The 72,089-nt window shown below is 39.8% G+C and overlaps 2 protein-coding genes and 1 pseudogene across 2 annotated transcripts in view; 2 read left to right on the plus strand and 1 right to left on the minus strand.

Moving 5' to 3' along the window:
• The first annotated feature begins 5,939 nt into the window (after positions 1 to 5,939).
• Positions 5,940 to 35,652, plus strand: FNDC7 (fibronectin type III domain containing 7). The gene is made up of 12 exons (XM_043575725.1): positions 5,940 to 6,002; positions 6,531 to 6,549; positions 10,649 to 10,903; positions 12,147 to 12,407; positions 16,311 to 16,568; positions 19,214 to 19,468; positions 20,963 to 21,220; positions 21,803 to 22,057; positions 23,254 to 23,508; positions 26,510 to 26,770; positions 30,542 to 30,571; positions 34,485 to 35,652. Exons 1-12 carry the CDS (start codon positions 5,940 to 5,942, stop codon positions 34,514 to 34,516), a joined length of 2,202 nt encoding a protein of 733 aa, XP_043431660.1. The 3' UTR covers positions 34,517 to 35,652.
• LOC122482303 lies at positions 14,203 to 14,301 on the minus strand (annotated as a pseudogene).
• Positions 35,653 to 40,262: 4,610 nt separating the features above from the next.
• The window catches only part of STXBP3 (syntaxin binding protein 3), a 54,481-nt gene continuing 22,654 nt past the window's right edge, over positions 40,263 to 72,089 (plus strand). The window contains 9 exon segments of the mRNA XM_043575726.1: positions 40,263 to 40,398; positions 53,258 to 53,307; positions 53,925 to 54,006; positions 58,495 to 58,571; positions 61,006 to 61,084; positions 62,642 to 62,742; positions 66,687 to 66,841; positions 71,372 to 71,414; positions 71,416 to 71,463. Coding sequence (XP_043431661.1) covers positions 40,350 to 40,398; positions 53,258 to 53,307; positions 53,925 to 54,006; positions 58,495 to 58,571; positions 61,006 to 61,084; positions 62,642 to 62,742; positions 66,687 to 66,841; positions 71,372 to 71,414; positions 71,416 to 71,463 — 684 coding nt within the window. The 5' untranslated portion in view covers positions 40,263 to 40,349.

Genomic DNA, 72,089 nt, shown 5'->3' on the forward strand with positions numbered 1-72,089 from the left:
CGTCTCCCCTCCAGATATGTCCGGAATTCAGGCAAGGGGCACTTCTCTTCCTTCATCTCCCAGTTCATTGGACGTGGCTGCCCCAGAAGAAGGTGTGACTTTGACTTTTTTGCCAAGGGCAAGTCTGAGAGACTGAGCCTGAGCCGTGATCACAAACACTCCCTACAGCCAGAGGGATGAGTGCTCGCTTTGCTGTAGCCTAGCGCTCCTGCTCCTCAGGTCCTTTGCCCTTCTTTTGCCCTCTGCCTGGCATACTCTTTTCCTAGGTTTCCGAAGGGCTCATCCTCACTTCCCGGAGGCTCTGCTCAAGCGCCTCATTGTCAGAGAAGTCTTCCCTGACCACAGTAAACAAACTCTACCCCTCAATATTCTTTCTTGTTGCTCTGCTTTATTTTTCTTCATAACATTTGGCAACACCCGAAATATTAGGCATTTATTACTTTAGCTGCCTATTTTGGTCTTTTCCTACTAGAGTGTATGCTCCATGAGTATAGGGCTTTGGCTTGTTAATGTTTATATCCCCAGGGTCTAGAATAGATCTTGGTATACAGTAAGTAATCAATATATCCTTGTTGAATGCACAAACAAAAATGCCTTGAATTCAAAGTAGCCAACTTGTAGAAGGCAGAGTAGTTTAGGGGAAGGATCTCAGAGTGTTAGAGTTAGACTGGTTCTTTTTTTTTTTTTAGTGTTTTTATTTTTGAGAGAGAGAGAGAGAGAGAAAATGCAAGTGGGGGAGGGGCAGAGGGAGAGGGAGACAGGCGCCCTAGGCGCTCCCTAGACTGCTTTTTTGTAAAAAAAAAAAAATTTTTTTTAATTTTTTTTTTCAACGTTTATTTATTTTTGGGACAGAGAGAGACAGAGCATGAACGGGGGAGGGGCAGAGAGAGAGGGAGACACAGAATCGGAAACAGGCTCCAGGCTCTGAGCCATCAGCCCAGAGCCTGACGCGGGGCTCGAACTCACAGACTGCGCGAGATCGTGACCTGGCTGAAGTCGGACGCTTAACCGACTGCGCCACCCAGGCGCCCCTTTAATGTTTATTTATTTCTGAGACAGAGAGAGACAGAGCATGAGTAGGGGAAGGGCAGAAGAAGAGGGAGACGCAGAATCCGAAGCAGGCTCCAGGCTCCAAGCTGTCAGCACAGACCCCGACAAAGGGCTGGAACTCACAGACCGCGAGATCATGACCTGAGCCGGTGTTGGACGCTCAACCGACTGAGCCATCCAGGCGCCCCCAAGACTGCTTTTTTAAACAACTTTATTGAGATATAACTCGGCTCTTCACTCAGCATAATTTTGCTGAAGTTCATCCAAGTTGCTGCGTGTATCAATAGTTTATTTATTATTCCTTCTTATTGCTGAGTAGTATTCCATGTTTAATCATTCATGGGAAAAGTTTTTTTTATGTTTCAGTATGAAGCAATACCATGTCTTAGTCATATTCAGGGAATACCTGTATCCTAGTAGCCACTTATGGTATGCATCAAATAAACACTAAGAGACATACTTTTCCCAACTTATCTCTAAACATTGGAAACTTTTTCACCTCTCAAGTTTTCACAGTGGCAAAAACATGGGTTCAATTATGCCACAGCCAGATTCGTTAAAAAAAAAAAAAAACTAAAAACTTTCAAAATTAAGATTCCTATTAACCTTAAATAGTTCACTGGCCTCTTTAAGAAAGAAAATGTTGGTATCTGTGAAATTAAGTTTGCAAAAGAGAAAAGAAATTCTGGTAACTCCAGGAGAACTTATACCTGCTGGAAAACTATGAACTGTCTTGTAATAAAAGCTTTCTGCTTGATGTATGAGCTCACTTAAACAGGAATTAGAACAATCCCAGGTTTCTGGTAAGATGGGACACATATAAAAAGATCCACTCTCAGATTAATAGAACTGGATGGCAATTTTCACAAAAACAAACAAACAAACCTTTGCACGGTCATGCATCATTGTTAGAGGAGCTAGCTTTTTTTTTTTTTTTTTAATGTTTTATTTATTTCTGAGAGACAAAGAGAGAGACAGAGCAGAGCAGGGGAGGGACAAAGAATAGGGAGACACAGAATCTGAAGCAGGCTCCAGGCTCCTAGCTGTCAGCACAGAGCCCGACGCAGGGCTCAAACCCACAAACCATGAGATCATGATCTGAGCCAAAGTCAGATACTCAACTGACTGAGCCACCCAGGCACTGCTCCTCTTTCTTTCTTTTTTTAAAAAAAAAATTTAATGTTTTAGAGGAGCTATTGTTTCATAAATAAAAAGGAATCATACAGTTTTTCCCCTCACAAAATGCTCTTCCTTTACTTTCAAACGAAACAAACCCCAACTATCTCCTAGGCTCAGCTCCAGACCCTTCTCTACAATTCTTCCAAACACACAGCCCACTGTTCTTTCTCCAACTCATGACATCTGTGAGACAGCACTTCTCATGTACTGCCGCGTGAAAATTCTATTTGAGATTCTTATAGCTGAGCATCTACACTAAGTTCCAAGTTTCTATCTGTTGTTTATTGCCATCTTGTTTATAAGAGCAAAATAAACCTGGGAGCATCTTAAACTCCTATAATGTAGCATTTGGTACATAAATTATAATTAGCACTAAAGAATGATAATATAGGCATGTAATTAATGTTGTAGAAAGATGTTCACAGAACATACTAATGTCTATTATTGTATTGTCACTGTCAAGCACAAAAAACTAGCATTTTCTGTATATGAAATTATGACAATAACAACAAAATATACATAAAGGAGAGAAATTAAAAAGTTAGCAATCCAGGGTTATGTATTTTCCCTTTCTTTTTATTTTCTATTTATTTGGGTTTTTTCCCCCAAAAGTTCAGTGATAAACATGAGCAATAAAAACAACAGCCAAAAAAAATAATGCTTGTTTGTTTTTAATTTTTATTTATTTTTGAAGAAGAGAGAGAGAGAGAGCATGAGTGGGGGAGGGACAGAGAGAGAGGGAGACAGAATCCAAAGCAGGCTCCAGGATCTGAGCTGTCAGCACAGAGCCCGATGTGGGGTTTGACGAGCTGTGAGATCATGACCTGAGCTGAAATCGGATGCTTAACCAACTGAGCCACCTAGGTGCCCCTCACCCCAATGCTACTTTGAATATTTGTGTGGAAGTTTTTGTATGGACATATGCTTTACTTTTTCTTTTCTTTTAATTTTTTAAAAGTTTATTTCCTTTGAGAGAGACAGAGACGGCATGAGGGAGGGAGGAGCAGAAGGAGAGGGAGAGAGAGAATCCTTTTTTTTTTTTTAATTTTTTTTTCAACGTTTATTTATTTTTTGGGGGACAGAGAGAGACAGAGCATGAATGGGGAGGGGCAGAGAGAGAGGGAGACACAGAATCAGAAACAGGCTCCAGGCTCTGAGCCATCAGCCCAGAGCCCGACGCGGGGCTCAAACTCACGGACCGCGAGATCGTGACCTGGCTGAAGTCGGACGCTTAACCGACTGTGCCACCCAGGCGCCCCGAGGGAGAGAGACAATCCTAAGCAGGTCCCTCATGCTGTCAGCACAGGGCCCAATGTGGGGCTCGATCTCACCACCGTGAGATCACGACCTGAGCCAAAATCAAGAGCCGAACACTTAACCAACTGAGCCACCCAGGTGCCCTGCTCATTTTTTTATTGAGTTGTTAGTTTTCTTATTAGGTTTTGAGAGTATATACATACATACATATATTTTTTTAACTTTTTAATTAAAAATTAAATATGTGATTTGCAAATATTTCCCCCCAGTCTGTGGTTTGTCTTTTCATTCTCTTACTAGTGCAGAACTACTTGATTTTATGAAGTCCTATTTATCAATTTTTTAAATGGATCATGCTCTTTGCCTGATCTATGGTCACAAAGATTTTTCTTTTCTTTTTTTCTTCTAGAAGTGTTACAGTTTTAGGTGCTATATTTAGTTCCATAATCCATTTTGAGTAATTTTTTATGTGGTGTAAGGTATGGATCAAATGTAATGTTTTTTGTGTATGGTTATTTAATCATTCCAGTATCATTTGTTGAAAAGACTACCCTTTCTCTCTTGGATTGCCTTTTTGCCTTTGTTGAAAATCAATTGTCTATCCATGTGTGGATCTATTTTTGGACTCTCTACGCTGTACTATTGATCTATTTTGTTCCATTGACGTATCTGTTTTGATGCCAATCCTTGTAATTATTTAATCCTGTCTTAATTATTGTGGTTTTATAATAAGCTGAAGTTGGGGGTGGTAAATCCACTCCATTTTACTCTATTTTCGACAGAAGCAGATGTCAGAGTGATGAGTTTTAGCCTCAGATCCACCATTTAATACTTGTGTGATTCCATACAAGTCAATTAACAATGTTGATTACTCATTTACATATTTTTTATTATTAGAATTAAATATTACAGTGTTTGGATTAAATGCTTATCGAGAGGTTGAACTAGATGATGGCTCTGGAAATAGGAAGTGCTGGAACTACAGGGTGGTGCTGTGGATAAATGAATGGTATTCATTCAGGGTATCTTTCTCTGCACAGGGACATCCTCCTGCTCTTCCATCTTTTTATTTATTTATTTATTTATTTATTTATTTATTTATTTATTTGGGGGTGAATACAATCAGGGGAGAGGCAGAGAGAGGGGCTAGAGAGGATCCTAAGCTGGTTGTGTGCCGACAGGAGTGGGCCTGATGTGGGGCTTGAACTCACGAACCGCGAGGTTGTGACCTGTGCTGAAGTCAGGTGTTCAACTAACTGAGCCACCCAGGTACCCCCCTCCACTTTTTTAAAGATATGATTGACATATAACGTTGTGTAAGTTTGAGGTGTACGATGTGTTGGTTTGGTACATTAATATATGGCAATGTGATTACTATAATAGCATTAGTCAACACCTCTATCACATCATATACTCATCATTGTTGTATGCATTATGAACAATTAAGATTTAGTCTTTTAGCAACTTCGAAGTTCTTTAATACAATATTATTGACTATAATCACTATGTTGTCCATTATATTTCCAACACTATTAAGTTTATATCCTTTTTTTATGTTTATTTATTTATTTTGAGAGAGAGAGAGAGAGAGAGAGAGAGAGAAAGCAGAGGAGGGACAGAGAGAGAGAGAGAGAGAGAGAGAGAGAGAATTCCAAGCAGGCTCTGCATTGTCAGCACGGAGCCCCACGTGGGGCTCGAACCTAGGTTGAGATCATGACCTGAGCCGAAACCAAGAATTGGACACTTAACCGACTGAGACACCCAGGCGCCCTGTAAGTTTACACCCTTAAACAACATCTCCCCGATTCTTCTGCCCCTCAGGCCCCTGACCTTTCATCCTAGATATTGAAGCTTTGCAGCAAATTGCTCCTGACAGCAGAACTGATCACTTTGTATTGCAACAACCACAATAAGAACAACAAATAAAGATGAAAAAGAATGAATAAAACCGGTCAGGATCCCCCAGTTTAAGATGATCATTCCCTTATATCAATAGTTTTCTATACAGCTTTGTAAAATTTTATTTAGAAAAAAAATTTTTAGGGGCACCTGGCTGGCTCAGTCGGAAGGGCATGCGACTCTTGATCTTGGGTTTGTGAGTTCGAGACCCAAGTTGGATGTAGCAATTACTTTAAAAAAAGCTTTAAAAAAAGTCTTTTAAAGAAAAAGAGAACATTCTACATATACCTCGGAACACAGATTACAGTAGTTTTTTGGCCAGTTTGGTGTGGTTTTTCAACTCTTTTTTTCAGTCTTCGAAACACCTGTCCCTGTCAGCCTCCAGGTGCCCCCAGTTACGGGTCTGCTCGCACTAAAGGGGAGGAGCTACTTCCCAGAATCTGCTCCTAACGTTGCTGCCCAACAGCCCAACCACCGGCAGTGCTGCCCTCCTGGGGACCAAAGAGGACCCTGATCACTCTGCTGTGTGCCATGTGAGTCTTATATTCACCAGGATGGCTGGCGGACCCAAGAAATGTTTGTCTTTCATTGGATTCAGCCTTATCTGTCTTAAAATGGTGAGTTCACCGTTCCAACCCACCTGCAACTATTTAGGGGGGAACAAAGACATTTATTATCACTCTCTCTCTCTGTCTCTGTCTCTCTCTTTTTGAGAGATTAGTGGGTGGGGAGATAGAAAACAAAATAGTTTTGGACCATACCAAGATTGTATATGCTTGCATGTTTGAAATTTAATGCAATTTACTAGAGAAAGAAAACAAGATTATCATTATATTTTAAGAACAAAGATTTCTGAAAAATCTGTCAACAGCTACTGACTTAGTTCAATAGGCAGATTCAGGGAGAAAAATGAAATAGTAATGTGATCTGTTTCCAGCCTCTAAATTCTATTTAGGATTCCTTTGGGGTAGATTTGAGTTTGGGAAATAATTTGTGCAAATAAATGCTCTGTATGGATTCAGATATTGCTCGCATTATGAATGAAAATGTTGTGATACACTTATTACTGCTCCGATTTATGTTTTACATTTCCCCAAATGGCATTTTTCTTCATGGTTCTAATTTTTGTAAACTTTCCTTTTCAGGTTGCTTCAGCAAATACAGGTAAAAGTTTTTAAAACGCAAGTTTTCCCTCCCCATGTTTGATTTTAATTTCCACTGTTAATTCTTGGGCTACCCTGAAATAGAAAAGCTATCTCGGAAAAATATTCAACATCTCCTGAGTGTTCACACTGTGAGTGTAACTGGTAAGACAAATACATGGACCAAACTTACAAGTCCTCATAAGACCTTCCTATTGAGTACTGAGATGTATAAAAAGTAATGTAGTGATGGATTTCTCAAATTCAGTTGTCATTAGTAAAATATTATGGTGATTATCATTCTAGCCAAAGAAAGAAATTTTTAGCCACAAATAGTGAAAAGTCTAATTTATATAATTTTTCTTATTTGTATTCTGAAGAACTAGAGAAGAAAACTAGACATGTTTTTGAGTAAAAGCTTAGGATTCTCTACTTTTATAAGAAAGGATTTTACACTTGTAACAGTGCATCCTTAAAATACAGAAAATGAAAACTTAAGACTAGAAAAATTCTTTCTTTTAAAAAAATTTTACCGTCATTTTTGCTCAATAAATGACTAAAGCCAAGGATAATTTCTTTAGAGGAAATTTATAGTCAATGAGATTTTGATTATTTAGAGGACCCATGTAATATTGATCATATCACCAATAAGGGCTCATAGTAATTCAACGTAAATGAGAACAATTTTTATTTATTATTTTGTCTGCCACAGAAAAGGAAGTGCAATTAAGGTCATTTAAAAATTGGGCGGATTTTTAAAAAGATTTTTAAAAATTTTATTTTAGAAAGCGGGAGAGAGAGAGCGAGCATGAGCAGGAGAGAGGGGGGAGAGAGGGGGGAAGGGGGGACAGAGTGAGGGAGAGAGGTGGGAAGAGAGAGGGAGAGGGAGAGAGAATCTCAAGCAGGCTCAGGGTGGAGCCCCACACAGGGCTCAATTCCATGAACCTTAAGATCATGACCTGAGCCGAAATCAAGAGTTGGACGTGTAAAAGACTGAGCCATTCAGGTGCCCCAAAGATTTTTATTTTAAAGTAATCTCTACACCCAATGTGGGGCTTGAACTCACAACCCTGAGATCAAGAGTCACATGCTCAATCAATTGAGCCAGACAGGTGCTTCAATTTTTAAAATAAAATAGGGGCACCTGGGTGGCTCAGTCAGTTAAGCATCTGGCTCTTGGTTTCCGCTCAGATCACGATTCCCATGGTTCACTAGTTTGAGCCCTGCCTCAGCTCTGTGCTGACAGTGCAGAGCCTGCTTAGGGGTCTCTCTGCAGAGAGAGAGAACCCTCTCCCTCCCTCTCTCTCTGCCCCTCCCACTCTTTCTCAAAATAAATAAATAAACTTAAACAAAATAATAAAAATTTGACAGTGTTACAGATGGCTGACCCATAAAATCCGTGCATGTGCAATAAGTTTCCAAAAATTATCTCATGTTTTACTTGTATCCTTTACCTTATTCTTGAGAAACCTTCACGATCACCAGGAAGCAATGAAAAGGAATGGTTGGCCATATACAAAGTGACTTTTTTTTAGAAGTGGCCTTTGGGTGAACAAAGAACTAGAACAAAATCTACTTCTGTGTCTTTAGAAGGTTGCAGGAGACACTGAGCCCTCAGGGCGGGGTCCTTTTTAGTCCCACACTATCCACAGTATTTGAGAGAAAGAATGGGGCAGGCTGAGATACCAATGATGCTATTAATTGATTCATCTTGGTTTTTCAATAAATGGCATGTGCTTTATTGATACTATGTAGGAGGTTCCATTTTGGGTCTGTGTATTATGATTCTCTTTGGGTTCTGGAATAGGCTTTTTATCTGTGTCTGGCCACCGGGGCTGCCTGAGCTAATTTAGATCTCTATGAGTTGGTGGAATGCACAGATACTGAGAAGCAAAGGGTCTCTTTCACTTTTGACTGATCAGAGTGGTTGACTGCAAATCTAGAAAATAGAGTTATCTCTTTCGTCAGAGCAGTAAGTGGGCCAAACACAGAACTGAGAAAGAGGGGAGAACTCCTGCTAATTTATGGAGCCTTACACATCCCAGTCAGGCTTCTCATTTCTTTAAGGGAAGCATAGTACAGAGGTGTTGATCTTTCACTGCTATTACTGGTCAGATCCCACCCAGTGAAGCAGGCAATCTGTCTCTCCTGTGCTTACCCCAGACTCCCCAGGATTTCACCTTCTAGCACTTGTCCATGGCAGTGCCATGTGGTCTGGCTCTTCTAAGCCCAAAAATTGCTCATCCTAGTACACACACACACACACACACGCACACACACTAGCCCTTTCCACCTATCAAAGCTCCCTCGCATGCAATATTTAACTTAATCCTCACAACAATCCTGAGATGTAGATATTTTACATTTCAAAGTAAATCTTAAGATGTAGAAATTATTGGAAAAGGAGTTGAGAGACACAACCAAGTTAGTTAGAGGAAAGAAGACCTATAACACAGGACAAATAGCTGATAGCAGAAAGGGGATGATTGGGGGGTGGGGGAGGGGTGAAGAGGGGGCCCTTGATGGGGCTGTCTATCCTGCCATGGGGGAGAGGGGACATGGGTGCTTCCTGCAGTCACCTTCTGCTGGCCAATGGCTAAGATGAGCAGGTCTGCGACTTTTCCCCAGCATATGTAACTTTCAGAGTTTTCTTTCGGTGGCAAAAGAGACAGTCCTGGGTGACGTTCAAGGAATGTCTGGCCAGTGCACAGTGGAGACTTTGTTCAGTCTTGCAGATTGGCTATTTCTGAGTTGCTGCCAAAGCCAACCCTCTGGGCTATTGGTGCAGAAAGAGAAGTTGTCTATGCACATAGGGATTTGGCAGGTGGGGGTCTGCTGAGGGGAGGGAGTCGATACCAGTAAATCACACATTTGGTCTATAGTTACTCTTTCTCCTCTTTGCCCTATAGTTTCGTTTTGCCCTTTAGTTTTGAAGTTGGTCTATAGTGATTTTAGCCGGCAAGTGAGGTACACTGAACATAAAAGGCTAAGTGCCAGTTCCAAACTTAAAACCGGCTATTTCTGTTTGACCTTTTCTTCCACTTGGACCTCCTGCACCCAGGGCATTTTTGTGCCTGTGGCGTTTTACAATGTTGTAAATCTTGTTACCATGCTGTATCTCTTACCCCTTACCCAAAGTGCAGGAATGCCTTATATAAACTCATGACATAAGCATTGATGTCCCACAGACAAACCATGGCCTGGCCCAGGTGAGGAGAGACCACGGCACCTCCTTCTTATGCTGGGGCAGGTGTTTTGATGGAGAGTGGGACAATAATGTTTATTTTTGTTTTATATAGAAGAATCTAAAAATGGTTCCACTCTGATAATATGAAAGAAAGTACGATAGAGCAATCGTAAAACAAAGAACTCAATGTTCCCTCTTCCTCCATTAGATTAGATACCTTGTGGGAAATGTGCAAGTGCACGAGATGGAGACATAGCCACAGCAGAGGTGAGACCCTGGTCTTCAGGTGGAGGCAGTGGAGCATAGGTGAGGGGCTGGGAGGGGAGATTGGTGGCAGCAGAGAAGGCCTGGGAATTCACAGAGTGCCAAACCAGTGTGGAAGCCTCTGGAACGAAGCCCCTCAATGACTCTCTCCTTCCTCTCAGAGTTCTTTCCCACAATCATTCCCTGCTTTTTTTTTTTTTTTAAAGTAGGCTCTATCCCCAATGTGGGACTAGAGCTCACAACCCCGAGATCAAGGGTCGCATGCTCTACAGACTGAGCCAGGCAGGGGCCCCACTCCCCACTCTGATTTAACCCTTTGAAAAGTACAAAAAATACAAATTATCCCAGAGGCAACTGGGAAAAACCTCTTTGAAATCCCATTCTGAATGAGAAGTTTGAGCTTTCTGGCTCTCTTTTGGAGAGTAGCTTTGCATTTCTTTTTCTCTGTTTTGTCTTGATCTTGAAAATGAGGGCAGGGGCGCCTGGCTGGCTCAGTCGGGAGAGCATGCGACTCTTGATCTCAGAGTTGTAAGTTCGAGCCCCACATTAGGTGCAGAGATTACTTAAAATAAAATCTCTTAAAAAAAAATAGAAGAAGAAAAAGAAAACGGTGAAAGAAGTAATCTTCATAGATATCCTAGCTAATGTACAACTTCAATATCTCTTCCAGCTCCTGAAATACCCACTATTGATCAGGCATATTCAAAAATCAGCACCAGCATCACTGTGGAATGGGCCACAGTGCCAGGGGCCACCAGTTATCTCCTCACGGCTGAAGATGGAGACACTGTCACTGAAACCATGGTGGCCAATTCCCCAGGCACTGTGACAGGCCTGAAGGCTGCAACCTTGTACCAAATCACTGTCAGATCCGTCAGTGCCACTGGGAGAAGCCCAGCATCGCTTCCAAAGCAGGCAAAGACAGGTACCTGGATGCTTGTCCTCTGTCGGGCTATTGTTTGTGACCTGGATCCGTTATACTGAGGCTGCAAGTACATGATATAATTTTGTGTCATTTGAGTGCCTATGATTCAGGGCCCAGAGGTGAAAGCCACCAGATGTTTTAGGAATTCAGATATCTGTGGAGGTGGTGGTATTTAAATTCCAGATGCTTTGGAAAATAAAACCCATTTTGGGCGTCTTTACGAACATCCCTGCTTTTAAGGGCACCTGGGTGACTCGGTTAAGCATCAGACTTTGGCTCGGGTCATGATCTCACAGTTAGTGAGTTCGAGCCCCACATTGGATTCTTGGCTGACAGCACAAAGCCTGCTTCAAATTCTCACTCCTCTCTCTCTGCTCCTCTGCCCCTTTTCAAAATAAGCAAATAAACATAAAAATTTTCTTAAAAAATATTATAAACCATCATTTCCCCATATTATAATTACAGGGATATTTTATATAATTTTTTACAAACCTCCAGTTGAAAGTCATGCCTAATATTAGAGTTATTCTGTTCCCCATTCCTTTAATGAGTCATTTGTGATTAATACACATTTAGATAGTCACATTATTTATATATACATTATATATATTTTATTATTTTATAATAATGTGTATTATAATACACATTATTTTTATTTATTTATTTATTTATTTATTTATTTATTTTAATGTTTATTTATTTTTGAGACAGAGAGAGACAGAGCATGAACGGGGGAGGAGCAGAGAGAGAGGGAGACACAGAATCCAAAGTAGGCTCTAGGCTCTGAGCTGTCAGCACAGAGCCCAACACGGGGCTCGAACTCATGGACCATGAGATCGTGACCTGGGCCGAAGTCGGAGCTTAACCGACTGAGCCACCCAGGCGCCCCTATTTATTTATTTTTGAGAGAGAGAGCGCAAGTGGGGGAGGGTCAGAGAGAGAGGAGACAGACTCCCAAGCAGGCTCCATGCTGTCAGCTTGGAGCCCAGTGTGGGGCTCAAACTCACCAACTTCAAGGTCATGACCCAAGCCAAAAGCAAGAGTTGGACGCTTAACCAACTGAGCCACCCAGGTGCCCCTAGATAGCCATTATTTAATGGAACTCTACCTACCGTAAATCCTTTTGCAAAGCAAATAATTATTTCATAATATGGATGATCAACCTCAAATTATTTATTTCTAAATCTGAATTATCCTGTATTGGAGTTTCCTAACACAAATGCATGTGTTTTTGTCTTCATAGTGTTGGCTGCACCAATTCTAGAAGTAAGCTCTCCAAGTCCAGACTCTATTCTTGTGCAGTGGGAAGCTGTATATATGGCAATTGGATTCTCTGTGTCCATTATGCGAGCCAATGGTTTGGGTAGAATATGGAAAGAGAATACCACAAACACCTCCTTGAGATTCACCAGGTTAGATGCTGGGACTCTCTATACCATAAAGGCCTATGCGTGGAATGCCAATGGAACCCCTGGGGATGACTCCACCTGCAATCAGAGAACAAGTAAGGACTTCCCAGCTCAGCCTCAAGCAATCTCCCTTTTGATTAATGAGAGGCTATGCATCATAGCTGTTGGAAGCGGGTGTTAACTGATAAGTACAGAGCAGCTGGCGGTAGATATTTAAATTTATTATGAGTTTATTTATAGTGCGGTAGTTTAAACGCTGACTGCCTGTATAAAGAAATGCTGCTCAGAATACACAGAGCATGGCTTCTCTGTCTCTGATATCTAACTTATTTCAAGCATACACATGCCGTATCACACAACAGGAGATGATTTTTGCTAGGTTTATGAGTCTCCCCGACCCTTCCTAGCTTAGACCAACAGCATAAACAGAAAGAACTGGGACAAACAGGAATTCATTTTATTCAGTAGCCATTTAGTGAGTGTGAGCCAACTTTGAGCGAGCATTGCTCTAGAGATCCAGCAGCAAACCAAACAAAGTTCCTGTTGGTAGGGTACTTTATGCTGTGCTGGGAATCAGAATTTCAGATATATTGCCCCACACCTCAGCTTAGGCCTGCTCAGGGGATCCTACTGCATGATACGTGGAAACCCAAACCGATCTGCTGGAGTAAGCCAAAAAGAATGAGAGGGAGAGGGAGGGAAGGAGAGGGATTTTTTTTCTCTCGAGACAGAGTAAGCCACCCACTGACAATGTGGCCTAATGCCAGACTCTCACCAACCAGATAAGCTGTTTCATCCCTTGGAGAGGACCAAGGAAAGGGAGGAAAGAAACCAGAGCTGTTCTTTCCAACATACCCTAAGTTTGGAGGGTGGGATGGAAGCCCCATTATCTGTGAGTCAAGACAGAAATTCAAGGAGAAAGGGTGTGCCTTTTGTAATTCTTCTCTAGAGCGACATCATAGCAAGGTGGCCTTAAGGTGATTCTTGATGGGCCTGGTGAGTCAGGATGTCTGTGATAAACCAGTCTCTCCCGGCCTTTTTCTATGCATTCATTCATTCTTTCTTTCCACAAACGTTAACTGAGGGCCCACTATGTACTGGGCATCATTTAGCTGATGGGGACACAAAATCAATTAAAGTGTAATCCCTACACTTGGAGAACTGATTGTGTCTTAGGGGAGACCAATGCATAAATCAGTGGTTACAGTTCAGTGTAACAAGTGCTTTGAGAGAAGGATTTGCAGGCACAGAGTGGTATGAGAGGAAACCTCTCCATCAGGCTGGGGTCAGGGACAGCCACCTCCAAAAGTGACTGTTTTCTTAAAGCTTTCCTTTTTCATTTGTTTCCCATGTTTAAACATATTTTAGAGTATTGGGGTGCCTGGGAGGCTCAGTCAGTTGAGCATCCAACTTCGGCTCAGGTCATGATCTCCCAGTTCACGGGTTCGAGGCCCGCATCTGGCTCTGTGCTAACAGCTAGCTCAGAGTCTGGACTGAGACAGAGTCAGTCTCGGATTCTGTGTCTCCCTCTCTCTCTCTCTGTCCCTCACATGCTTGCTCTCTCTCTCTCTCAAAAATAAATAAAACATAAAAAAAAATTTTTTTTTTAATTTTTTAGAGTATAGATTTAGCCTCTCTATTAGTTTGCTAGGGCTGTCTTAACGAAGTGCCACAAACCTACTTAAACAACACAAATTTGTTGTCTCCCCGTTTTGGAGGCCAGAAGTCTGAAATCAAGATGTCAGCACAATTGGTTCCTTCTCAGGACTATGAGGGAAGGATTTGTTCCAGGCCTTTCTCCTTGGCTTATAGATGGTGCCCTTCATAATCACATGGCATTCTACCTGGAAGTGTATGCCTATGTCCAGATTTCCTCTTTTTATTTTTTAATTAGTTAAGTAATGCTTCATGAATTTGCATGCCATTCCTTATGCAGGGGCCATGCTAATCCATATCATTCCAATTTTATTATTTAAAAAAAATTTTTTTGATGTTTATTCATTTTTGAGAGAGACAGAGACAGAGCATGAGCAGGGGAGGGGCAGAGAGAGAGAGGGAGACACAGAATCCGAAGCAGGCTCCAGGCTCTGAGCTCAGCACAGAGCCTAACGTGGGGCTCCAACCCACCAACTGTGAGATCATGACCTGAGCTGAAGTTGGATGCTTAACCAACTAACCCACTCAAGCGCCCCATGTATCATTCCAATTTTAGTATATGTGTTGTCAAAGCAAGCACAAAATTTTCTCTCTTTCTAAGGACACCAGTCATATTGGATTAGGGCCCACCCTAATGATCTCATCTGCACTAATTGCATCTACTATGACCCTGTTTTCAAATAAGATGACATTTTGAGGTACTAGGGGTTAGGGCTTCAACATATGAATTTTGAGGGGACTCAATTCAACCCCCCAACAACCCCCAATACTGTACTCATTTTTCCTGGTTCTCCCATCCCCCATGTGGAAAGAGCTGGTTGTCCTAAAATACTGCAGGCTACTTTTACTAGCCTTAACCCAGAATTACTTCAGAGCAGAACTGCCTCTGCAGGTAAACTAACCAGGAAGCAGGGGAAGGGTCCTGTAGGACCTCGAAGGCCTATAGGAGAAACATGGCAGGGATGTGCCCTGTAGAGGATGAGTTGAGTGCCTGTTTCCTCAAACAGGGCCTTGCCTGCATAACCCAAGTGTGTCTAGAAGTTGCTGGTTTCTGCTCATATGCTATGCAAGCAGGTCTCTAATGCCTTCCAGGTGGGCCTCATTACAGCACAGATCCCCAACACAAAAGGATACTTCTCAAGCTTTCTCAAAAGGATAACCCTGAAAAGAGGAAGGCATATTTCTACAAATGTAGAGGGAAGTTTTTGGAGACACTAAAATGACTGCTCTAATATATGACCATCACACTTGATACTTTCCTTTCTTCCCTTTGATTTTGAATGGAATGAAATTCTGCTCTTTTAGAATCAGTTATGACCTAAAAACACTTACATAAAAAGTCTTAGCAGGTGTCAGAAATAAAGAAGGGAACGGTGTCTGGCTGTCTCAACTAGTAGAGCATATGAGTCTTGATTTCAGAGTTGTAAGTTCAAGCCCCATGTTGGTGTAGAGATTACTTAAAAATAAAATCTTTAAAAAAAAAAAGTAGGGGTGCCTGCCTGGCTCAGTTGGTTAAGCATCCAACTCTTGATCTCAGCTCAGGTCTCGATCTCAGGGTCGTGAGTTTAAGCCCTACATTGGGCTCTGTGCTGGGCATAGAGCCTAGTTAAAAAAAAAAAAAAAAGTAAAGGAAGGATATTGTTGAAGCTACTCCGTTCAGCTTCATCTTTCGATAATAGAATATTTGACCTACCACTTAATAATAACATATCCGTAGGGCCCTTTTAGCCCTTCACATTTATAATCTCATTTAATTATTCAATTACTTGTTGTGTGTTCACTGATTCATTCAGTGAATGAATGAATGCTTATTTAGCACCTAATATATGTTAGGGACTGATCTTATTAGATCCATTTTTTTTTTAATTTTTTTTTTCAACGTTTATTTATTTTTGGGACAGAGAGAGACAGAGCATGAATGGGGGAGGGGCAGAGAGAGAGGGAGACACAGAATCGGAAACAGGCTCCAGGCTCTGAGCCATCAGCCCAGAGCCTGATGCGGGCTCGAACTCCCGGACCGCGAGATCGTGACCTGGCTGAAGTCGGACGCTTAACCGACTGCGCCACCCAGGCGCCCCTTATTAGATCCATTTTACAGACGTTAAAAAAAAAAAAAGTAAATAACATATTAAATAACATGGATAATGTCGCATAGCTAGTTATGAGTTTGCATAGTCAACGGCAGATGTGTTACCTTTAAGTCCCAATTTTATGCTCTAAACGCTTGCAATTATCCTACTATCGTGGTACGTCATCCTCCAAGCTCTGCAATGTTGTTAGGCCAAATCTTACTTGGATTTTCGAGGCTACTGCAAAATCTTAATTGTTTCTTAAATATCTAGGTCCTCGTGCCCCTGCCAGCATTCAAGTCTCTCTTGACGGTGGGGCTCTGAAGGCTTCTGTTTCATGGGCCCCAACGGAAGGAGCTTTCAACTATACCGTGATGGCTTTGAGTGACTCTTCGGAGCTGAGCTGTAGTACGACTCTCAGTGCCTGTACTATCTCCTCCCTACAGTGTGGGACTGAGTACCTAATTTCAGTTTTAGCAAGTAATGATGCTGGGTCTAGCAAGTCAACTTCATCAGAGGCCCTAAAAACTGGTATGTAAGCAAGAGTGACTGTGGGGCTGGCAAGCCAGTGTGACTGCCATCAGGGAAACAAATAACCACCTGATAATGTTGATAATGTTCCAGAACATTCTAGAAGCCTGGTCTAAGTGAAAGCATTGAATGGGACATTCTAAGGAGTTTAATGTGATAGTAAAACTGGATATCACGCATTGGAAAAAGCACATCTTTGAAAATTAGGAGTCCTGGCTCCTATTCTATTCTTTCATTAATTGATTATCTTTATACTTTGTAAAGCTGTAAAAATTCTAGGATCCAGTTGGAGTTATACATAGGTTTAACTGTGCAGTACACACAGTGGCCTCTTCCTTACGTCATGTTTTGCAGACCTATGCTGGGTGGGAGCTATTTTTTAAATAAAGGTGGGCAGGGGGCACCTGGGTGGCGCAGTCGGTTAAGCGTCCGACTTCAGCCAGGTCACGATCTCACGGTCCGGGAGTTCGAGCCCCGCGTCGGGCTCTGGGCGGATGGCTCAGAGCCTGGAGCCTGTTTCCGATTCTGTGTCTCCCTCTCTCTCTGCCCCTCCCCCGTTCATGCTCTGTCTCTCTCTGTCCCCAAAATAAATAAACGTTGAAAAAAAAATTTTTTTTTTAAATAAATAAAGGTGGGCAGTCTATAATTCTGAGTATGTGCTTAAATATCTTCCTATTTTCATCTTATCAGAAAAATGAAGGCTTACATATGTGGAGGTTTACTCCTCTATTTAGAAACATTTCTGTGTTTTGGTGATGGGAACTAACATTTAGTGAAGACCTTCTATGTACCAGGCACTATAAATACATTATTTTATTTATCTTTCATGACAACTCAATGATGTAGGCTCTATTATTTCCTTTTTCAGATAAAAAAAAGTTTAGGTCTGAGAGTGACGTAATTTTTCCAAAGTCACACCAATAATAAGCGCTAGAGCTAGGATTCAAGCCCAGGTTTGCCTGATTTTAGTCCTCTAAGCCAAAGAAAATGTAGATAATCACAATAATGTCCACTTTACCCAGCAGAGAGAACTATGTCATCCTGAGTTTAAAAGGCTTCTGAACAGAGAGGAAAAGAGCCATCACCAAGCTGATGCAGTGTATTTTACAGGGAAAAAATAAGCCAAGCCCTCAGATACACAGTTTCTTTTTTTTTTTTTTAACTTTTTAAAAAGTTTATTTATTTATTGAGAGAGGAAAGAGGAGACAGAGAATCCCAAGCAGGTCCTGTGTTGCCGGCACAGAGCTCAACATGGGGCTGGGTCTCACGAACTGTGAGATCATGACCTGAGCTGAAATCAAGAGCGGGACACTTAACCAACTGAGCCACCCAGGAGCCCAGATGCACAATTTCTTATAGTTATGTTAAATTAAGGTCACTGATAGCAAACCTGGTGATTTGGCTTCTCTTTTGAGAGTTATAATTTGCTGCAGACAGCCTATTAGAAATGGTTATGAGGTTGGAATAGCTGAGAGTGAAGGAAAAAATCAGAATACACTTTCAAAAGCATAGCAGATCCAAGTTAATCATTTAATGCAGGAGAGAACCCTCCAGTGTTTCCCAATCTTGGAGGCACATTAAGAGCATCTGGGGAGCTTTTTAAAAATCCACCTAAGATCAACTAAATCAGAGCTTCTGGGAGTGGAGTCTGGTATGACTAGTTTGTAAAAGCTCCTCACTTAATTCTAATGTGCAGCCAGGGTAAAGTGCCACTGAAATAATCCTGCATGTCTACAGTTGGGTGGCATCAGTTTGTGTATAAAACAATCAGTCATGGGACGCCTGGGTGGCTCAGTTGGTTAAGCGTCCAACTTACGGCTCAGGTTATGATCTCACGGTTTGTGAGTTCGAGCCCCGCATCGAGTTCTGTGCTGACAGCTCAGAGTCTGGAGCCTGCTTCGGATTCTGTGTCTTCCTCTCTCTCTGCCCCTCCCTCGCTTGTTTGTTCTCTGTCTCTCAAAAATAAATAGACATTAAAAAAAATTGTAAAACAATCAGTCATGATCATGGGAACAGCCCAACTTACCAATAAAAGAACTATGTTTCGAAAGTGCTATGTGTTTCCTGGGTCCCAGAATTGTGAAATATATTTTAGGAAGATTCCACTAAAGATGGCTAAAATTTTAAAAGCTTAGAGCTTGAAAGAATAAACTTCATTTGAAGTCATCCCTTCATTCTATGCTGATCCTGGCATTTCCTTAACACAGAAATGAATGCAATGTTAACCAAGGTGATCCATACCTATTTCTTTTATTTTTTAATTTAAAAAATCTTTTTAATGTTTATTTATTTTTGAGAAAGACAGAGTGTGAACGGGGGAGTGGCAGAGAGAGGAGCAGACGCAAAATCCGAAACAGGCTCCAGGCTCTGCGCTGTCAGCACAAACTGTGAGATCATGACCTGAGCCGATGTCAGACACTTAACCAACTGAGCCACTCGGGTGCCCCATCCATGCCTATTTCTGACATTGTCTAGCATGTATTGTGTGAGATAAGTTTTACAACATGTGAGAATGCCTTGTTGGTTTGCACATACTGTTTGATTTATTCCTTGTCCGTGGCATGTGATATTCTGGACAATTGCAAAGGTATAAAGAAAATCTCTTGCAGGACTCTCATAGCTGTTTATTATTTACTGTTTCCTAGTTGCTTGTGCACCTGGAAGAGTGACCATCCAAGAAGATCCTCCGGGCCACCTGTCTGTGGCTTGGTCCAATGTAGATCTGGGTGATTACTATGTGGCCTTTGTGAAGAGTGATGATGGCTTGGAAGTCCACTGCAACACATCCCTCACCCAGTGCAATTTCTTATCTGAATGTGGCTTCACTTACTTTATTAGTGTTTTTGCCTATAACAAGGCAGGGCAGAGTCCTCTGGGCGATGTGTTCAATTATACCACAGGTAAGTTGCACTTGATGCTTGTGAAGGGAGTTCTGAGTTCCCTGAACTCAGCAGCAGCATAAATCACCTTTGTGATAACTGACTGACATAGGTTACCTGGGAGTCATTCCAGGGTCAAGAACAGAAAGAGAATCTCTCCTCTCACATTCTTTCCAGAGCAGGAAATTTTGGGTTCATGGACCCAACCTTAACAAGAATGCAAGGCGTAGAAGTGAAAAGAGAGCAAAGAATATAGTTGTTCATACCTGCTCTGAAAACTTAAACCCTCCACCATGATCTACTGAGTGTTCAGCACCCTGTGCAAGGTGCTGAAGGGGACACAGTCCTCCTGTCTCAGGAGTTCACCCTTTCCCCAAGACCGAAAACAGAGATGCCATGGCAAAGGCACTGCCTGGTGTGGAAGGCTCTGCAGCAGGACACCTGTCCTAACTTGACCTCTAACTCATTTGAAAAATGGGGATAAGGACATTACCTTGCTAGTTCCTTAGTATCCTTAGTATGCAAAATGGGACAAATAATAATGAGAGCATGAATATGAAATAGGTCTTTGCATGTGGTAAAGCACAGTGCAAAGTATTTTTTATTAGCATCATTATTACTATTATTCTCCTCTACTAGTCTTGGATCTTCTAGGGAGCAAGGACTGTTTTATTTACCTCTTCATCCTCAACGTTTCTTATACTGTGATTGGCATATGGGAAACGCTTGATGTTTGAAGAATGAATGGAGTGAGTTATTTAAACTTAACCATATTTACAAATAAAAACATAATATCATTGTGTATAACTAGCTGTATTACAATAAATTTTATCAAGTTGAAGGAATCAAATAATTGATGCCTTTGGAAAATGGAATAAGAGGCTATCAATCAAGTCTCAAGAGCACAGGAGGGCCTTCCAGAAGGAGTGACCTTGAACTGGATATTTAAGGATGAATGGAATGTAGGTGGGGCAAGGGCATCCCAGAAAACTCCAAGCCATGCTAGACATTTGTCAGAATTTGTCCATGACATAATATAGGGTCTGTTCTAAGATGTACTAATACAATGATCCTTCCCCCTCCTGCAGCCCTCAGTCTTATCTGGTTAGTGTCTGGAAAGACTGATAGGATTGGGAACTTAGACTAGGTATAATTTTTATCAGGCAGAAGAGAGGAACAGCATTTCAGTAGAGGGTTAGCAGTCTTCAAGGCATAAGGAAATGAGAGCACATGTAGGGTGGGGAATTGAGGGAATTGGTGAGGGGAGGCACAGCTGAACATGTAGGTTGGATGCAGCTTGTGATGACCTTGGACGTCATGCATAGAGGATTTATCCTTTATGTAGTGGGTGTTAGGCCAAGATCACAGCTGGAAAGACCTGTAGGAGGTTCTTGGAGCAACTTGGGAGGGCTGTGGCAGAAGCTCTGGGCCCTGGGAGATCAGGACTCAATGCCCCCCTCTGACATCCTTGTTCCTTTACTGACCTCCATTTTCTCTCTCTGCTCCTGCTTTCAGCCCCCTGTTGTCCTAGCGATATTAACCCTGTGTTGGTGTCCAGTGACAGAGTAGAGATTGTCTGGTCTCCTGTCCGTGGTGCCGAACTTTATGAAACCAAGGCTGTAGATGGGTTCAAAGTGGTTGAGTGCAATGACACTGCTCCTGCTTGCACCCTCTCCGCTCTAGAGTGTGACACCAAGTACAACATCACAGTGTATTCCTTCAGCGAAGTCCGGGGCAGCAATATGTCATGTACTTCCCGATTTGTAACCACAGGTACGATACAGCTATGATTTCCTTCACTGCTGTCTGAACTATTCACCCTAGCTATGGGCATGCCCTTCATGATGGGCATTCAGCAAGAACTGTAAAACCACTCTTTGTGGGGACCATCAGAGCCCCTCTCTTCCTACAGAAGGGCAGAAGAGTAGGTAGAACAAGGAAAGTGGGGGGAAAAAAAAAACAAAAAAGGAGATTATGGGGAGAGTGGAAAGCTTCCTCAGTAATTACTTCAGCCATTCAGTTCCTCTGACTTTTGGGGGGCGGGGGGGACAGGGAACTCTCCGTATTCACGCCACGAGGGTTAAGACGGCAAATGTTCATCTTAATTACTTTTGCTTTTGGAGTTCAAAATGCCCCTTAATATTTTCCAGTGAGTCTGATGCTAAAAGAACCTAATACCATGTTTCCACACAAAGGCTCTGTGAATCTGGCCTACATGCTCATTATGTTTGAAAGCAGGGATGATCTCATGTTAGGGCGGTGGGGGAGGCGGGGGTGGGAATCACATTTAGACCAGATGGCACACCTGATATTTTTGACTCACACTGTTTCAATTAATAATCTAAAATCGCTTAGCTCCTTGCAGTCCCGAAATAAAAAACGTTTCAAAGGATGCATTCTCCATGATTCGTGTGCACTGGCGATCCACTAATGACGATGCCACTTACACGGTGACTGCCCAGGGGGAGAAAGGGCTGTATCGGTGCAGCAGCACGGGAGAGTCCTGCGTGGTGGGGAGCTTGCCCTGCGGCTCCGTGTTCTCCGTCACTGCGGTGGCTGAAACACAGGCAGGGCGGAGCCTGCCCAGCTTCAGTGTGCCCCTGGAAACAGGTAGGTGGCAGCCTCCATCCTGAACGTTGACTTCAATGTGGTCTTTAGAAATTGTTATGACATGAACTTTCTCATTTCGTTGGCCCTAACTGTGATAGAAATACATTATACTCTCTGGCCTTTCAAACAGCCCAGTCTTAGAAAATAAAACTTGCCATGTTTGGACACAGTTTCTGTAAAAATAGCATCAAAAGACTCTAATGTATTCCTATGCTGACATCAAAGGAGGAATACATTGACGCTGCAAAACATTGATTTGAATTCACATTCCTCCATGACATAATCTCCCGAAACAACGAACAAGTAACCAAATGAGCTGGCTTATGTTTTCTTTCTTTGGCTCAGCCATTTAAAACCTTTCTGTGTAAAATGCTTTCTGAGTTTCAGTTTTCTGGTAAAAGGGGAGAATGGATTGCTCGGGTGGTTGCAAATGTTAAGTTAGTTAATGCTGCAAGCACTTACTTAGCATGGTGCCTGATGCATACACAGTAAGAGCTTGATAAAAGAAAGCTGTTACAGCTTCAAAGCACTGTGTGTGAGAGAAATTTAGCAAATTACTTAAAGCTTTTGGACATTATTTTCTCTTATATACAATGGATGGCACTTTGGACTATAAAAGTTGAAATGTAAAAAGCAGCAGAATAGAGACCATGCCCAATACTCAGGAAGATTCTAGATATCCTATATCCTGTTTAACAATCTCTGAAAATTTGAGAATTGGCTGTGATATTCTTAGGTGGCTAAAAATATTGCAAGCTTTTATATCAATTAAGTACTATGAAATGCATGAAAAAGGCAACATACTTTTAATTGCAAAGGCTGTGAAATGTTACATTGTGAGAAGAGGTGAATACAGCCATTGCTTTGAAGTTTGCAACTGGAATTGTTAAAGTTGGGAAACAACAAAGGATTTCTTTCTTATTCTGAAAACATTGGGAGGAAACTCACATTACCCACAGCCAGTTAGTGCTCCGCCTTCTTGGGGAAAGCAACCCCAACGTAGAGTTGATGTTAAATGATGTATCAGAGGAAATGAGATTGCACTTAACAAAAGGAGATTTTGCTTAATAATTAAAGATTTGAGAAATGCAGGATACTGAATGGCATACAGACAAAATACCATTCTCTGTCATTTTCCCACAAATAACCCTCAGTGGAAATAAATCCCCAATTCTTTCTCTTCTTCCCCACCTAAGTGCCGTGCTGTCCAGCTGGTCTGACAGTAACTCAGGTCACCCAATCAGTAATCAACGTGAGCTGGACTGTTGGGACCGGGGCCCAAACCTATGTGACAGTTCTGGAGTCGCACACCGGACAGTCTAAGTGTCTCACCCATCAAAACCAGTGCCTCCTGGGATGTATCACATGTGGCGTCAATTACACAGTGGCATTAAAAGCGATTAGTGCCACTGGGTTGACTGCAGACTGCACCTACCAAAGTTATTCCTCTAGTAAGTGAATTCTAAATTCCAGCTATGGAGTATCAATATGGACTTCGACTATTTTTTTCAAGTTTCTTTCTTTATTTACTTATTCATAATTTTTAAAAGTTTATTTATTTATTTTGAGAGAAAGCATGAACTTGAGCTGGGGAGGGGTAGACAGAAGGAGAGAGAAAGAATCCCAAGCCGGCTCCTCACTGTCAGTGCGGAGACTGATGTGAGGCTCAAATCCACGAACCGTGAGATCATGACCTGAGCCAAAATCAAGAATTAAATGTTCAACCAACTGAGTCACCCAGGCACCCCTAAGTTTTTTTATTTTTTTGAGAGAGACGGAGAGAGCATAAGCAAAGGAGGAGCAGAGAGAGAGGGAGGATCCCAAGCAGGCTCCAAGATGCCAGCACAGAGCCGACATGGGGCTCAAGCTCACAGAACTGTGAGATCATGACCTGAGTTGAAATCAAGAGTTGGAGGCTGGGCCCAACTGACTGAGCCACCTGGGTACCTCAGGACTTTGACTATTATCAATCCAGACGTAAGCCCATCCTTCTCATTTAAAAAGATCCTGCATCTCCATTCTGCTAGCATTATAAATTCAGATTCTTTTCTAAAATGTTTACAAGTTTCCTCTTAACTTAGAACCTCAAAGCGTCAGAGGCTTCTGTTGGTGGTTGATGAATTGATTCCCTTGGTAACATGGTTCAGGTATACTTTTTCTGAAGGCAGGACAGATTTATACGGCACAGCTACCCGCTGCACAGAGTAACTCAGTCTGGCAGAGTTTCCAGAAAGCATTTAGGTCACACATTCTATTTGTCTTGAATTCTTTTCTTCTCATTATTATTATGCTATCACCTCTCTCTTCTAAACCACTCCATCTCCTTCAATGGTTTCTTATTTCAACAGGCTGAAAGAGCACTGTCTACTGACAGTATTGTATCTTGTTCTTCACAAAGAGCAAATCATTAGGGAATAGCAGGGGAAGGTAGTGGGTATGGGGTTAGCAAATAAGATTGATTCTCTTGTGTGAATCTAGTCCACTGAAGTGGCTGTTTGGGGCATGCTTTTGAAAAAAGAAAAGAAAACTCCTGAAAATGCTTTTTTAATGAGAAAGTACAATCATTAGTTCACCGTGTCTGCCCCAGGGCACGGGATGGGAGAGCTAAAATATAATTTTGCCTCCCCAAGGGCAGTAGAAAAGGTCTTCAACTAGGAGTCTAAAGATACAGCTTCTGGGGCGCCAGGGTGGCTCAGTCTGTTAAGCATCCGACTCTTGGTTTTAGCTCAGGTCAGGATCTCAGGGTTATGAGATGGAGCCCCGCGTGGGGCTCCATGCAAGCCTGCTTAACATTCTCTCTCTCCTTCTCTCTGCCTCTCCCCAGCCTGACGCCACCTCTCACTCACATACTCTCTCTCTCCCTCAAAAAAAAAAAAAAAAAAAAAAAAAAGAAGTTTCTTATAAGCTTCGTTGCCTTATCTTCCCTAATGTTTCCTCATTGGTAAGAGAAATTGTAATAATTATAATGTGAAAGCATTTATAACATGCTACACATACGTAAGCTGTTTCATACTTTCTTTGGGACCATTATCTTTCATTAGATTTACTGCCTGCATTCTTACCCTGATATCCAGTTCTGGGAATATGGCCCACTGCTTATCTTCACATGTAAAAAAACCTTTCTTTAAAAGAAAGAACAAATCAAATGAACCTGATTATCTATAACTGAATGTTTTAATCATCATACAACAACATTTTAATTTTTGTTACTGAGTAAGCCACCATTCGGTGCCCTGCTTGACACCTGATGTGTGTAGCTTGCTCAGGGCATCTAGCAAAGAAAACAGAAGGACCTAGTGAGCTAGCATGGACAAAGTGTGGATGAGCAAAGCCTGGTCACTTGACTCTTGTGTAAGTGACTACTCCCCAAGTGTCATGCTACTCAGGTCAGCAAAATAGGTATTTTCAGTTAAAGCTGATAGCAGTTAATGGGGCACCTGACTGGCTCAGTCAGTTAAGCATCCAACTCTTGGTTTCAGCTCAGGTCATGATGTGGCTTCATGAGTTGGAGCTCCTTGTGGGGTCTGTGTTAGCACAGAGCCCACCCGGGATTCTCTCTCTCCCTTTCTGCGCCTCTCCTGCTCATGCTATCTTTCTCAAAATAAATAAATAAATAAAATTTTAAAAACCTGAATGCAGATGATTTAAATTCAATCCCACTAAAATCTTGTGGAACTAGGGCATTATGAAAGATCTTAACAAGGATTCTATATACTTGGCTCACATTTGTATACAATACATATCTGCCAAGTGGAGATTTTTTTGTAATGTTTGTTTATTTTTGAGAGAGAGAGAGAGAGAGAGAGAGAGAGAGAAAGAGTGCAAGCAGGGGAGGGGCAAAGAGAGAGGGGGTACAGAGGATCCAAAACGGGCTTTGTGTTGACAGCAGACAGCTCGATGCGGGACTCGAACTCATGAACTGTGAGATCATGACCTGAGCTGAGGTCAGAAGCTTAACCAACTGAGCCACCCAGGTGCCCCACCAAGTGGGGAGTTTTTTTTTTTTTTTAATTTTTTTTAATGTCTTATTTATTTTTGAGAGACAGAGACAGAGTGCAAGTGGGGGAAGGGCAGAGAGACAAGGAAACATGGAATTTGAAGCGGGCTCCAGGCTCTGATCTGTCAGCACAGAGCCTAACACGGGGCTCCAACCCAGGAACAGTGAGATCATGACCTGAGCCAAAGTCAGACGCTTAACTGACTGAGCCACCCAGGTGCCCCAAGTGGGGACTTTTTAACTCACTGTTGTTCTCCATTAAAAATTCTTGGTTCACCTCAGCATCACACATGGATTTCTAATCATGTGGCCCACCACAGAAAGAACTTGAGTACCCCTTCGAATAATGCTCTAATCATATATTATTTAGGTTACTTATCTTGTTTCCCCACTGTAATAAAGGCCATGTTTATCTGATGGTGGAATAAGTGATTTGTGTCTGTTTTTATCCTCAGGTGCCTGCTGCCCTTTGGGAGTGAAATTATATAGGCTGAGCCCTAATGGCATCCGAATCTACTGGCAAGCCTCCAGGGGCTCTACCAATTATAGCACTGACCTCTACGGTTCTAAAGGCATTTTCACCTGTGCCCCAAGAGCTGGCCTCAGTTTTTGTGATGTCACCGAGATACCCTGTGGGGATGTATATACCGTGATGGTCTCACCAGTTGCTGAGACAGGACTGAAGCTTACTTTCTGTCCAAAAAAAATCTATTCAGGTAGAGCAAGTTACAACACTTTATTTGAAACTAACCCTGAACTCAATCTGTCAGTTAAGACTCAGAGCAATCACACTTATTTGCTATGTTAGGAAGGTCAAAGAGGTGTGAAATTTCTATATGTGGCAGGCAGATTCTGGCTACGGGGATCTCAAGCTTCTTTGCAACTGTGATGTTTTCTTATTATATGATTTGGAGACACTCCTCCCTTCACTGTTCCTTTCTTTTTCAGAAAAAGGACCAGATGCTTGCTGTTGAAATAGTAAAGCAGATTTAAAATGATTTTTTGCTTTGAGATTTGGGAATCGATTTTTAACATAGTCTCAGAGATAATGATAAACACCCTGAAATATTGGAAATTAAGAGACTTGAATCTTGATCTGCACAGGTTCGAGAAGTTGGAGAATCAGGGGAAAAATGAATTTATAAATCAGAAGCTAGCTTTGGAAATATGAGTGGGCAGGCAGTCTGTGGTCACAAAACATGACTGTCAGCAGCTGCCATCTCACCAGAGCTGGCAGAAATTAGCAATTCCCCTGTTCTGTCTTCCAGCACCTTCTGCTACCTTGCCCGGAGCATAGACATATATTTTTCATATATTTCTAAAAAATAAATTTTAAGAGAAGAGATAAGGCCCTAGAACTTTATAGGTGATCACAGGAAGAGGAATAAATACTGACTCAGAAACCTTTACTGATAACAGAATGTAAAAATTTCTAATTATGTATAGGTAGCAGGAAGGCTCAAATGGCCCCTGGACAGAACCAGGCCAGGTCTTCTTAATACTGTTCTTGCTGCCCTTGGCTGTCATGCTCTGATTCCTTGTATTTTCATTATCTTGTCCACAGAACAAGCTGGCCCAGAGTAATAATGCCCTATGGGAAGGGACAGGAATAGGTTCTTGGGGTGAGGATCAGATCTTAGGAAAAAGAGACTCAATACCAGTGTTTCGTCATATTTGTATTGTTTTGTAATTTATCAAGAGTTTTCACATTCAGTATCTCATTGAATGCTCAAAATAACTCTATAAGGTAGATTCAACACGTTTTATTAGCTCCAACGTATAAATGAGAAAATTGAGGCTTCCAGCCTCTCAAATCTCTTATCTATAACTCTTCTAACCTCTAAATTCATATTCAAACTTGATACCTCTACCTGGAGGTGCCCCAAGGCATTTCAACTCCTCAGGGCAAAAGGGAACTCCTGATCTTCTGCAGTTTCTAATCTTCCTCCCCGCATCCTTATTTCAGGTACACAAGCTAGAAATCCTTCAGTCAGAGGTGCTTGGGTGGCTCAGTCCGTTGGGCCTCTGACTTCGACTCAGGTGATGATCTCACCATCCGTGAGTTCAAGTTCTACATCGGGCTCTGTGCTGACAGCTCAGAGCCTGGAGCCTGCTTTGGATTCTGTGTCTCCCTCTTTCTCTGCCCCTCCCCCACTAGTGCTCTGTCTCTTTCTCTCTCTCAAAAATAAAATAAGAACATTAAAAAAATGTTTTTAAGAACCCTGGAGTCAGCTTCAGCCTCTCCTTTACCCTCTATATTTAAGGGGTCTCCAAGTCCTGTCCTATTCACTTTGTGATGTTTTGAGGTTTTTAAAAATATTTTTAAAAAACATTTTAAGTAATCTCTACACCCAGGGTGCCTGGATGGCTCAGTGCATTGAGCATCTGGCTCTTGATTTCAGCTTAGGTCATGATCTCACAGTTTGTGAGTTCGAGCCCCACCTTGGCCTCTATGCGGACAGCATGGAGCCTGCCTGGGATTCTCTCCTCTCTCTGCCCCTCCCCTGTTCTATCAAAATAAATAAATAAACATTTTTTTCAAAAACTTAAAAGAAGAAGAGTAATCTCTACACCCAACATGGAGCTTAAATTTACAATCCCAAAATCAAGGGTCACATGCTCTACCGACTGAGCCAGCCAGGCACCCCACAATGGTTTTTAAATCTAACTTCTCTTCTCTCCTACACCTACTGCTATATGATAGGCCCTCACCACTTCTCCCCGAGACTACTGCCCCAGTGTTGTCTTCTGGAGCTCATGCCAGCCTCCATGCTATTATCAGAGTTGTCATTTCTGGACACTGATCCAATTATGTTTCCTTTATGCTTCAGAATCCTCAAAAGTGTTCCATTGCCCCATGGGATAAAAGTCAGTACTTAGAGCATGGCATTCAAAGCTCCTCACAGTCCATCCATAGTTAGTCTTCCTACATTTGCACTGTTCAATAGATATTTAACACAAGCCATGTATGAAAAAATTTAAATTTTCTAGTAGCCACATTAAAAAATTAAAAACAAATAGGTAAAATTAATTTTTTAAGTTTATTTATTTATTTGAGCAGGGAGGGGCAGAGAGAGAGACAGAGACAGAGAGCGAGAATCCCAAGCAGACTCTGTGCCATCAGTGCAGAGACCAACATAGGCTCGATCCCACAACCCTGAGATCATGACCTGAGCTGAAATCAAGAGTCAGACGCTTAACCAACTGAGCCACCCAGACTCCCCAGGTAAAATTAAATTTAATTATATATTTTAGTAATCCAACGTCTCCAAAATATAATTTCAACATGAAATCCATGTAAAAATTTCACATTATTTTTTCCACACTAAGTCTTCAAAATCTGGTGTTCATGTAATACAGCATACCTCAGTTCAGACTAGCCACATGTGGAGCCCTCAGGAGCTACATGTGACGGGCGCCTGCTGTGTGGAACAACACAATTCTAGGCTCATTCCACAATATCTGTCCTAAGAGGACTCTATAGTATAGCTGCATGGAATCATTCCCACACACCTGCCCTCACCACACACATATACCGTGCCGTACCATGCTTCTGAGCTGATGCAGTACTCTTCTCTTTGCCTGGGGTTCCACCTCTGCCAAGGGAATTTCCTCTTCTCTGTTAAGTCTTCTCCAATTTTTAAAAAAATGTTTATTTTTGAGGAAGAGAGCGAGCATAAGGTGGAGGAGGGGCAGAGAGGGGGACAAAGAATCCAAAGCAGGCTCTGTGCTGAGAGCAGAGAGCCTGACTTGGGGCTTGAACTCATGAACTGTGAGATCATAACCTGAGCCGAAGTCAGACCCTTAACTGACTGAGCCACCCAGGTGACCCAAGTCTTCACCAATTCTTAGAGGCTGATTAGTCTTTGTGCTCCCTCTTTTGTGGCCCCATATCACCCTTATCTTTACCCCGCCATACAGCTGTGAGTTGAAAATGTGTTATTTCCCCTAATAAATAGTAATCTTTGGACTCTCAACATATAGCACATAACTATCTCCAATATATTTTAAATTAAAAAATGAATGAGTTTATGTGTTTGCCTATGATCCCACAGCCAGTATGTCAGCCACTAGAAGACCTTGTTATCAGAATACCCTCGGAACGCCTGGGTGGCTCGGTCGGTTGAGTGTCTGACTCTTTTTTTTTTTTTTTTTTAATTTTTTTTTCAACGTTTTTATTTATTTTTGGGACAGAGAGAGACAGAGCATGAACGGGGGAGGGGCAGAGAGAGAGGGAGACACAGAATCCAAAGTAGGCTCCAGGCTCTGAGCTGTCAGCATAGATCCTGATGCGGGGCTCGAACTCAAGGACTGTGAGATCATGACCCAAGCTGAAGTTGGCCACTCAACCGACTGAGCCACCCAGGTGCCCCACTTTTCCACTATTCTTAAAGCTATACCTTCACCATCTTTTTTTTAAAAGTATCTTTAATATTTTAAATATGTCAGTTAAGACATATAAATGCTTTTGTTGTTATTCATTCCAGTAACCTGCTCTGGAAGTACACTTGGAATGGGTAAGTCCTTTTTCTCATGGATGAAATAGAATTTTTGTTGTTGCTCTTTAGGGTGACGTAATGAAGCTGACTCTTTCTGTGATGTGAGTGGTTCCTGCCCTCCCCTCCCATAACCGTTTCCCCCTATTAGAATGCCTCCCCTCAGATTCCACCAGTTGAAATGAATTCCTTTGCATTCAGAAGTCTTTTCAGTCTCCCAGGATCCCACGGGAAAATGTAAATACGTGTCAGAGAGGCTGCCGCTTCCTCCTTCATTTCAGAGACTGGTTCCCAGCCCTGCTGTACATTGAGTCATCTCGAGAGCTTAAAAGTAACTGACGCCTGGGCTTTATCCCCAGAAAGTCTGATTTAATTGGTCTGGGGTAAGTCTGGGCATCAGGATTTTTCAAAGCTCCTTAGGTGATCCTACAGCGTAGCCAAGCCTGAGAACTGCAGCTTTAGAGCAGGCCTTCTCAGACTTTATTGTGCATGCAAATCACCCGGGGTCTTGTTAAAACCAGATTCTGATTTGGTAGGTGTGGGAGGATCAGAGACTTTGCACTTCTAACAAGGTCCAGGTGATGCCGGTGACATTGATGCTGCAGGTCTGACCACCTAGTAGCCAGGTGTTAGAGGGAAACTGTTAACAGCCTGCAAAGAGCAAGGATGTCTGGTTTGCATTTACATGGGTGGCTATGCCAGTGAAGGAAAAGAGGGTGCTGAAGGGGGAGTTGGAGTAAGGATACTCTCACTACCTCCTTGGCTATGCTCAGAACTGACCTCCGCTGGGCTATTCTAGGTCCTACATGGAGGCTACTCTTGGGCAGGGCATGACCACAGAGCTGTGTGTGCTGGCCCAGTGAGTAGCATGTGCTGCTTTAAAGGAATCCTTGCCACATCTTCCAGCGGCCTGCTTGGTTTGGGGCTTTGAGAAAACCCCCAGGGAGTATTATCAACCCCAAACTACAGACAGGACATACACACACACACACACACACACACACACACACACACAGAGCCACATGCCCATTCAGACATGGCTGACTTTAGAGGGTATGGGTGGAAATGAAACTTTCCCATCGGTAAACACCACAGGAGAGCCTCCCAGACTGGGCCAGCTCCCCATCCAACACTTCCTTCCATTGACAGGGATTGGGTCTAGAGTCTCTCTCCACTGCCTGTTCTCCAGGTTCAATGACTCTCTGAGCACAGCAGGACACATGCTTTCCAATTCTTGTCCCACCTGCAGATCTGAAATAAGCACAATCCCTATTAATTTTTAAAAGTGTTCTATCTCCAGCGACTATAGGGAAACCTGCCTGACTTATTAAAAACAAACTGTGAGTGGGCACCTGGATGGCTCAGTTAAACGTCTGACTCTTGATTTCGGCTCAGATCATGATTTCACCATTTTGAAACTGAGCCCCGTGTCAGGCTCTGTGCTGAGTGTCTGTGCTGAGTCCTCATGACCATGAGCCCTGGTCTTCAGTGAAATGTACACAGGCCTGGATCTGCATTTTTGGATCCTATATCCAGTATTATGGCAGTGTTTAACCAGTGTTTCCCTGAGACCCAGAGGGGTGGTAGAAGGGACTTGGGGGCCTCTCGGAGGAGAGGAGTGGTATGTTATAATACTGGCCTTTCCTAACATTTTGTTAAAGAAAGAGTTGCAATGACTCTTTAAAAAAATGCTTGAAAACCATCACGCTTAGACTTTGCTACTCATCAGCATCACCAGAAATCTTGTTCAAAATGTAGTCTCGGGGGTGCCTGGCTGGCTTAGTCAGTAGAGCATGTGACTTGACCTCAGGGTTGTGAGTTTGAGCCCCACCTTGGGAGTAGAGATTACTTTAAAAAAATGTAGATGTCTAGGCCTGTTGAGGTGGGATAGGGTCTGGGCCTCTGCAGTTCTATCAGTTTCTCAGGTGATTCTGACACTCTGGAATTTGAGCAGTAGTGCTCTGGTCAATACCCTCCCTCCCCTCTTCCTTTGTCCCTCTGGGCTGCCCCAGGTTGTCACTTCTCCTTCCTTAGTGAGGTTCAGGCTTGAGCCTGAAATCTGACACTCTCTTCAAGTAGATCCTGAAGCACTCTCAAAAATAAAGAGTAAGCCAGATCACTTGAGAGTCTCTACATCATACAGAATTCATTATTATCTAAGGAGGAATTACTGTTGTCTCTCAGTTTGGCATTTCTCTTCCTTATACACAGGACTAATCAAATTGGGTTGCTGGGGGACATGGGGCTCCCAGATACACTAAGGGAAGCCTTGGGAATCTTGTTGGTCTAAGACTTTTGGTCTTCCTTGGCTTTTGGATTATCCTGAAGTTTTCTAACAACATGAATGGATTGTTTAAGAGACAGATCTGGGTTCAAATCCCACCGCTATCACTTACCCTTAGGCAAGTTGCTTCAACTCTCCCTCAGCCTAGATTTCCTGAAAATTGGAATAATTAATTCATCAGATGTTATAAGGATTAAATGAGACATAAACTGTTGGACACAATGAGAATTCCATAGTAAGCACTTACTTAATAAATGGTAGTTATTTTTTTAATTTTTAAAAAGTTTATATATTTTTGAGAGAGAGAGTGTGCACACGTGTGAGCAGGGGAGTGGCAGAAAGAGAGAGAGAGAGAGCGAGGGAGAGAGGATCCCAAGCAGGCTCAGCGCTGCCTGTGCAGAGCCCAACACAGGGCTCTGAACTCACGAACTGTGAGATTGTGACCTGAGCAAAAATCAGGAGTCAGACACTCAACTGAGCCACCCAGGCGTCCCTAAAAGGTAGTTATTACTGGGGCGCCTGGGTGGCGCAGTCGGTTAAGCGTCCGACTTCAGCCAGGTCACTATCTCGCGGTCCGTGAGTTCGAGCCCCGCGTCGGGCTCTGGGCTGATGGCTCAGAGCCTGGAGCCTGTTTCCGATTCTGTGTCTCCCTCTCTCTCTGCCCCTCCCCCGTTCATGCTCTGTCTCTCTCTGTCCCCAAAATAAATAAACGTTGAAAAAAAAAAAAGGTAGTTATTACTAATTCAAGATCAGTTCAAGCTCATATCATGCTCTATTATATTATGTGCCAGTTATTAACATTTTAATGTGCTTCTTGTAAGATATTTGCGTTGTAACCTCAATCCTCATAATACCCTAATTGATTCATTCTCAGAGTATGGTCCCAGGGCCAATAGCATGAGCAACATCTGGGAACTTCTTAGAAATGCAATTTGTGGGGCTCCACCATAGACCTAATGAGTGATGAGTCAGAAATTCCAGGGTTGGGGCCCAGCAATCTTTGTTTTAACAAGCCCTCTGAGTGATTCTGATGCACACTCAAGTTTGAGAACCACAGCTCTAATTCAAAGCAGCCATTCTGATGCTTGAAATGTGATGCAGGTTGGAAGGTAAGAGGGAAAACCACCTGGGGCAAGGGGGCTCTAACAGGAAGTAGTTTGACATCCCTCCATGGAGGCATTGTTTGTCCTCAGCATCCAACCTGCTTCCTTGTCACTCACACTTTGGGGGGAATTTTCCTCCTGGAAACTCCCTCAGCAGTTAAACAGATTTATTATGTTGTCCCTACACAGACCCCCGAATCAATAAGATTTGGTAGCTGTCTGAGAGCCCAGCAAATTGGCCTGGGGTAGAGGGGGAAGTGGAAAGTTCTTTGTCCTGAGTCAGTAGTCTGAACTCCAAGAGCCCCTGGGCAGGTTCGTTTCCTGAAGCAACCTGGTTAGTTAGAACCTGCTGGTTTGTTTCTTCTTGACCTTTGAACAGTTCAGACCGTCTTAATTTCCGGTTTACTTGCTGTGAAGTGCTACGAAAACAGCCTTTCAAGTCAAAAGACTAAGCTAGATTTCAGAGATATTTGAGGGCTTTTTAATTTAAGAAAATGTCTGCATATTTAATGTATCTTGTGGCTTCTTCCCTTCCTTGCCCTTTCAGTGATTTACCGAGGGAAAAGAAATGCAGAATAACACACTGAGCCACAGACAAAAACAGAGGCTGGACCTAGTGAGTAACTTCAATTGAAATGGTATGATTCCAAGGCAAAATTTTTTGGCTCTGTTCAAAAAAATTCTTCCCGTATCTTTTGCAGAGTTGACTCGATTGTTAGTACGATTAGAGGTGGAAAAGCTCTATTACAATACAAAATACCTCTAGGGTAGGATAAGCTCTTTTGGCCTTTAGACTGCAACTCAGACTCCACTTCCTGAAGGCAAGCAAGGTCAGGTGTGTCCTCACCTGTGCAGGAGTTCAAGCTCTGGTGTGGAGAGGACTCAGTTGAGAAATGAATCCAGAAAGTCCTCTGGAAGACTGCCAGAGTGAGCTAGCATGCTGGGAAAGTTCTGGAAACGTGAAAGGTCTGCTGAGAAGGAACTCTTTCTGAAATTTCACATCCAGACACCACACAGACGTCAACACATCCACTTTATAGGTAGTTCACAGACGCCCTTGCCAAGCATCCCTCTCTCTGTTCAAAGGCTGCAAATGTTCACTTGGAGAGCTTGAAATCAAGCCACCACACAGAGACACTGCTCATCTCAAGACAGACCCCCAGCAGGACCTTGGCATAGTTTGGAGAACAACAGCTGCCAGGGCAACCTGTAGTAACAAACACCCTCATCTTAAGTTCGGAGGAAGCCAAGTTGCTGGTAGTGTTCGCCGAGACAAAGCATCGTGTGATGTTACCTCTGCGCAAGCATCTGGGAAAGCCAAACTGCCAGCCTGTTGCTAGGAGGATTGCAGTCATGGTTTTGAGTGAGCAAAGACTTCAATGGAGGAATGGCCAAGGCAAAGCCTTACACTGTGGCAGACTGACATTCATGCATCTTTTTCGGGGAGGACCATCGATCTTGCTAGTGGTATCCCCCACTCACACTGTGCTATTTTCACCTTTGGAGAGGAAAGACAATGATATATAATATAAATCTGTCATACCTAGAAAAATGTTTGTCCTTTGAATGTCAATAACATTATTAAAAAATAGTGTGAGTGGGATTGCATAACACACATGACCATAGTGCTACTCCCCAAAAGCGTAGCCATGGAGCCAAGAATCTGTAGTTAGGTACAACCGTAAAACTGTGCCCAAAGGGAAGTGGAGCATAGAGTTAAGGCTTGAGGTCAGCTGGGGGGGGGGGCGGGGAGTGGGGAAGGAACTTTTTTTTTTTCTATGCCTCCTTTCCCTTTCCGTGCTAGACTAGTGGGAGATACATAATGTGACACTGATAAGAGATACTCCCCAGGGCATCTGCTCTTGAAAAGGAGGCAAGACACAGGTCTCAAAAAATGGAGTTTGCTGCATCAAAGAGCACCAGAGAGGAGAACTGAGTTTAATTCACTTTTGTTCTTTTTTTTTAAAAAAAATTTTCAATGCTTATTTATTCTTGACAGAGAGACAGACAGAACGTGAGCAGCGGAGAGGGAGACACAGAGTCCGAAGCAGGCTCCAGGCTCTGAGATGTCAGCACAGAGCCCAACACGGGGCTCAACCTCATGAGCTGTGAGATCATGATCTGAGCCAGAGTCGGACACTCGATTGATTGAGCCACCCAGGTGTTCCTAATTCACTTTTCTTAAAAAATAACAATTCCCTTTTGTTCTTTTTAAAAAGTTTTATTTACTTTGAGAGAGAAAGCATGCAGCAGAGGGGCAGAGAGAGAGAGAGAGAGAGAAAGAGAATCCCAAGTAGGCTCCACACTGTCAGCACAGAACCCGATGTGCGGCTCCATGAGGTACTCAAACCCACGAACCTTGAGACCATGGCCTGGGCTGAAATCAAGAGTCAGACGCCCATGGGGCACCTGGGTGGCTCAGTCAGTTAAGCATCCAACTTCTGCTCAGGTCACGATCTCATGGTTCGTTAGTTCGAGCCCTGCATTGGGCTCTGTGCTGACAGCTCAAAGCCTGGAGCCTACCTCCAATTCTGTGTCTCCCTCTCTCTCTGCCCCCCCCCCCCACTCGTGCTCTGTCTCTCCCTCTCTCTCAAAAATGAATAAACCTTAAAAAAAAAAAAAGATGCCCAACCAACTGAGCCACCCAGGTGCCTCTTACTTTTTTCTTAAACACCAGTATATGAACAGGAGCCATCCACATCACTGGGAGAACTCATTGCTTAACAAAGATTCCCAGATATCACCCCTGGAGATTCTCATTCAGTATGTCTAGGAACAGGCTTGGGAATCTATATCTTCAACAAACTCACCAAGTAACACGTGGCCAGGTTTGGGAAACTTAACAGGTTTGCAGTGGTGTGCTCTTCCTTGAAGCAAAATTTCAGTGATGAGAGTCTGAGAAGTGTCAAAAGATAAACTGAGGCATACTAATAAATTTGAGAGTTTTACCAGAACCTGATTCTAATTCAGCACCACCAGAACAGAAGTAGTTAGGAGTACTCCACTGACAGGATCTCAAGAAAAGACTTTCATAGAGAAGAGACAGGAGCAAATCAAGTGTATTGTTTAATTGGCTATAGCTTAAGTGATTTCTGTATTTGGGAAGCCTAATTGGCTGTTTGGTTGTCCTTAGACTTTGATTTCTTAATCTTGAGATGCTTACAGGCTTAGGTTTTGGTTTGCTTATACAGGATGTTAAGGCATTAGAACCACCTTGCTTTAATAGATTTCTTGTTTAACACAAGATAGAGGGATGTGGCATGTGAGGAAAGATTTGGTGAGAAGATCTAGAAGGGTCCATGAGGTTCAGAGTGGTTCCATGCCCTATGAGGGCACCATGAACTGTGGCAACATTCTGAGCTGTGGTCCAGGGCCCATGTGAGACTGTGTGTTGATCCCAGTTGCCAGCAGGGTGTTCTGAGTAGAGTTGTGTCCATGGCTGATTGGAATGGCCAAAGAGCCAAAGGCCAAGGCCAAACAAAGGTCAGAATCCCTGATTTTAGGACACCAGGGAACTGCATCCTATATACCTATACCTTATGAATACCAGGACACAGAAAATGAAATGGTTATCTATCAACTATTTTATTTATCTATTTTTTAAGTTTATTTATTTTGAGAGAGAGACAGAGACAGAGAGAGAGAGTGAGGAAGGGGCAGAAAGAGAGGGAGAGAGAGAATCCCAAGCAGGCTCTGCACTGACAGCCTAGATACAGGACTCAAACTCACGAACCATGAGATCATGACCTGAGCAGATTTTGGACACTTAACTGACTGAGCCACCCAGGCGCCCCATCATCTATTTTAACTAGGCATCTGAGGCTGAGGTGCTTCAGTCAGAATTCCACAGAAGACAATGGGGTCCACACTGGTGAACATAAAACCAAAACATGGATGTGGCACATATCATGTGCTTCTAGGTGCTTTCCACATACTCATTTCGTTCTCAGAACAACTCTATGAGCTAGATAATATTCTTTCATACAGATAAGGAAAATGAGACTCAGAAAGATCAAGTAACTCACTCATGTTTACATAGCTAACCAGTTGAAACACAAATTCTCAGGGCACCAAGTAAAAGTCCATGATTTTTTTTTTCATGATATTTTTATGGAGAATATTTCTCTGGATTATCATGATTAAGTCATCAGTTATTGATAAAGAAAACCTGAGAATAAGATATTGGGTGAATGATCTACCCTAATTCAGCCCTTGGTTATTCTGGCTGTTTTTTCTGCTTTTTGGGTTCTGGGTTTGTTTGGTTTTTTTTCCTGCAAAGCAAATTTTTTGCCTCTGACCAGTGTTGTTGGATTTTACCTGTAATTCTGCCATGCCATGTTCAGGGAATTCAAATTCCCTGTTCAATTTGTTTAGGCAAATAAAGTAAAGGAGACTAGAGATATAGCTCAGGGAGGTTATGTGAAATTAAGGCGGCAAGGGAGGGTACGCAATATGGTACAATAAAAAGGGCAACAGTCTTGGAGCTGTCCTGAGGTCTTGCATGATTTATTTAACTTCTGAATCTCAGTTTTCACACCTGTAAAATGGCAATAAGTATTTCATCTTGTTGGGCTGTTGTGAGGTTTTAGATATTATACTCATATTTAACACATAAATGCAATCACACTGCTACTGAGAGGCAGAGCCAGGATTTATACGTTGTGGACCCGTGTCTTTGTGCAGCTAAGGACCACATTTGTTCTCCTATAACACACTCCCACCTTGGAATCTTCAGGGGCATGAACCACAGCTGTACTCCATGTGGTCCGAGGCAAACTTCCAGCCCCAAAGGGCTGTTCTGTTTCATTCTCTGACACTGGGTCATTCTCCTCAAGGTAGGAGATGGAGGAATTTTACCCCCTCACTCCTCTGTCTTGGTTTGACTGTCTAGGGCAAGGAGCTCCATTTTAGAAGGATGAGTCGGCAATGTCATGTCTTTCTCTGATGGCTTGGGGCTCTATCCTGCCATACTAAGCAGAACCTGATTTTAAATTGAAAAGGGAGAGGAAAATAAATGCGTTCATTTGTTTAAAATTCTGAGCAGCTGAGTTCATTTAAAGTAGGTTTATGAGGCCAGAGCTCCAGCTTCCATTCCCATATAAGCCATGAATGGAAAAACCATTTATGCCACATGTTGTGCTTGAACCTATTTTATGGCTGCTTTTATTCGTCATTCTCTTTCTCTCCTAAAGAGCAAATACTGCAGCTTGTCCCATAGACTACTTTATTGCTTTCTGTGTAGCTTATGCCTTATCCTAGTTCCCACTATACCACAAGCTGAGCATCCTTGGGAAGTTATTTCACTATCAGTTTCTTTATCTTTAAGGGTTATAATCCACTTACCATAATACCTTGTATGTAGTAAGCAGTCAGTAAATATTAGCCATTATCATTAAGAGTATATTTCCACTTTCCTATGTGACCAACTTGAATTAAGACCATTGATTCTTTGCAAATCTATGGGAAAGTCTACTTTCTGACAGTGTAAATGATGGTTAGTGACAGATGGGGCTCTCAGCAACTAAACTGATTTCATTCATGATTGATTACTGTGATTTCACCTCAAAAGCACCATCTCAGGAAATAACTCTCTGCTTAAACTTGCTAAGTCTAAGCTCAAATCACCTCCTTTGTGAATCCCTTTTTACTAATAACCCCTTCTTTTAAATCCTAAAGCATTGATGTCCTCTCTCACACAATTTTGCACATGAATTTATGCTTGTTGAGTAAATAATTACTGTTTTATTGGTTCATTTACATATATTATCATCCTGAAGGCATTCGCTTTTTCAACCAACTTTTGACTATCTTCAGCATACCAGGAATTGAGTTCTCCAATGAGATTTATAATTCTTCAGAAGTGGGTCTCTCACTTCTTTGAGTTTCCTGAAAGTCCTGCATAGGTCGGGGCACACTGGAGGGAACCTCAGAGTTCTACACAATTACTATGTCCTTGAAAAATGAATACAATAGACTTTAATGGGTAAATTTTCTATTCAGTAGTTGAGGGGGCTGCTGAGTGGAGTCTATTATGAACGGCTTCGCCAGGTGAAGAGTTCTTTTGCAAAGCGAAAGAATGACCCATTCCTTTTTCAAATACCATCCGCGTGCATTCGGAATTTTTTATATCAGCTTAACTCGTAACACACAGGCACGACTTCGCTTTTTGACGTCACGGGTCCTTGAACTTCGGCTGACAGAGAGTCCCGCTAGGGGGCGCACGACTGCCCCCACACATTCCACCCGAACTGCGCAGCCTCCGTCCAGGCGTGGGCGGGAATCCCCTGGCGGTCGCGCGTGACGTTACCGGAGGGCGCGGTCCGTGAGTGGGGGCGGGGCCACTCCGAGCTTCTTTCTCCTAAAGTAGGTTGCCAGCGGGAGGCGGCGGCTGCTCCTCCGCAGTGTTGGGAAGATGGCGCCGCCGGTGACGGAGCGGGGGCTGAAGAGCGTGGTGTGGCAGAGTGAGTGCGGTGGGGCAGGGGCTGAGAGAGGGAAGGCCAGGAGGCCGCCGCGCCGTGCCTTGCTATCCTGCCCCAGACCAACAGTCTCTTGGGAAGCCGCCGCGGGCACTTGTTGCTTTGGGACCCAGGTCCCTGTTAGGACTTTTTCGTGCTCGCCTTCCCAACCCTATTTCCTGCTAGCCTCAGGGATGGGCAGGGTGCGGGAGCGTGTGGCCTTCTAGCTGTCGTCTGGCACCCCGTCGCCTCGGCCCGGCTCTGGCCCCGAGGCCCCGCCCTGGGTGAGCGGCCCCCAGCCCGGATTTTTCTCCCTCGGCCCTTGTGACTATCCTCGGCGTTGCTCTCGACGCTCCTTGGTTCCCCCCCGGGAGCCCCACCAGTCGGTGATGTCTCTGCACCCAGTACGGTCTGGGCACTGTGTTTCTGTAACCCGCCCCTCCCCTTCTCCTCACACTTGTTTCCAAAGACTGCTTGCTATGTTTCTTCATTTTAGTACCAAGCAGGGTTCTGGAACTACACTTTTCAATGTCTTCTAATAGAAGAAAAAAACAAAACAAAAACAAACGCTGACTGTTGAACAGATCCTTCTTCCTGTGTTTCTAAGAGGAGCTCACTTTTCTAAAGAGTTCATGAGAAGGAGCCATTTGGATGATTAAATCTCAGGGCAAAAGCTGCACCTTCACATCTCTGTCTATACTCTGAGGGCCACTCACTGCTGTTAGGGCTGTACTACTGCTTGTTGGTTGATATTCTGCTCTTCTGCCATGTCACTTACGACTTTCATAAAAATCGCTCCAAACTTAGGTCAGCTAGGTTAGAGAAGGAATGAAACCACCAAACCGGAAGAACCATCATTGTTTGGCAGCTGGGTTGAAAGTAATTATGGTCTAGTAGTGGAAAGGGAGTGACATCTAATTAGTATCTCTGACTCCGGCTTGTTGAGCAAAGGACAGAAGTGACTGAGTCAACAAAATTTGGGGAGATACTGTTCCTCGTGCAAGATTAGAACTCCACATCAGTAACTGTCATAGTGCTGAACGTACTAGAACGAGTGTATAAATAAAAGGGGGGAAAAGGTTATGAGACTTCTTTTTAAAAATTTGATAATTATAAGGTTGGCATTCTGTTTTTTAAGATTTGCGTGGGTGAGTTTTAAGATTTGGTAAGATTTTTATTTGTTACATATATATGTTTATTTTTGAAAGAGAAAAAGTGCAAGCAGGGGAGGGGCAGAGAGAGAGAGAGACACAGAACCCCAAGTAGGCTCTAGGCTCTGAGCTGTCAGCACAGAGCCCCAGGCAAGGATGGAACCCATGAACCCTCAAATCCGGACGTGAGCCAAAGTTGGACACTTAACTGAGCCACCCAGGCACCCTGTAAGATTTGGTAATATTTTTAAATCACAGTCGTACTTAAAGTACATTTCTTTGAAAATGGGTAGTGAATTGCATTGTGTAAATAGTTTGCAAGATGTACATGGTCCTTAACATAAGTATTTATGAGGAAAAAAGGTTAATGATAGTAACATCAGTTTTGATAGCATGGAAACTGGGCAAGAGGGAGATTTTAGAGATAAGAAAATTTCCATCTAGCGCTATTAACTTGAAGCAGCACCAGGATGTCAGATGGAGTGTAAGATAAGACAGAAGAGTGAAGGGAAGGAAAGCAATGTTGAGGTTAAAAAATAGTTCTTTGAATCTTTGTATAAATAGAAACATGAGCAAAACACAAGATGACATTCATTCAGCATTTAGGGAGTAGAAAGAGAGAAAGAAGGGGGACTGTGAGTTCTGTTAGCAAAAGATGACAGAGTCTGTAAGAAATGATGAAGGAATATCCTAAGAGGTAGGAGAAGCATACATTTGGGGAAAGGTTTTGCTAGGTTGAAGATAGTACAGTTGAGTCGTGGTAGAAAGATAAATTACTTAATCTTCAGTTTACCTAAAATGTAGGGACAAGGAAACTAATATTTCTTGAACATTTATTCTGTGCCAGGCATTATTCTTTACATCTTTTAAAACTTGATAAGAATTATTATCTTTATTTCATAGACATTAAAACTGATACATCTGTTATCATAGCTGTATTAATCATAATAGCCAAAAAATCAAACAACCCAAATATCCACAGATTGATGAATAGGTAAATAACAAGTGGTATATCCCAAAAATGGAATATCAGGCAATAAGAAGGAATGAAGTACTGTTACATGCTACAGTATTGATGAACCTTGAAAAAGTGTGCCAAATGAAATAAGCCGTTCACAAATAACCACTGTGTGAGTCCATTTACATTAAATACCCAGAATTGACACTATATAGAGACAGAAAGTAGATGAGGAGTTGTGTATGTTGGAAGGTGTAGGGGTGGGGAGATTCAGGGATAATGGCTAAGGAGATGGTTTCCTTTTGGACGAGTGAAAATATTCTAAGTTGATTATTATGATAGATACACAACTCTGAATATACTGAAAACCATTTATTTAATTGTACGCTTTGGGTTAATTATATGCTATGCAAATTATATCTTAATAAAGCTATTTTTTAGAAAACTGATAGAGGTATTAAATATAGACTTAGTATTCCACACCCAGATCTTTCTTCTTTTTTTTTCCCCACACCTAGATCTGACTGCAGAGTTAACATGTCATGTGTCTATGACTTTCTGTAATGTTTAAACCTTAGTTCAGAGCCTTATGCCCACTTTGTTGAAGTAACCTCCTAACTAAGCCTCCAAGCACCTATTTCTCACTCCAGTCTATCTGGCCAGTCGCTGCCAGAATAATTTTCCTGTAACAGTGCTGTGCTGAGATCATGCTCAACTGTTTGAAGACCTGCAGAGAGAGACCCCTCCAGTTGTGTAGAGATAATTTCAGATGCTTAGTCTGCTTTTGAAGACTTACAACCTGACAGTAACCTACCTTGTTATCTACCTTTCCCTTGTGTGATCTTGATGTTCAACTAGTCTTATTGAAATCTTCTGCCTCTACATCTGTATGCCAATTCCTGTCTAGAATGCTCGCCTTGTGCCTGTTCTTCACCTATCCAAACTCTAGCTAGCCTTCAAGTCTTGGCTTAAATGGGGCTACTATCACCATAGTGACTTCTTTTTTAACCCATTCTCTTATATTTCTGTAGCATTTGATTTATCCTTCCAAAATGGCACTTCTCACTACTGCCTAATGTGAGCATCTTGATAAGCTTCTTAAAGGTGGGTCCACCAGTTTTTCTTCTAGAGCTTTAAATTTGGAACAGGCCCTAGAAAAATGGAAATGTTTGTTAAAAGTAAACAGTAGATCAGCTTTATAATTTTCTCCATTTTTTGCTACCTAAAGTCCCCATTTACTCAATAAATATTACTGAATTCCTGTGGAAATACAGCAATAGAAGGCAGACAAGTTCCCAGCCTTCTTGAAGCTTGCATTCAAGTGGAAAATAATAGAAAATAAATCTGTAAACAAAGAATAAACATTATTTCAGTTTGTGATATATAGAGAGAGAGGGGGCTACTTTGGATAGATGGATCAGGAAAGGTTTTCTCTGAGTAGGTGATATTTGAGCTGAGACCTAAAACCTGAGAAGGGATCAGCCTTTAGGGACTATCTCAAAACACTTAAAAAAAAAAAAAAGAGCTTTAATATTTTGAGTGCAAAGGCTATATTTATTTACGAAACGAATTTCCATACTTAAAATCAGTGACGTTTCTAGTGCTCAATATTGCTCCCTTGCCACTTTTTACTACAGGAAAGTGGTAGCAAAAATATCACTGATAAAAGGGCTTAAATAAAAATTTGATGAAGTTTATTTAAAAAATAACAAGAGTAATTAAATCAACTACAAAGCAAGCTCAAGCCACCTGTGGCATTTTCCCCCTTAGTGCAGTCTTTTTTTTCCCCTTATCTATAAACAATAGTCTAGTGTCTGTGCTTCATACCACATATTTGACAAATGTTAAGAGAAAATTAACCCAGAAAAATTACAAGTAAAAGTAATCTGAATGTATTTAAGCCAGTTCTTTACATGTTTCCCCTTTTTTCACATTTTCTTTTAGTCCTTGTATAGCTACAGATATATTTTTTTATTTGTCATTCTGTGATTTCCTTTTTAAAATATCTAATGTTGACATGGCATTTTCCATGCCATTTCATAGTCTTTGTAATGATCATTTTTAAGTACTTAAAAAAATTTTTTTAAGTTTATTTATTTTGAGAGAGCAAGTGGGGTAGGGGCATAGAGAGAGGGGAGAGAGAGAATTTCAAGCAGGCTGTATGTCATCAGCACAGAGCTTGATGCGGGGCTTGAACTCATGAACTGTGAGATCATGATGAGCTGAAATCAAGAGTTGGACGCTTAACTGACTGAGTTACCAGGTCCCCCTTAAGTGTTTTTAAATACCTGACTTGGCAAAGAAATTTAGATAGCAGAAAAGATTACACAGCCTCCCTTTTCTGACACAACTACTCTTAGGTTTCTTACAAATTATTCTAAAGTTTTCTATGCAAATATAAGCATGTGTAAAGCATTTTTGTTTTAATTATTTTAGTTTTATGTGTTTTTTTCATTCTGGTCACTTCTTTAAGTTTATCTTGTTGAGGAAAATTGTATACTTTAATTTTTGGATTTTTCTGGTCCCACATAGTTATTTAAATCAGTATTTATTGAGTATCTACTCTTTGCTGTACACTATTTCAGGTGCATATCCCTTGACTTCCTGCAATTCATAGTTCAGTGAGAGGAGACGGTACACAAGTACTAACTAAGTACTATATTAGCATTGTGGAAAGGGAGAGGAGAAGAAAAAGGAATTATTTCCTCTGTGGGAGTGGATCAGGGAAGACTCCCAAGAGGAAGTGCCATTGGAAGGTGGTAAGATTTTGGCAGACATAGGGAAATTTGAGCCAAATTTGGCCCAAAGAGGAAAAAGTGCATGAGTTTTTTGGAAGAGGGAATAGTTCCTTTTGAGTATAGGGTATTTGTTGCAAGGAACAGGATGATGAAGACTAAAAGGTAGGTTGGAGCTAAATAGAGTAGACATTAGGCAGTGCGGAGCCAATAAAAAGGAAAGGTGTTTTGTTTTTTTTTTTTTTCTTTCAAATATCAGTCACTACCATTTTTGAGATTCTGTTGAAACAGTGCTGAAAGGAAGCCATTTTCTTGTTTCTGTTTTGAAGGGAAATGACTCTAAGATTTCATTAAGTGTAATGGTAAAATGCACTACTGCTAAGCGTACAGCTGGATGAATTTTTATCCATGTTAACTACCACCTAGATCAAGTTACAGAACGTTTTCAAGTACTCCATAATCCTTCCCTCTCCTCTAAAAATCCTAAATTTTTAGATAGTCTAAAATAGTCTAAATAGTCTAATAGTCTAAATCCTACCCTCTCCTCCAGAGTAACTACTCTTCTGACTCATACTGTCATTATGAATAATTTTCTAACAGTGACTTTTTATTTTACACTTTTATGTTTATGAGAGAAACCCTCTAAACCTTACATTGTTATTTTCTTTACACAAGTAAATACAGAATTTACTAACCCCCTACCAAGAAATATTAGCTCTTTAATGTTTGTCTTTGTATACATTTTAGTAGGTCTTCTATTAGTTCTCAGTTTTCATATGTTCTACTTTAATACAATTTTTATTTTTATTTTTATTTTTATTTATTTTTATTTTTTCATACAATTTTTAGTGTACCTTGATAGCCCTAAGTGGTCTTTTTCATGCACAATTCAATTTGTTTTTATTAAGCTGACTAATAATGAGTATTGCATTTGTCTTTGCCCCAGGCCTCTGGCTTTACCTTTATAAAGATTCTTACCTGTTCACTAAATAACTTGGGCCACAGGCCTGCAGAATCTGTTGGAATCATAATTAGGAATTTAATAATATATTTTGGTTTTCTGAGAATGTAAACTCTTTGTAGCCTACAAGTCTGCTTTTGATTTTTGGCTTTTTGATTTTTCATTATGCATTACTGGTTTATTTTTATTTATTTATTTATTTATTTATTTATTTATTTATTTATTATTATGCAAAGCTGCTTTATTATTTCTCCTCATTGGACTAATAGTTGGAAGACTTGATTTCCACTCCAGATTGTACTTCACTTTCCTAGCCTAAACAATGAAGAGTTTGAACTACATATTCTCTAAGTCTTTTTCAACTTGAATTCTTCATGATTCTATTTTTTTAGATCTTCATTTTGTTATATTTTCTTTATTTCCACGTAGATTCCTGATAGTTTTCACTTATGCCATGGTTTTCTTTTATGCCATGGTTGTTTTGTTTAGGTCATAAATATTTAATATTAGGTTTTCATTGTTTAATGACATTTTACAAATTTTTGTCTTAAGGTATTTGTTCTGACATCTACTTAGCATGATTCTTTGCTCCTTATTTATTTACTTAGGCATGATCTTAATCCAACTTTAGCAAGTTAAAATGAATTCCATATGTATTAAAGATCTAAAATGTAAAATAAAACAATAAAATGGGGAGAAAATATAGAGTAACATGGTTTACACTTTTAAAAAAATTGATAACCCAAATCCCATAAAAAATTTGTTAAATAAAAATTATAAATTCCTATATGGTAGAAGACACCATTAACAAAAAAATCAAGAGCTAAACTCTAGATTCAAAGAAAATATTGAGCACACATAGAAGAGAAAGGGTCAATCTGTAGAGAGTATCTGCGCATTGATAAAGAGAAGATAATGACACAATAGAAAAATATAGGATGTGAACAGGTGACTTGCAGATTAGGACATTCAGTTGATTGTTTTTGAGTGGAAATGCAAATAAAGACCAGTTCCTCTTTTTAACCCATCAGACTGACATGCTATCATTGGGAAGTTTGCTGGTGGGAATGTGAATTGTTAAAAACTTTTGACAAAGCATTTGGCAATGTATAGTAACACGACAGACACATCTTTTGATGCCAGCATTCCCACTTATGGGAACCTTTGCTTCAGAAATAGAAGTCTGGGCACTTGGGTGGCTCAGTTGTTTGAGAGTAGATTTCAGCTCAGGTCATAATCCCAGGGTCATAGGATCGAGCCGCAAGTTGGGCTCTACACTGACCAATGCTGTGCATGGAACCGTGTTTGGGATTCTCCCTCTCCCTCTCTCCCCCTCTCCTTCCTCTGCCCCTCCCCGTGCTCTCTCTCTCTAAAATGAAGAAATAAAAGTAATGATAATAAAGATATATGTATAAAGATCTTCACTGCAACATTATAGTGGCAAAAACAGAAACAGGATGACTGCCTCTCATAGAGGAGAATAGTTGAATAAATAATGGTGTGCCTGCGCTAAGAAATATTATGTAGCTATTAAAAAGAATTATTTAAATCTATATGTTTATATGCTGTATAAAGGGTATCCATGATGTATATTTATTGGAAAAAGCAAGTGATAGAGTAGTGTATATATGTTGATTATCATTGTTGTAATAATTTGATTATTAGAAAAAACTCAGATGTTAGAAGCAGGGGTGCACTTGGGTGATAAATTGGAGTGGGTGACAGAGACTGGTACTGTTATGGTATTGGTCCAAGGAAGAAGGCCAAAATGTGGCAAAGGAGGTAGAAGATGGCTGAGAGTATGAGAGCAGTTCTGGAGAAAGAATAAATAGGATTTAAGCTGGGGGAGAGTCATCCTAGACTCAGATTCAGGTCTAGGAGACTAGGTAGTAGTATCTTTATTGATAAAGGGAAAGAGAAGGAACAGTTTTGGAGAGAAAAAATAGTTTAGGTTTAAAATACAGTGAGTGTAAGTGCAAGTTGAGGTATCTAGAAAGCAGATGGAGATATATAGGTATAAATTACACAAAAGGGAGCTGAATTTGACATCTGGATTTAGATAAGGAAGACCAGATAAAGAGAAAAGGGTACCTTTTCCGGGTCCCTGTTGAGATTGTCTTTAGTACTAGTATTTTTTTCCCCTCTTATTTCCTAATTTGTGATTTAAACGTTGCTAGGCATTTTTGTTTCCTAAAAAACTGTTATTTACAGATGATTTACTATTTTCCAGACAAATCAGTTTCTCTTACAATGTTACCATGTTTATTAATACTTACTCTGTGGTTTAAGATAGTTGTGCAAGTATACTTTCTGCATTGCTGATGCTGCACAAAACTTGGTTAGCTCTGTTCTCATTTTTCTCTTCCATGTTTTCATTTCCTCTTTGGCATTAGTTTTTTGGTTTTTTCTGTAATGTTTATTTTTGAGACAGAGAGAGACAGAGCATGAGCAGAGGAGGGGGAGAGAGAGAGAGGGAGACACAGAATCCGAGGCAAGCTCCAGGCTCTGAGCTGTCAGCACAGAGCCCGATGAGGGGCTCGAACTCACGAGCTGTGAGATCATGACCTGAGCCGGAGTCGGACGCCCAACTTACTGAGCCACCCCGGCGTCCCATCTTTGGCATTAGTTTTAAACACATTTCCTTTTGCATTTAGGAGAAACAGGATGAGCAAAGAGAGTAGTCGGTATTAATAGATAATTATTTGGATATCATTTGGACTGGTGGAAGATCAACTTAGAGAGTAGGCAGAGGCCACTTGGTACAGGAGGTTGAATAGTAAAATCTAGATTTTATTCTGAGGCAAGAGTGAGCATTTGAGGGAATTTAGGTGGGCATTGATTAAGAAATTTGTGCTTCAGGAAGATCACTGACAGCAATGTGGAAAATGGATTGAACAGGCAAAAGGATTGGAGGTAGAAAGCAGGAAATCCAGGGGCACCTGAGTGGCTCAGTTGGTTAAGCATCTGACTCTTGATTTTGGCTCAGGTCATGATCTTGCGGTTCATGAGTTTGAGCCCCACATTGGGCTCTGCACTGACAGTGTGGAGCCTGCTTGGGATTCTCAATCTCTCTCTCTCTCTCTCTCTCTCTCTCTCTCTCTCTCCCTCCCTCCCCCCCCCTCTCCTTCTCTCCCTCTCTCTGTCCCTACCCTGCTCATGAGCTCCTTCTCTGTCTCTCCCTCCCTCCTTCCCTCCCTCCCTCCCTCCCTCTCTCTCTCTCTCTCTCTCTCTCTCTCTCTCTCTCAAAATTAAATAAATAAACTTAAAAAAAATTAAAAGCAGGAAATCCGGATAGGAGGCTATTATAGTAGTTGAGTGAGAGATGATGAGAACCAAGGCAATGCTGAGGACTGTGGCAGTCACCAGAAAGAACAATCAACACTGCATGATTATTGGATATGGGAGATGGAGGAACTATCCAAAGACTGTGACTAAGAAAATGTCACTAAAACTCTTAGAGAAGTCTAAAGCAGTTTTTAGGGAACTATAATCTCAATTTGAGGCAGGTAGGTGCTTAAACCTGTACTGTATAATTGAATGATGGAGAGTTAGATTTGCAAAAAATTGAAGACTGATGGGGGTTAGGGGGAATGAGGAGAAGCTGGTCCAAGAGTACAGACTTCAGTTGGTAGAGGAGTAAGTTCTGGAGATCTAATGAACAGTATTGTGATTACAGGTAGCAGTACTACTGTACTATATACTTGGAAAGTTGCTAAGGTAGATCTTAAATGTTCTCACCTCCCAAAATTACTAAAAGAATGGTAATTATCTGTTAACTAACATTACAGTGGTAATTATGTTGCAGTATGTGTATCAGATCAACACATTATATATTTTGAAGTTGTCTTATGTGTCAGTTGTATCTCAGTAATGTTGGGAAAAATTGAAGGCTAGATCTAATAGACGAAACTTTTAAGGACAAATATGGTTTCTGAGAAAGAGACTAGAGCAAGCAGAGAGTAAGAGAATTGAATCAAATATATCCATATTTGGGGTGCTAGAGAAATGGATGTAAGGTCAAATAATTTTCATTAGTATTTGGAGGAAATACCTTTTTAAAAAGTTGTCATATTAGTTGATGTGATTTCCTTTGACTCCCCTCCAAACATACCTCACCTTTGACCATATTACTTTTTTTGGATGCACCTAATTTCTTGTCCACAAAACTGGTTGTTTATCATTTATTGGTTTTTTTTTTGAAGTTTATTTATTTTTGAGAGAGAGAATCCCAAGCAGTCTCCATACTGAGAGCATGGGGCTCCATCCCAGGAATTGTGAGATCATGACTTGAGCCTAAATTAAGAGTTGGATGCCCAACTGATTGAGCCACCCAGGTGCCCCTATGTTTTGTTGTTAAGATGCTAACACTAACACTGTCTAGGTATCTTCATATTCCAAGGCAGCACTATCCAGTAGAAATACAATGCAAGCCACATATATAATTTAAAAGTTTCTAGTAGCCACATTAAAAAAAAGAGAGAAACGGATGAAGATAATTTTAATAATAAATTTTTCAAAATATTTATTTGGGGGGAGGGGGCAGAGAGAGAGAATCCCAAGCACTCAGTGTGGAGGCTCATGCGGGGCTCAGTCTCATGACCACAAGATCACAACCTGAGCCGATAATCAAGAGTCAGATGCTTAACCAACTGAGCCAACCAGGTGCCCCTAATAATAAATTTCTAAAATATTCTCATTTAAACATGTAAATATAGAAAATTAATGATATTTTCTATTCCTTTTTTTTGTACTAGGTCTTTGAAATCTGGTGTGTATTTTATACTTACAGGACATCTCAGTTCAGGCTAGCCGTACTTTAAGTGCTTAATGGCAACATGTGATGAGTTTTTACCATATACATCAGTGCAGTTTCTAAGGGTTTAAAGACTATAATGAGATGAGTTCTTGCTAGGGAAACTCTTCAATCTGCTCCATCATAAATTCCATGAGCATTTATTTCTTTGATTTTCAGCTTGTTTGAGGTATACAGAAATAAAGAAAGCTTAGAAAGGGAAGTGGCAAAGTATTTTAGTGTCTGAACTCTGCCTGAGGAAATCCTTTATCTCTGCCTATAGAGTAGAAGAAACCAGTGCATTGGGTTTAAATTCCCAAATATTAAACACTTTAGGCTTTTGCTGTAATTCTCATTTAACATTATAATCTTCCTGGCAGGGGCGCCTGGGTGACTTAGTTGAATGTCTAACTTTGTCTCAGGTCATGATCTCACAATTCCTGAGTTTGAGCCCTGCATCAGGTTCTGTGCTGACAGCCTGGAGCCTGCTTTGGATTCTGTCTCCCTCTCTCTCTGCCCCTCCCCCACTCGTGTGCACTTGTGTGCACACGTAGTCTCTCTTTTCTCTCTCAAAAATAAATAATAAACATTTAAAAAAGCTACAATCTTCCTAACAAACACATATAAGCACCTTAACTAGTATTTCTTAACACTTTCAAGCCTTCCCAATCAAAAAAAACCTTCCAGATCACACTTCTAATGATGAGTATTAGTAATCCTTATTAAATATACCCTCTGCTTGAACATGTCATTTAATGTGATGCCAAAAATTGATGGTATATTTCCACAAGCATTAACTTAAAACAATTAAAGTTTAGGTATTAAATTAAGAAGTAGAAAAGTTTATCTTTTAATTTTTTTATTTTTTTTTTAAGTTTATTTACTTATTTAAGTAATCTCTATACTTTCCCTGGGACTCAAACTTACAACCCTGAGATTAAGAGTCGCATGTTTTGACTGAGCCAGCCAGGCCTACCCAAGAAGTAGGAAAGTTTAAATGAATTATATAAACATCTCATTACCAGGAATTAATGAAATTAGAAGTTACTGTAATTTACATTTTAATTATATTTTATTTGTTACATACTACATATCAGTTTTCAAAATTGAAAATTAGTAAAACTTTGTGAGGAATTGTCTTATTATGAGGTAGAACAACAGATATTTGTGTTGATTGCCTATGTGTGTTATTTAATACATCAGAAAAAAATTTTTGTTTATCAGTGAAGTAATTTAAAAAATATGTTTAGGTTAATTTTAAAAATCATTACAAGGAACATGTTAATATTTATCGATTATAAATCAAGACTGAATATCTGTATCCTAATGTTGTAATATAAATTGTTGAAAATTGTAATGCAGTAAACCAGGAAGAAAAGTGCTTACCCAATTTTGATTGTCAGATATAATTTAGCAATGGGCTAGTTAGGGATTTTCCTATGAGTTTTTTTGTTTTCATCTTGTTTACTTGGGGTTTAAGTAGAATAGGAAAAAGCAAATCAGATAATAGTTTCAGGAATATTTTCCAGATATATTTATATACTTACATTAATATTTTATAATATTTTTTTAAAACTTTAAAAAAATGTTTTTAATGTTTATTTTTGAGAGAGAAAGAGACAGTGTGAGTGGGGAAGGGGCAGAGAGAGAGGGAGGGAGACAGAGAATCTGAAGCAGGCTCCAGGCTTCGAGCTGTCAGCACAGAGCCCAACACGGGGCTCGAACTCACAAGCCATGAGATCATGACCTGAGCCAAAGTCAGATGCTTAACTGACTGAGCCACCCAGGCATCCCTTAACTTTTTTTTTTTTTTTTAATGTTTGTTATTTATTTTTGAGAGCAGGAGAGACAGAGCAGGAACAGGGAAGGGGCAGAGAGAGAGGGAGACATAGAACCTGAAGCAGGATCCAGGTTCCGAGCTGTCAGCACAGAGCCTGACTCAGGGCTCGAACCCAAGAACTGTGAAATCATGACCTGAGCCGAAGTTGGACGCTTAACCTACTGAGCCACCCGGGTGCCCCTATAATACTTTAATTCTCAAAAATTTTAAAATATATTACAGTTTAAATATAGGTTAGGTATTAAAGAGAACTGAATTTTTACTTAGAGTTTAACAGGTATATATACTTTTTATGTAAGTTAGCAGATTTTCAAATTGGGTACTTCCCCAATCTTTTTGCTCTTTCAGTAGTTATTATTATGTTTCTAATTGTTGATTCAAATTTGTAAATAATTGTGTTTTTTGTGTTTTGTTTTGTTTTTTGGCAGAGATAAAAGCAACAGTGTTTGATGACTGCAAGAAAGAAGGCGAATGGAAGGTAGAATGCATATTTTGCCCTTTAATTGAGGACATCAATCTATTGTCTTTATTATACTTATATAATACTACTATATTATTATTATTATACTTCTGTAAGAGTGTAGAGTCTGGAACCATACTGACTGCATTCACATCATAGCTTCACCACTTGATAGCTGTGGCTTCTTAGGCAAATTGCTTGACCTCTCTGTTATTTGTCTCTAAAATAGGGATAGTCTTACCTCATAGCATAGTTGTAAAGATTAAATTAATTAATCCATGGAAAATAAGAACAGCACCTGGAACAATTATTATTTTGTAAGTGACATTTTATAATTGTAAAAAATTTGATGTTAAACACAAGATACATTTAAAGTGAACAAGTTTTCTGCTTCAAAATGGAAATGTTTCTATTTGCTTATGTATAATATTATATGTATGTATATTGAGAAAATAAATCTCTAGGTCATACAAGTTAAGAGGTGAATTGAGATAATTTTGTTTACTGTCCTGATATTTTCATTTTATGTTATAAAAGGTTTATGTTTGAGTAAGTTTAATGGATTAAATTGTGTCTATTGTGAATTCTTGGCAATCAGGTACTTACACTATTTCTTAATATATATTCATTTTAAGATAATGCTTTTAGATGAATTTACCACTAAGCTTTTGGCATCGTGTTGCAAAATGACAGATCTTCTAGCAGAGGGTATAACTGGTAAGTGTTACGAATACTCATCATAAAAACTTTTTTATTGTGATTAGGAAAGTTTGAAGTAATAATAACTTTTAGTTAGTCATTGTGTTTTTGAGGGGGTTATATTTCATTATTTTTATAACTCTAGCCATAATAATAACACTGGACCTTTCTCTGTGAATCTTCAGAATAACCCCTGGAAGTTTTTTCTTAAGCTTTGATTGGGGGAGGGGCAGAGAGAGAGGGAGACACAGAATCTGAAGCAGGGTCCAGGCTCTGAGCTGTCAGCACAGAGCCTGATGCGGGCTCGAACTCACAGACTGTGAGATCATGACCTGAGCTGAATTCGGATGCTTAACCGACTGAGCCACCCAGGCGCCCCTCTTAAGCTTTGATTATAAATCAGTGCCTCTGACCAAGAGTAAGTCAATTGCCTTGTTGAGTTTGTTACTTAAATTTTTATTCCTGCATATTTGATAAGGATTTTATATGCTGACACTACGTTTACCTCAGTGTTTTTACTAATGTTGGTGGTTTTCATGTATTGCTTTTAAGTAGATAGTAAGATTTATGTTATAAAATAAATTTTTGTACATATTTACAAGTGTATAATACTGACTTTGTAAGTTTTTCTTTATTACCTAGAAATGAAGCAGTTAATTACAAGTTTAAATCAGCTTTATGGGGCACCTGGGTGGCTCAGTCGGTTGAGCGTCCAACTTCAGCTCAGGTCATGATCTCACAGCTTGTGAGTTCAGGCCCTGCGTTGGGCTCTGTGCTGACAGCTCGGAGCCTGGAGCCTGCTTTGGACTCTGTGTCTCCCTCTCTCTGCCCCTAACCCACTTGCATTCTGTCTCTGTCTCTCTCAAAAATAAATAAAACATTAAAAAAATTTGTTTTTAATCCGCTTTAGAATAACATTATGAAAAAAACCATACTGCCATAATCTTTCATTAGGGCAGAATTGTTAATGAGATTTTAATCTTTTTGGGGGATGATACCAATATTTTATAACATTTATAATCTTACCATTATCCTTAAACTCCTCATCCTTTCACTCATTTATTTACATTTGATCTTCATGACAACCCTTTAAAGAGATTTTAAATACCCCCACTTGTAATGAGGAAACTAAGACTCAAAGTCGAATACAATTCTTTTATATTTTGGAATTTAGTGTAGTATGTGTACTGTCTTGTCACTGCTACTTGTGAGGTTCAAAAGTACACTTGGGGTGCCTGGGTGGCTCAGTTGGTTAAGTGACTGACTCTTGATTTTTGGCTCAGGTCATGATCTCATAGTTTGTGGGTTCGAGCCCCACATCGGGCTCCGCAGCTGGCAGCTTGGAGCCTGCTTGGGATTCTCTCTGTCTCCCCCAGATGTCTCTGTCGCTCTCAAAATAAATAAATAAACTTAAAAAAAAAAAAACCAAACTACACCAGTATTTTCAAGAAAACCTGAGCAGTGTATACAAAGGGAGGATTATCTAAAAAATTTTTGTAATAATTATTTTGATACTTATATATAAAATCTTTGCTATATGATACTTTATTATTGATCATATATTCAGCTTGTCTTCCTGGTCTTTATGGCCTTCTCAATGGAAAAACTCTCAACTAGACATTAAAAGATTGAAGCCTTGATTTTTCTGACACTGGACAAATATAGTATTGATTAAGCCACGAAGTTGTTGTTTTTTAATGTTTATTTATTTTTTTTGAGAGAGACAGAGACAGAATGCGAGTGGGTTAGGGGCAGAGAGACAGAATCGGAAGCAGGCTCCAGGCTCTGAGCTGTCAGCACAGAGCCCGATGCGGGGCTCAATCTCACGAGCTGTGAGATCATGTCCTGAGCTGAAATCGGATGCTCAAACGACTGAGCCACCCAGACGCCCAAGGCCATGAAGTTTTTTTAAGTTCCAGAGGCCATTCTAATTAGCAACTAAAGTGAGAACCATTTTTTTAAGGTTTTTTTTTTTTTTAAATGTTTGTTTATTTTTGAGAGAGACAGAATGCAAACAGGGGAGGGGCAGAGAGAGAGAGAGGGAGACACAGAATCGGAAGCAGACTCCATGCTCTGAGCTGTCAGCACAGAACCCAACACGGGGCGCGAAGTCAAGAACTGCAACATCATGACCCAAGCTAAAGTTGGACACTTAACCAACTGAGCCACCCAGGTGCCCCTAGAACCATTTGATAATATGTATGAAAATATAATGAAGCTGCAGAACCATTTTGCACTGTAAGGAGGTTTTATTTCATTTTTGTTAACCATTGTTTATTACTGTGTGTTTGGTGTTGATAGATACTCTTCAAGGAAAAAATTCTATTGCCAAGTAAGTTGGGATATAGCATTAGACAAAGCTAAACAGGTTTCTTTTCTTTTTTTTTTTTTTTAATGTTTATTTATTTTTGAGAGAGAGACAGAGCAGGAAAGGGGCAGAGAGAGAGGGAGACACAGAATCCGAAGCAGGCTCCAGACTCTGAGCTTTCAGCACAGAGCCTGACGTGGGGCTCGAACTCCAAACCGTGAGATCATGACCTGAGCCAAAGTTGGACACTCAACTGACTGAGCCACCCAGGTGCCCATAAACAGGTTTCTTGAGGACTTTCCAGAGTTGTTTTTTTCCTTAATGTTTATTTATTTTGAGAGAGAGAGAGGAGACCATGAGTGGGAGAGGGGCAGAGAGAAAGGGAGAGTGAGTATCCCAAGCAGGCTCCACACCATCAGCACAGAGTTCAACTCGGGGCTAGGACACAACAACGGCAAGATCATGTCCTGAGCTGAAATGAACAGTTAGACACTCAACCGACTTAGCCACCCAGATGCCCCTGACTTATTTAACTTCTGAATCTCAATTTTCACATCTGTAAAATGGCAATGAGTATTTTGATCTTGTTGGGCTATTGTGAGGTTTTAGATTAATATTTAACAGCCATTCAGGCATCCTGTAAAAACCTTTTTGTTAAATCACTTATTAGTATATATCCATTTTTCAGGGAATTGAAGAAGTGGCACTTTCTGCTATTAATAACCAGACATTTCAGATTATTTTCAAAGTCTGTGTTCTAATAAATCATACCACAATATTTTCACATTTTAACATGTACATTACTCACCAAGCATAATAGTATGTATAGCGTAAGATGACTATAAGGCACTTGACTTTGAGTATTAAGTAATAAAAGTAAGTTTGCACAGATTTAACTTTAATCTTTTAAAGGTGAAATTACAATAGTTGGGAATGGAGATTAAAATTAAATATTTCCTTGGAAACCTTATTTGATATCCTGTCTAATAGAAGCTGTGATAAGTCTATACTTTACTAATATAAATGTAAAAATGAGAAGGTGAATCACCATATTTACCAGAGAAGTTCAACAGTAGCCTTCCTTGCCTATCAGGTTAATCTTTTTAATTCTTTCCAGGGCTTTTGCCAGCATTAGTCTTGAAAAGTGGTTCTCTTGATTTGTAGAATAATGCTTAATTTTTTAAAAATATAGCTTTAATAGTTAATTTGACAATTTAAAGTTTACTAGTTTTTTGTGTTTTTTGTTCGTTTTTAATGTTTTGGGGTTTTTTTAAGTTTATTTTTTTGAGAGGGAGAGACAGGGCAAATGCAAGCATGGGAGGGTCTGAGAGAGGGAGAGAGAGAATCCCAAGCCGCCTCCACACTGTCAGCACAGGGCCCGGCCTGATGCAGGGCTCAAACTCCCGAAACTGTGAGATCATGACCTGAGCCGAAACAGAGTTGGATGCTTACTGAGCCACCCAGTCACCCCTAGAGTTTACTAGTTTTAAATTCACTTTGTTTTATATTTGTTAATTTTATGAACTTCTTAACTTCAATAATAAAAATATAACAGTAAATTATGGCGATATTTCATTGTTAAAAATACTTTAAAAATACTGCGTAGTTTTAAAAGAGTAAGAGTTAATTGGCAGTTTATTTAAAGAATATTATAGCAGTTAAAAACTTGGGTTCTGGAGTCAGACAGATCTGGGTTAGAATCCTACCTGTTCTACTTTCTAGCTTTCAAGTTATCTAACTTCTTTAAGTCTCAGTTTCCTAATTGGTAAAATACTTATTTTATCGCTTTGTTATATAATAATTATAAGAAGGTTTAACAGATAAGTAATGTTAAGGACTTAACCTGATATCTGGTATTATATTTGCTATTACATTAGAATATTTTTAAAAAGAAATACAAATTTTAATTTTTAATGCATTTTCTTGCTTCATGGGATGTTGATTGCTTACACTGGTAGATGTAACTATGAAATAGCTGTTTCATCCTTTTTTCTTATGATGATTACTTAGCCCAGAATTTAGGTTTAGGGAAGATACAATTTTGGGATTTTTTAATTTATCAAAGGGAGACCAAAAAAATGTTAAACCCAGGATATGTTAATGTGTTCCCTATTATAAATAAGTATAGTTTTATTTTAAAATTGTTTCAAGTGTATAAATACTTGGTTATATAAAATGGACTTTCTTTTTTTTATTAGTTGTGGAGAATATTTATAGGAATCGAGAACCTGTCAGACAAATGAAAGCTCTTTATTTTATCTCTCCAACATCAAAGGTGAGTATTTTGAATCTTTAAAAAGTATTTTCCTCATTTATCATTGACATCATTTTCTCATAGGCAATTCAAAGCAATAAAACATCCTTTATTAGAAAAATAGTGCCATAAACTAGTTTGCTTAGGAAAGTTTTTCTGTGTTAGAAAATTGTTTCATTTGCACTCTTAATGAGAATGTATAAATGAAAGAATTCTCCCCTCATATCTGAAAGCAGAATTTAATTGTATTAAAATGATGAAGTTTGAGTAGTTTGTTACTCATGCTATTCCTATGCAACCATATTTTTGGAGGATAGAAATGTACATAAAAGAAATAGTCTTGGATTAATCCTTTATCGTAGTTACTTCCTGTAGCATACATGTGTGTATATACACATATATGCATGCATATATATGTAAATATATCTTTTATGTCAAAGGAATTAGTTTATAATCTGTGATTGAATGCATATTAGTGCCAAACTTTTACAGCCAAGTAAATATCAGATTCCTTTATTCTAATTTTTTTTTTAATGTTTATTTATTTTTGAGACACAGAGTGTGAGTGCGGAAGGGGCATAGAGAGAGGGAGACACAGGATCCAAAGCAGGCTCCAGGCTCTGGGATGTCAGCACAGAGCCCGACGCAGGGCTCAGTTGTGCTACCCAGGTGCCATGTCAGATTCCTTTATTCTGTACAATATTTGAGAATGGATTTTCTAATACATTCTTTGGCTGTTACATTCATCCAGAATGTTAAATTGGCAATTGCAGTTTCATTTCTTCTGATTCTAGCAGACAGCAGGAAAAAAAACAGATATTCACTATTTAGTTTCTATATGCTGGCTGCTGGTGGGTTTTAATGACATTTTATATCTTAATGCTAATTCTTATCATTAATAGATTAATAGTAGGAAAGACTGTGTGTCCATTGAAAATGAGATTTCTAGGAAATTTTAATGATTTAGGTAAATGTTCATTTTTAATGTTAAGTGACAGAAGCAGGATACAGAATTGTATATTCAGTAAAGGAGCAAAGGACTCAGAGAAAATAGTACCTGAATGTGACTCTTTTTTCTACTATAACCAACTCCAGTTTCTCTTTCTGTCCTGGATCAATTACCTATTGGGCCCCATAGCCCTATGGGTACCAGCGAGGGCTTGAGCTTATTGGATAGTAGTGGAGAAGCCTAGTGAGAGACTTCGTTCCTTAGTAGCTGGGTAAGCACCTTAGACACCAGCATGAGAGTGTTCCCAGCCAAAGTCATAAAATGACAGATTTCTGAAGAGTTTAGCTGTAAGAGATCTCTGAACCCCAGGGGAAAGGTCATTTGGTGAAAAAGCAAAGCCCTGGTGGTTTGTCTGCTTATATACCTACAGCCCAGAGAAGGAGAAATCTTTTTGCCTTCCCCTCTTGTAGAACTGCCTGTATTTAGGATTCTCCAGCAACAAACCTAAACCTTCAGTGAGTTAACAAAGGAAAGCATCAACACATCTAAGTGAGCCAAGCTGCCAGAAAGAGGAAGTTCAGTAAGAATGAAGAAAATACAAAATATATCTGCTTAGAGAGAAGGATGATGAACTGAACAGAAAAATGATAACACATAAGAAGAGTCTAGTACAGCATATAAAAAACTTCCTGAAGTTCAAAAGTGTGTGATTTCTCCATTAAATGATTAATTGCATAAGAGGATAATCACTATTGAAATTTGAATTAATAGCCGAGTTAAAATGGAATATCTCAAAGCAAAAAAACCCAAAAAACAAAAAAAACCCAAAGTCATGGAAATCATGGGCGAAAGATAAGAGACTTGCTGGATTGATCTATGAGGTCTAACAGAAATAGTTCTAGAGTTCCAGGAGAAAAAGGAACAGATGGAGGAGAGATCATTACATTCTGTATTCCTCATTTTTGCTTTTAGATCATTGTATCTTTAAAACTACTAGCACTGAGGCATGCAAGAACTACCAGACTTTATTACCTGCCATTCCCCTCCTTGCTGTCATCTACCAACCTCTGGGTCTTTCATTATCCCTTAACAATTTTACTCCTAGCTCACTGTCACTCTCTTCAGCACTTTCCCAGTTACAGTCACAATGCTTTCATCATCCAGGTAGATAACATTTCCAGTATGCTTATTGGCTTTTCAGTTCCTTGATTTGTTATCTTCTAATGGTCTGTGTGGCTTCAGCTTCCCAGTCACTGGATCGTTCCTGGATCTTCTCATTGCCAAAACAGTACTCTGTTCATACATATTACCTTACTACTTCTTAGGTTTTTAGCTGTTACTGGCTAGACAACATAGCATTTTTAAAAAATCAGCTTATAAAGTAAACTTTGAGATAGTTAAGGTTTTGTTTTATTATCGAAAAAGAATAATCTTAGTTATTTCAAAAGCTAGCACATTTAAATTAGTATTTTGTTAAATGTGTATTAACATCTAACCTTTTTTAAGTCTGTAGAATGTTTTTTACGTGATTTTGCAAGTAAGTCTGAGAACAAATACAAAGCAGCATATATATACTTCACTGACTGTAAGTAGCTTTGTAAAAGTATTGCTTCTTTGTTTAAAATCCTATTAATTATAAAGTATTTCTTACAGTACTATTATAATATTAAGACTTTCTATGTATTGCTTGTTCTAATTAGATTAGAAAAAAATCTAAAAATATAAGATCATATCTGTCCTAATTCATATTAAAGTGATAGAAAATTAAATTCTGAACCAGTCATTTTTGCTGGTATACAATGGTGGGGGGTTGGTAGTGAGAGCTGTATCTCAAATTTTATGCTGATGAAGGAGGAATTCTTTTTTAAATCTAAGTTTTAATTGGGGATTTGATTATGTAATCAAAAGTAAGACCCTTTGGGAGGGTACTGGAGAAATTGCCATCTGTTTGGCAAATATTAATGGAGAGAATCTGTCACATTTCTCTTGCAATGCCATATGTTCAGATAGAAAGCAGCTAAACAAAAGCATCACAGAGAAGTCCAGACACACATATAATTCTGCTTTATGTTATATCTTACATAATTATTTTGCAAAATAAAAATGCTGTTCATCTAAGTATAGTCTTAGTCTGTGCTATTAGAAATTCATTTTAAGCAGTATATTGTTTTTCCTATAAGTTATTATTTATCTCATGCCTAGTAATAGTTTCCATTTTAAATATGTCATGCCATAAGTATTTGTGTTTTAAATAACTGTATTACACAGAAATTCATGTTTATAGAAGTTATAAAATTTAATGAATGTGAAGCCTCTTTTTTTTTTTTTTTTTTTCAACGTTTATTTATTTTTGGGACAGAGAGAGACAGAGCATGAACGGGGGAGGGGCAGAGAGAGAGGGAGACACAGAATCAGAAACAGGCTCCAGGCTCTGAGCCATCAGCCCAGAGCCTGACGCGGGGCTCGAACTCACGGACCGCGAGATCGTGACCTGGCTGAAGTCGGACGCTTAACCGACTGCGCCACCCAGGCGCCCCAAGCCTCTTTTAACTTAAGGAATCTTGAGGCTAAAGAACATCATGTTAAAAGACACTAGGACCCAATGGTTGATGCTCCAACCTAGATTTAATAGAGATATAGACAGGTAAAGGGAAGGTGGAGAGAACAGGCTCTGGATTAGTCTCAGGATTTCCTGACATTAGAGAAGGTCTTGAGATACAAGGAAAAACTAACAATTTGTGTGGGATGGTTGCACTTAGTACCACATTTAGAAAAGCAGTATAAATTCCTAAGAAATTCTGGAAGTCCTATCAAAGTTTATTAAGCCATGAGTTTGGATCTGATTTTCCTTCCTAACAATTTTAGTTTGCTGTGTAAGCAGCTCTCTAAGGAAATAATCATAAGTTATGGTGCCTATGAATGGGGAAAATGGAATTTTTGTTACAGCCCTGTTGGCTAGAATACATTTGCTCTGTAAAGTGAAGAAAAATATTTACATATTGTCTCTGTCCTCATAGTAAATTGCTTTGTGAAAGTCACTAATTATATGTAAAAAATAAATATTCTTGCATGTTAAAATGATTTATTCCAAAGAATAAAAATTTAGATGGAGTTATATGCTTTGATTTTTCCCCCCCCTCAGTTTGCCCTGATAGTCTCTTTAACAAAATTAAGAGTTCTTGCTCCAAATCAATAAGAAGATGTAAAGAAATAAATATTTCCTTCATTCCACTTGAATCTCAGGTACTTTCTTGTTTTACTTTTAATTTTAGTTCATAATGGATTTAAAATTTTGGTTTTATGAGCTTACTTATTGTTAATAAGGTATATCTTAAAGATGTTTTATATGTTATGTATTTGGTGAATTTTGAATGATCCACAAATAAACATTTCTCATGCTGAAGGAAAGGAGAGGAGCATAAATTGGAACAGAACATTATGAAAGTGGAGCTTAAATTTCACAGCTGCCACTAAGTGCGGTGTATGTCAGGTTTTACAGAACTATTAGATTATGAAATGAAAAGATTTTGAACACAATGTTAGATGACTCAAATAACCTTTAGCTTCTGTAACCATTTGTGATGTTAAAACAAATGTTCTTCAACAAATTTTTTTTATAACATATAGATTGCATTAATTTATAAAATGAAGTGTTTTAAAAATTCATTTTGACTTTGGAATAGTTATGATCCTTCAATTAATAATAATGATGGTGATAGGAAACACCTATGTAGTATTCTCCATGTGCCAGACACTTTCCTAAATATTTTCCATAAATATATTCATGTAATCCTCATGATAGTCCTATGAATGGATGGTAATTCTGTCGTCATTTTAAAGATGGGGAAATTAAAGAAGTTAAGTAACTTGCCCCAGATCACACAGCTAGTGCATTGCTCAACTTTGTTGTGCTCTGTTCTCTGTGTTTGGATTCTAGCGTTTCATAGAATTCTAATAGTTTACTGTTGTTTGGAACTATAAGGTCAATATTTTAAGAGAAATAAGGGTCCTAGAAGAGGAATTTTTCTTTTTCTTTTCTTTTTAAATGTATGTTTATTTTTGAGAGAGAGAGAGTGCAGGGGAGGGGCAGAGAGAGAGGGAGACAGAGGATCCTAAACGGGGTTCTCCCAGTCTCGACCTCACAAACCATGAGGTCATGACCTGAGCTGAAGTGGTCGCTTAACTGACTGAGCCACCCAGGCACCCCAAGAGATTTTTCTTTTAAGCTATTGCTATTTTGGGCAAAGAAATATTATAATCCAAATTGTAAAATTTTAAGATATCTGTTTAACGTTACACTATTGCCAAAGGTTAACTTTAGGCCTGTTCCTTTTAATGTGATATGTAAGTTTAAAATAGGGTGAAATGGGCTTTCTAAATGATGCGGGATATGAATAGTAGTGTGATAAATATTATAAACGGATCCAGAGCATCTGCTGTACAGATGGTAAATATAGTTTTAGCCTCAAAATTCATCAAAATTCTGCAGTTGCTCTATTTGAAGGAGAGATTTGTGTAGCTCTCTGACCAATTTGATTGGTGATGAGAATAACTTGTTTTTGTCTATATAGAGAAATCTCATGAGAATCTTCTTACTGTGTCTTTGCAGAATGTGATTATTTAAGGTCCTGTCTGGTTTGTTTTTCCCCTAAGAAGTTTTTGCTTTTATTTCCTTGATAAGCATCTGAGAGTTTACTAAGTAACTATAACTGTTACAGAGAAATTACAGTGAAAATGCTTTCAACTTTGTTTGCAAGTGAAGATATAAAGGAAATACTACTAAGTGCTTTGAGCTAAGAGCAAAGGCCTATGTGAACATTTATCAAGGTCTTGTGCAGTGGATACTGTCTGCCAGATGCAAAGTCAGATAGGATAGTGCTCCAAAGAAGACAAGTTGGATGGACATTAAACACATTTAGAGGTTGCATGGAGAGGAAGGAGGTTGATTCACTCCTGAACTTATGAGTCCAAGAGATTAAAGAAACCTCTTGCTTTACTTCTTACAGGATTTAAAATAATTAGTGCTATCACCTATACATTAAGGCAATTAGAGGGAAAGCATTTAAGAATATAGGGAAATTTGATTACAGTGGATCTTACAGAGTACAAAGAGTCTGGTGTAGTTAGTAGGAAGGTGTTTAGGTAGAAATAGAGCTAAGCCAGTTGTAGATTAGCAAAAAAAGTAGATGAAAGTGGCGGGGGTGGGAGGAGTCTTTATTTAAGGAGCTGATTGTGGGTCATAAAGTTGAAGAAAATATTTGGTAATGGTCTGAAGGAACATGTTTGGTGGTAATGGAAAGTGGAGAGGAAGAGGAGGAGGGAAATGGAAGAATGGAAGAAATGTGAGAGTAGAATGAAAATAAGCTCTAATATTCTCTTTGGTTCATTGGAGTATTAGCTTAGGTTAAACTGTTGTGATAACTCCCTAAATCTCAGTTCATTACTGTAGCCAAGTTTATTTCTCATATTTTTGTCCATTGTGGTTTGTCTGGGGCTTTGCTGTATATTCTCTTCATTCCGGAACTGAGGCTGAAGGACTAGCCCTTGTCTGGGACATAGCAGAAGGAAAAGAGAAATGTTGGAGACACACAATGGCTTTTAAAGCTTTTGTGGGGAGTAGCACGTGTCACTTCTACTCATGTTCAAATACCCATAGCCAAGGCTGACTTTAGTGAGTGGGAAGTATACTCTTATAGGGAGAGGCCCTTAGGGAGGGGCAGTAAGTATTTTTGAACAGAAAATATTATCTACTGTAGTGTAATAGTGTACTAAGAGAAGTGCTTGTTGGCAGTTAATATAATAGCCAAGATTTTGAGCAACACAGACATAAGTGGATTAGCTATGGCTAAATCTGAATCCATGTGCAGCCTGCTGCTGTTGGTTATGTTCAGAGAAATGAATGTACAATGAAAGGAAACTTTTCATAAGCAGGTTTATTCATAATGCAATAGTTTAGCATGTAATGTTTATTACATACTTACTTTTACACTCAATACATCATCCTAGGCTAAGAGAGATTGTTATCATTGTTTAAAAAAAATAAAAATTGGTTTAATGAAGAACTAACTCCCAACCCTAGTAAAAGAGCTTCTTCTTTTGTATTTATTTTTTAAAAGTTTATTTATTTAGAGAGAGAGACTGCGTGAGTATGAGTGGGGGTGGGGCAGAGAGAGAGGGAGAGAGAGAATCCCAAGTAGCCTCTACACCATCAGCACAGAGCTAATACCACTGTCAGTGCGATCGTGACCTGAGCTGAAACCAAGAGGCGCTAAACCGACTGAGCCACCCAGGTGCCTCACTTTTGTACTCTTCAAATAACATAATAATAGTAAATTTCTAATGCAGTTCTTTTTTTAAATATTTATTTTTGAGGGAGAGAGAGCCACACATACACAAGCGGGGGAGGGGCAAAGAGAAGGGGAGAGAGACTCCCAAGCAGGCTCTATACCATCAGCACAGAGCCTGACACAGGACTCGAACCCATGAATGGAGAGATCATGACCTGACCTGAGATCAAAAGTCAGTTGCTTAACCGACTGCGCCACCCAGGCACCCCTCTAATCTAGTTCTTTGCACATAAGTAAATGTTTTTGTTAGTTGAAAAAATGTGTCTTTGAGGTTTCAGTGTGGTCTATGATTAGACCAATTACTATGCCTGGCACAATACTGTGTCTTTTTGGGAAACAGATCTCTATTGTAAGGACATGAAGAATATAAACCAAAGAATTGAAGATACATGTCAACTATGGAAAATTTCTAGGTTATTCTCTAACAGATTAAGATTTTTAATGTATGTCAAATATATAGACCAACTTTGGCTTTGTTGTATTTCTTTGTGTCAGGTATTAGATTTTTAGTTTAGTTTGACTACCTCAAATTCCTTCATCTCTTGCACAGGTAGTAAGAGACAAATAGTACAGTATGAAACAAGAAATGAAGGAGAAAGGTAGACTAAGCAGGAAAGGAGAGTGGGAAAAGAAATAAAGGATGAAATCAAGATGACTGAGAGAAAATGAGATTTGATTAAGGTAAAGACACAGTGGTCTCAGGAAACAGCATGGTTAAGCAAGTAATTTTTTTATTGTCCCAAATAATAGCCACATTTTTCTGTGTGTGTGTGTGTGTTAAACCAAATCACCAATTGACACAGTATGACCTTATTTTTTTTTGGGGGGGGCCTAACTTAGGTTTATACTCTTGATGTACCGGATGCATTCTATTACTGTTACAGTCCGGACCCTAGTAATGCAAATGGAAAAGATGCCGTTATGGAAGCAATGGCTGAGCAGATAGTTACAGTATGTGCTACCCTGGATGAAAACCCTGGAGTAAGATATAAAAGGTAGAACACTCAATACTGTCTGTATATGTTATGCTTTCTATTTGATCTCCAATATAGAGGTAAGTAATATCTCTGTGCTAAAGTGTATTGGTTTGCAGGGTTTACTTTGCAAACTCCATGTAAAATTATGCTGTTCAAATAGCAGATTTAAAGTTTAAGGTTGAAATTTCCAAGCAACTAATAGCCCCCTGTTACTAAATTTCAGAGCTTAAATTTGGTATAATTTGCAAGCACTTTTTAAAAAATGTTTATTTTGAGAGAGAGCACATCAGTGGGGAGGAGGTAGAGAAAGAGGAGAGAGAGAATCCCAAGCAGGTTCCACACTGTCAGTGCAGAGCCCAATATGGGGTTCAAACTCATGAACGCTGAGATCATGACCTGAGCTGAGATCAAGAGTTGGACACTTAACCGACTGAGCCACCCAGGTGCCCCTCAAATAAATAAATACATTAATTAATTAATTAATTAATCAATTAATTAGTTATTTTAAAAATTTACATCCAAATTAGTTAGCATATAGTACAACAATGATTTCAGGAGTAGATTCCTCACTGCCCCTTACCCATTTAACCCATCCCTCCGCCCACAACCCCTCCAATAACCCTCTGTTTGTTCTCCATATTTATGAGTCTCTTCTGTTTTGTCCCCCTCCCTGTTTTTATATTATTTTTGTTTCCCTTCTTTTACGTTCATCTGTTTTGTGTCTTAAAGTCCTCATATGAGTGAAGTCATATGATTTTTGTCTTTCTCTGACTAATTTCACTTAGCATAATACCCTCCAGTTCTATCCACATAGTTGCAAATGGCAAGGTTTCATTCTTTCTGATTGCTGAGTAATACTCCATTGTATATATATACCACATCTTCTTTATCCATTCATCCATCGGTGGACATTTGTGGTCTTTCTGTACTTTGGCTATTGTTGATAGTGCTGCTATAAACATGGAGGTGCATGTGTCCCTTCGAAACAGCACACCTGTATTCCTTGGATAAACGCCTAGTAGTGCAATTGCTGGGTTGTAGGGCAGTTCCATTTTTAGTTTTTTGAGGAACCTCCATACTGTTTTCCAGAGTGGCTGCACCAGCTTGCATTCCCACCAACAATGCAAAAGAGATCCTCTTTCTCCGCATCCTTGCCAACATCTATTGTTGCCTGAGTTGTTAATGTTAGCCATTCTGACAGATGTAAGGTGGTATCTCATTGTGGTTTGTTTGTTTTTTTTAATTTTTAATGTTTATTTATTTTTGAGAGATAGAGATACAGAGTGTGAGCAGGGAAGGGACAGAGAGAGAGACATACACAGAATCTGAAGCAAGCTCCAGGCTCTGAGCTGTCAGCACAGAGCCTGACATGGGGCTCAAACTCAGGAGCGGTGAGATCATGACCTGAGCTGAAGTCAGACACCCAACCGACTGAGCCACCCAGACACCCCTCATTGTGGTTTTGATTTGTATTTCCCTGATGATGAGTGATGTTGAGCATTTTTTCATGTGTCGGTTGGACATCTGGATGTCTTCTTTGGAGAAGTGTCTATTCATGTCTTTTGCCCATTTCTTCACTGGATTATTTGTTTTTTGGGTGTTGAGTTTGACAAATTCTTTATAGATTTTGGATACTAACCCTTTATCTGATATGTCATTTGCAAATACCTTCTCCCATTCTGTTGGTTGCCTTTTAGTTTTGCTGATTGTTTCCTTTGCTGTGCAGAAGCTTTTTATTTTGATGAGGTCCCAGTAGTTCATTTTTGCTTTTGCTTCCCTTGCCTTTGGAGACGTGTTGAGTAAGAAGTTGCTGTGGCCAAGATCAGAGAGGTTTTTGCCTGCGTTCTCCTCTAGGATTTTGATGGCTTCCTGTCTTACATTTAGGTCTTTCATCCATTTTGAATTTATTTTTGTGTATGGTGTAAGAAAAGTAGTCCAGGTTCATTCTTCTGCATGTCACTGTCCAGTTTTCCCAGCACCACTTGCTGAAGAGAGTGTCTTTATTCCATTGGATATTCTTTCCTGCTTGGTCAAAGATTAGGTGGCCATACGTTTGTGGGTACATTTCTGGGTTCTCTATTCGATTTCATTGATCTGAGTGTTATTTTTTAATGTTTATTTACTTTGAGAGAGAGCATGTGTGAATGAGCGGGGGAGGGGCAGAGAGAGAGGGAGAGAATTCCAAGCAGGCTCCCTGCTGTCAGAGCAGGGCTCAAACTCAAGAATAGCAAGATCATGACCTGCGCAGAAATCAAGAGTCAGATGTTCCATCCTGAGCCAGCCAGCTGCCCCCCAGTGGCCATTTTAAATAGATTTTCTGTTGTTTTTTTTTAAAGAGCTAAAGTTTGACTTTAATACCATGTACCTTTATTTATTTGCTTCTTTTTAAAAATAAGATTTACTGTGAGGCACCTGGGTGGCTCAGTCGTTAAGCATCTGGCTTTGGCTCAGGTCATGATCTAACAGTTCACAGGTTTGAGCCCCACATCAGGCTCTTATGCTGACAGCTCAGAGCCTGCAGCCTGCTTTGGATTCTGTGTCTCCCTATCACTCTCTACCCCTCTCCTGCTCGTGCTCTCTCTCAAAAAAAATTAACATTAAAAAAAAAATTTTTAATAAATAATAACAAAATAAAAATTTACTGTAAAGTGCATAAATGATACATATATTGCTTGATAAATCATTCCAAAGTGAACATATCCCTCTAAACCTACCAAGGTCAAGAAATAGAACATAAACAGCATTTCAGAGGTTCTGCTCATGTTCCTTCTTGATCACTACCCCCTTTTTTCTCCCCAAAGGTTACTACTATCCTGACTTTTAACATGTATTTTAGTTCTGCCTGGTGTTGAACTTGGTAAAAATGGAATCATATGAAATTTTTGTTTCTGCCTTCTTTGTTCAACATTATGTTTTGAGAGTCATCCATATTGTTTTATGTAATCTCTGCTAATTACTAGCTGTGTGACCCTTCCGCCCTCAGTTTCCTTATCTATGAAATGGGAATGATAGTACCCACCTTATTAAGTTGTTGTTAGAACTCTGTAAAGCATTCGGGATAGTACATGACACTAGTAAAATGGTAGTAGTAAATATACTATGGTATTACTAGTAAGTATTATCACTCATTTCTTTTTTAAAAGTTTCTTTAATTTAAACATTTGCATGTGTCATGTTTGTTGGCTGAGCTGTTTAATTTCAAATTCATGTACTTTATATTTAAGTTACATTAAAATCCTACTTGTAGTTTCTCAAAGCATTCCTTTATGTCTTACGGGCTGTTAAAGTGTAATTCTGACATAAAATTACTTCCTTTTGAAAATACTCTAAAGCTAAACATGTAATAAATTTTTCTTTATAGTTGCTATTTTATTTTTAAGGTATAAAACCTAAAGAGTCTTTCACTCTTGGAAGCCGTCACAGTGAGATTTTTGAGATTGGTGTGCTAATTGAGGAGCTTTTCACAGAAGTTTTCCCTGTAGATTCAGAAGTTATGCTAATGCCACTGGTCATGAAGTTGTAATTTAAACTATGATTTTATCATTTTAGAAGACTGATATACAAGACTTTATGCAAAAGATTATACTGGAAAGCTAATTAGATGTTAGCACATTGGGAAATCTCACACTGCTAGTAGGAAGGATAATTGGTCAACTCATTTGGAGAGTAACATGCTAGTATCTAGAAAAGTAAAAATGTTCTTCATGATTCAGCAATTATACTTCTGGATGTAGAAAAACATACATGGAGATATATTTACAAAGATATTTATTTCACTTTTGTTTGAAATAGTATAAAATTGAGAATGATTTAAATGTCCATCTTTAAGGGGAGGCTGGGTGGGTATCTGACTTCAGTTTAGGTCATGATTTCACAGCCCATGAGTTTGAGCCCTGCGTTGAGCTCGGTGCTGACAGCTCAGAGCCTGGGCCCAGCTTCAGATTCTGTGTCTCCCTCTCTCTCTGCCCCTCCCCCCACTCATGCTCTGTCTCTGAAAAATGAATAAACCTTAAAAAAAATTTTTTTTTAAAGTCCGTCTTTAAGGGGATGAATACATAGAATCCAATATAATTATATGATGGAAAATTGTGTAAAACTAAAGTGAGTAAATTTGATATGTGTATGTCAACATAGATATCAAACATATATAACATATACTGTTAAACATATATAAAATAGTAAACATATATAACAGCATTGACAGGAAGAATACACACCAAATTCATGACAGTGGTTGCTATTGGAAGTGGATAGAGGTAGAGGAGAAGATTAGGAATTGGGAAGGAAATAAAGGGACCTGCAGTTTTATTTATAATATATTATTTTCTTTAAGAAAATTTGAAGCACATATGATAAGGTTTACATTTATAAAATCCAGACAAATTGGTATAATATTATATTTGATGTATTATTTGAACTTTTCTGTGTTTATAAAGTCTTTTAAATTAATAAATTATTGCATGGTTTAATTTTAGAATTCAGCTTTATGTTACTATAACATGTGTTTTGAAAGAAGGATAATTGTTTGAACATTTTTTCCACTTATAGTAAACCTCTAGATAATGCCAGTAAGCTTGCCCAGCTTGTTGAAAAAAAAACTTGAAAACTACTACAAGATTGATGAAAAGAGCCTAATAAAGGTAATGTGTAAAAGGCAAATAGTGATTATGAACAAAGTCTGTCTTATTTCTTCATAAACCAAAAAAATTGTTCATTTCCAGCGTTGATTTGGGAATCATTGATATAGATCCCCAGTATTGATTTAAGAATAATTAATATAGATGGTAGAGGGAACCTTAGTAATGTTGTGGTTTAGTGGGGAAGATAAGAGTTTTGAAGTAAGGACTGTGTCCAGCTCCTGGTTCTGCCATTTTTAATTCATAGATATGTTAGTTTGGACAAATAATGTAACTTCTCTGTGCTTAAGTTTTTTAAACTGTAAAATGGGGATAATAAGGATACCTATTTTATAAAGTAGAGGGTTAAATGAGTTGTTACTTTTAAAGTTCTTACAATGATGCCTGCTGAGTAAACGTTTAATAGTCATTCTTATCTTACTGCTAGCTCTGTGACTTTATACAAATTATTTACTCTGAGTTGTATTTTCAGCTATAAAATGGATGCGATAAACATATAGCTTGCTTGGTTGGCATGAAGATAGGTGAATTAACATGTTCAGCACATATAGGAGTTTAATAAATGGCAGCTGTTATTATCTTATGAAGACAGTATAAAGTAATCAGAGACTGAGGTTGAGTCCTGGAGA

Source organism: Prionailurus bengalensis, chromosome C1 (assembly GCF_016509475.1).
Source record: "Prionailurus bengalensis isolate Pbe53 chromosome C1, Fcat_Pben_1.1_paternal_pri, whole genome shotgun sequence".
In the NCBI taxonomy this organism is placed as follows: Eukaryota; Metazoa; Chordata; class Mammalia; order Carnivora; family Felidae; genus Prionailurus; species Prionailurus bengalensis.

Bases quoted from the DNA above. Each gene is read 5' to 3' on its own strand.
- FNDC7 (XM_043575725.1), top strand. From the start codon at position 5,940: ATGGCTGGCGGACCCAAGAAATGTTTGTCTTTCATTGGATTCAGCCTT. The intron at 19,469-20,962 runs GTAAGTTGCACT...TCCTGCTTTCAG, and splicing joins TGTGTTCAATTATACCACAG to CCCCCTGTTGTCCTAGCGAT. The intron at 26,771-30,541 runs GTAGAGCAAGTT...TATTCATTCCAG, and splicing joins TCCAAAAAAAATCTATTCAG to TAACCTGCTCTGGAAGTACA.